Source organism: Peromyscus maniculatus, chromosome 1 (genome assembly GCF_049852395.1).
Source record: "Peromyscus maniculatus bairdii isolate BWxNUB_F1_BW_parent chromosome 1, HU_Pman_BW_mat_3.1, whole genome shotgun sequence".
NCBI classification, from domain to species: Eukaryota; Metazoa; Chordata; class Mammalia; order Rodentia; family Cricetidae; genus Peromyscus; species Peromyscus maniculatus.
In genome coordinates this window covers 10011347-10083435 of record NC_134852.1, presented here as the reverse complement: position 1 = coordinate 10083435, position 72089 = coordinate 10011347, and the positions used below count along the sequence as shown (strand labels likewise).

Below are 72089 nucleotides of genomic sequence, written 5' to 3'. Positions count from 1 at the left end.
CTTTGATATTTATTTTCATTTTTTAGATTAACATTTCCATTTGTGCCTGTTTTGGTTTAGTTAGCACATTATTTACTTTAGAAAACAAATTAGTCCTTCAAAAGTTATGGATTTATATACTGAGGGGTCAGTCTCTGTTCAGATGGTGTCACTAAAGGACAGGGAACATGAGACATGCCAACACCTCCTATGGCTGTTTGAGCAGACCTCATTCTCTGGAACACTAGATGATTCATAATTCAGTCCCAGATAAATGGAGAACCTCTAATTTGCTGACAAATCCCAGGCTTTTGCCTGATTCCTGCTTTTTGTCTGCAGACAAATTGTCTGGACATACTGCCCCCACCCAATACACCCTCACATAACATGGGTTGAATGTCATTTGGGCTCATTGGACAGTAACTTGATATGAACTTAGCTGGCTGGGTAATATACACATATATGCCAGTGAACACACACATTAAACCAGATCGACACCTTGACGCTAGTCTCCGGAGTCTGCTTCCAGGGAAACTCTTTGTGACTCAGTCTCCCTTCTCCCTTCCCCCACTGAGCTGCAGGTGAGAGGGAGAAAACCCCAGGGGTATACAATGGGTTCTGGCCACTCTCACTTCACGCTCTCCTATCTCCTGCCTACTTCATTCACCCTCTCTCTTTCTGTCTTCTAATTTTTTTTGGCCCCACAGAATCTGTGTGACCACAGGTTTGTAACTGTCCCTCAGAGTCTGGTAGGGTTTACTAGTTGACACACAACTAAAGATAATAACTCCTCTAAAGACTTTGCTGTGGAGCTAAGGCAGGTCTGGGACTCCATGGTGCTCACACAATGCTTGACTTCCCCATTGTTTTCAAATCCATTCACCCTCTTTATGTCTTTACACTTACAATGATTGTTGATCAGTAAGGTCTTACTTTTCAATTGGACATTTTTTCTCTTTTATGGTTATGTCTCTTTTTCCTTCTTTGCTATATTTCTTTGTGATTTGCTGATGTCTTTCCTTGTTTTCTCCTCTTTCTTATGTTCTTCTGTATACAGTTTCTTCATGAATACTGTGAGGGTAACATAAGACATTTCACACTCTAAATAGCATATTTTGCATTCCATGTCCCACAGCCATTCACCCTGAACACTCTCAGTAAATTAGGGACAGAAAATATCTTCAGTCAGAATAAGGATCTGGCTGCCTTAAAAGTGAGTTCCTGACAGGAACTCTGCAAATGAAGATAGGAGAAGGCAACCTTTTTCTGCTTATGGTCCTACATCTGTTCTGTGGCCTACCCAGAACCCTCCTGTTATCTACTTGTAATGTTCTGGGTTCTAGTGAAGGAGGTATGGTGAGCATTCTTTAAAAGACTCTTGTTGTTCTGTGCATCTCTCTCTGTGTGGGGGGATCTACTCTAAATGAATCTCCTTCAGATACTCTCCATTCTAGCTAAGAATTCTATTTTTTATTTATTTTTGTATATAGGTATTTTTCCTGCAATCATGCCCATGCAACACTTGTGTGTCTATAGAGAGCAGAAGAGGGTGTTATATCCCCTAGAACTTGTGTTACAGACCATTGTGAGCCACTATTTGGGTACTGGGAATTGAACCTATGTTTTCTGGAAGACTAACATGGGCTCTTAGTTTAGCTATCTGTCCAGCCCCCAAGAACTCTTCTTCACGCAAGACCTTGAATAACCCTTTGAGCTCAGATAGTTTAGGACCACCTTACCTCACATGAGAAGCTTCACAGGGACACTGGTATTTGACAAAAGACAAAAGGTCAAGCTTTGACAACATAGCACGAGTAGGCATTTCCCCAATAGCTTATGATATAAAGGTCATGAAAAATTGTTTATTGGACTGTTGATCTTGAAACACTGATTTTAGAACCAGGGTTGATGGACCTGTCTCTCCTTGGACAGAAAAAAGCATCCACCTGCCTCCATGACTGACTTAAGAGGGTTACATTCTTTTCTGATGATGCTTTGGAGCCTGGGTGCACTGAGAGGTAGGGTATGATGGGAAGCTTTCTTAGAAGGAAGAAAAGTGAGTAAGGGGCTGCCAACCTTGTTCTGAGACTCTCTGTGAGGACCTAGGTCTGTTTGCTCTGAATTTTCTCTCTCTTTTCCTGTATTTGGCCTCATTTTCCTTGAGATCCCTCACCATCATCAGAGCCATCACCTCCTGGCCTTCCCCAAAAGAGTCTGGGAAATTTGGATCTCTGACTAACTCTGCTTGGCTTCTCACCTATAATCAAGATGTTCAGGGCCTCAGTAGGCTCTGACATTCCAGTAAAGAGGTTGTATGTACAGAGCATCTATAACAGCTGTTTACATGGAAGCTGCTTACAGAGCCTAGGGGCAAGTTGACATGGGTGAACTGCTGTGGATATCACTCTATATAAATAAAACACTGATGGCCAGTGACCAGGCAGGAAGTATAGGCGGGACAAAGAGAGAGGAGAATTGGGGAAACAGGAAGAAGGAGGAGAGACACTGCAGCCACCGCCAGGAGAAGCAACATGTAAAGATGCCGGTAAGGCACCAGCCATGTGGCAAGGTATAGATTTATAAAAATGGGTTAATTTAAGATATAAGAACAGTTAGCAAGAAGCCTGCCATGGCCATACAGTTTGTATGCAATATAAGTCTCTGTGTTTACTTGGTTGGGTCTGAGCGGCTGTGGGACTGGTGGGTGACAAAGATTTGTCCTGACTGTGGGCAAGACCGAAAAACTCTAGCTATAAATGGCGCCCAACATGGGGCAAGAGTTTCCACTTAAAACCTGAGTAAAATGATTCTAAAACGGAGCTAAAAACAGTTCCTAGTTGTCTCTTTCAAGTTAGCGGCAGCATGCATGTTTGAGCTACTAGCTACTATGGCGGGTTCCTGGTGTGTGCGCTTGACCAGCAGTATGGCGGTAATGAGGTGTCTGCCAGCAGCACATTGTGCTGTGTGGTAGATTTAGGCTTTACTAGTATTTAAAAAAAAGGTTTCTGGGCTACACGCTGCTTTGATAAAAGCTTAGACCCACTATTTCTGAGACTTGATGACTCACAGAACTGGCAGAAAAAGCCATGTTGGTAAGCTGAAATGGGTGGAGCCAGCAGCCACACCTCCATTTCAGTCTTAGAATGGTGCAGTTTAAAGCAATAGGCTCAAGGTAATATAAAAAATAAGATGCCGGGCGTTGGTGGCGCACGCCTTTAATCCCAGCACTTGGGAGGCGGAGGCAGGCGGATCTCTGTGAGTTCGAGGCCAGCCTGGGCTACCAAGTGAGTTCCAGGAAAGGCGCAAAGCTACACAGAGAAACCCTGTCTCGAAAAACCAAAAAAAAAAAAAAAAAAAAAAGCCACGTAAAGATGGCTACCACAAAGAGAATCTGGATTATGTTCTCTTTGATATTCATAACTGAAAAAAAAAACATTTGATTGCAAAAGCTGTCCAGTTATGCCAAAATGTAAATTTTAAAGGTACCTTGACTTCAAAATTTGGATATAAGGATATGTTACTTTGGAAAAGAGGTTCTGCTTTTGTTTCCACAGAAAGGCAGAGGCTGTGGATTTGTTCCAGATTAAGATACATCAGGTTTCACCAGCCAAGACCCCCTGAAAGGTCTCTGATGACACCATGGCCCAGATGGTCTAACATCCAGAGCAGTTTCAAGGCAACTGGTTCACACAATACAGCCTCAAGGACTACCCCATAGGCCTAAAAGTTTCTTTGCGTCCCCATAAGATATAGCACAGCGCCCCCTCCAGCAGGAAGTAGTAAGAGATTCTACGCCCAAATTCCCAAATATACTAAGCTGGCTTTAGAGGTGGAATTGGCTCACTCCCCCTCTAAACCCAGACATATTGCTTTAAAAAAAATGGTTAAGAGATTCTTGTGTCCCAAATCAGAAAAGCCCTCTGGTGTGGGACAGAGAAAAAACAATATTTTTATTTAAAACAGGTTGATTATAAATGTGATCTCTTTCTAAAAAAGAAAAGGGGATATGATATAGATATATAGGAGGATATAGAGATGATAAGATAAAAGGGTAGATTAATGAACCTACTTTTAAAGAACAACTTGTTTAAAATGTTTTACATTGGTATAGATTTTAGTTTATGTTTAAAATGTTTACATTGGTGCCCGACTTCCCTTCTGGACCAGAGGTGAGTACCCGGGTCCAGCCCGGACCCCATCCCTGGGCACCAGCCACTCCGGGGAGGCCTGCACAGCTTGGCGCCGGGTTCTGGCCACCGGGCAGCTCCCCTTCTAGCCCCACTGGGAGGGATCCCCTTTTCCAAGCCCCCCCGACAGCCCCTGCAGTCTCCGCGGCCTGCCCCCACGCCCATCTGCCCGAGACCCCAGCCACTTCCTGAGACTTAGAGACCGGCCCCCAGCTCCCAGCCTGCCCCCGACTTCCCTTCTGGACCAGAGGTGAGTACCCGGGTCCAGCCCGGACCCCATCCCTGGGCACCAGCCACTCTGGGGAGGCCTGCACAGCTTGGCGCCGGGTTCTGGCCACCGGGCAGCTCCCCTTCTAGCCCCACCGGGAGGGATCCCCTTCTCCAAGCTCCCAGCAGCCCCTGCAGTCTCCGCGCCCTGCCCCCACGCCCATCTGCCCGAGACCCCAGCCACTTCCTGAGACTTAGAGACCTGCCCCCTGCTCCCAGCCTGCCCCCGACTTCCCTTCTGGACCAGAGGTGAGTGCCTGGGTCCAGCCCGGACCGCATCCCTGGACACCAGCCACTCCGGAGGACCTGCCCAACTTGGCACCAGGTTCTGGCCACCGGACAGCTCCCCTTATAGCCCCACCGGGAGGGATCTCCTTTTCCAGCCCCCCCAGAAGCCCCTGCAATCTCCACGCCCAGCTCCCACGCCCATCTGCCCAAGACCCCAGCCACTTCCTGAGACTTAGAGACCGGCCCCCAGCTCCCAGCCTGTCCCCGACTGCCATTCTGGACCAGAGCTTGCCCCTGACTTCCCTTCTGGACCAAAGAGTTGGACAAGAGAACTCCCTTTTGGACAAGAGAGAGAGTCTTCCTGAGTCTGTCAGCTCTTTGTGAAACAAGTACACTGATAAGACCAAGAAGGAAAAACAAGGAGATGGGCAGACGTCAAGGCAGAAGTACATACAGCAAAATGAAGAGCAATACAGCATCACCAGAACCTAGCTCGCCTCCAACATCTAGACCTGAACACCAAAAATTGGAAGAAGCAGAAGAAAGTAGCCTTATGAGTAACTTCATGAAGAAGGTAGAGGCTTGTATAGAGGAAAAGACAAGAAAATTGGAAGAACGCTGTAAACAACTAGAGGAAAGGGCAAACAAATTAGAAGAAAACAATAAAGCCCTCCAAGAAAACAATAAAGTCCTGGAAGAAAACATTAAAGTCCTGGAAGAAAACAATAAAGCACTGAAAGAAAACCATGAAAAAGCAATGAAACAAGCAAAGGAAACAGTCCAAGAACTGAAAAAGGAAATTGAAAAAATAAAAAAGACACAAACAGAGGGAATGCTGGAAATAGAAAACCTGAGTAAAAGATCAGGAACTTCGGATGCAAGTATAACCAACAGAATGCAAGAGATGGAAGAGAGGATTTCTGGCATTGAAGATACAGTAGAAGAAATAGTTCCATCAGTCGAAGGAAACACTAAAGCCAACAAAGTCATGAACCACAATGTCCAAGAAATCTGGGACACCATGAAAAGACCAAACCTACGAATTATAGGGATAGAAGAAGGTGAAGAATACCAACTCAAAGGCACAGAAAATATATTCAACAAAATTATAGAAGAAAACTTTCCCAACTTAAAGAAGGAAATGCCTATGAAGATACAAGAAGCCTATAGAACACCAAACAGACTAGACCCCCAAAAAAAGTCCCCTCGACACATAATAATTAAACAACTAAATGTACAGAATAAAGAAAGAATATTAAGAGCAGCCAAGGAAAAAGGCCAAGTGACCTATAAAGGTAAACCCATCAGAATAACACCCGATTTCTCAATGGAGACTTTGAAAGCCAGAAGGACCTGGACAGATGTAATGCAGACACTAAGAGACCATGGATGTCAGCCCAGACTAATATACCCAGCAAAACTTTCAATCATCATTGACGGAAGGAACAAGACATTCGAAGACAAAGCCAGATTTAAACAATACCTATCCACAAACCCAGCCCTACAGAAAGCACTAGAAGGAAAATTCCAACTGAGGGAAGTCAGATACACACTTGAAAACACAGGCAATAGATAAAGCCACAACAGTAAACCCCAAAGAAGAGAAGTACACACACACTACCACCAAAAATAACAGGGATGAACAATCACTGGTCATTAATATCCCTTAATATCAACGGACTTAATTCACCTATAAAGAGACATAGACTTACAGAATGGATACGAAAGCAGGACCCATCTTTCTGCTGCATACAAGAAACACATCTCAAATTCAAAGATAGACACTACCTAAGAATAAAAGGCTGGGAAAAGACTTTTCAATCAAATGGTCTTAAGAAACAAGCAGGGGTAGCCATCCTGATATCCAACAAAATAGACTTCAAACTAAAATCAATCAAAAGAGATCAAGAAGGACATTACATCCTCGTCACAGGAAAGATCGACCAAGATGAAGTTTCAATTCTGAACATATATGCCCCAAACACAAGGGCACTCACATATGTAAAAGAAACATTACTAAAGCTTAAACCACATATAAAACCCCACACATTAATAGTGGGAGATCTCAACACCCCACTTTCACCACTGGACAGATCTCCCAAATCGAAACTTAACAGAGAAATAAAGGACTTAACCGATGCCATGACCCAATTGGACCTAATAGATATCTACAGAACATTCCATCCTAACAAAAAAGAATATACTTTCTTCTCAGCACCCCATGGAACTTTCTCTAAAATCGACCACATACTTGGCCACAAAGCAAATCTCAACAGATACAAAACAATCAGAATAACCTCCTGTGTTCTATCAGATCACCATGGTTTAAAGCTAGATTTCAACAACAACAAAAACTACAGAAAACCTACAACCTCATGGAAACTGAATAATGCTCAACTGAATCACCAATGGGTTAAGGAAGAAATAAAGAAAGAAATTAAAGACTTCCTAGAGATCAATGAAAATGAAGACACCACATACCCAAACTTATGGGACACTATGAAAGCAGTGTTAAGAGGGAAATTCATAGCACTAAATGCCCACATAAAGAAGTTGGAGAAATCGCACACTAGTGAATTAACAGCACATCTGAAAGCTCTAGAACAAGAAGAAGCAAAGTCTCCCAGGAAGAATAGACGCCAGGAAATTATCAAAGTGAGAGGTGAAATTAATAAATTAGAAACTAAGAGAATAATACAAAAAATTAATAAAACAAAGAGTTGGTTCTTTGAGAAAGTCAATAAGATAGACAAGCCCTTATCCAAACTAACCAAAAGACAGAGAGAGAGAATCCAAATCAACAAAATCAGAAATGAAAAGGGGGACATAACAACAGACATTGAGGAAATCCAGAGAATTATAAGGTCATATTTCAAAAACCTCTACTCCACAAAACTGGAAAACCTAAAAGAAATAGACATTTTTCTGGATAGATACCACATACCTAAGTTAAATCAAGACCAGATAAACTATTTAAATAGTCCAATAACCCCTAAGGAAATAGAAACAGTCATTAAAAGTCTCCCAACTAAAAAAAGCCCAGGACAAGATGGTTTCAGCACAGAATTCTACCAGATCTTCAAAGAAGAGTTAATACCAATACTCTCTAAATTGTTCCACATAATAGAAACAGAAGGAACATTACCAAACTCCTTCTATGAGGCTACAATTACCCTGATTCCTAAACCAAACAAGGATGCAACAAAGAAAGAGAACTACTGACCGATCTCCCTCATGAACATTGATGCAAAAATACTCAATAAAATACTGGCAAACAGACTCCAAGAACACATCAGAACAATTATCCACCATGATCAAGTAGGCTTCATCCCAGGGATGCAAGGGTGGTTCAACATACGAAAGTCCATCAATGTAATACACAATATAAACAAACTCAAAGAAAAAAACCACATGATCATCTCACTAGATGCAGAAAAGGCATTTGACAAAATCCAACACCCCTTCATGATAAAAGTCTTGGAGCGATCAGGAATACAGGGAACATACCTAAACATAATAAAGGCAATATATAGCAAACCAACAGCCAACATCAAATTAAATGGAAAGAAACTCAAAGCAATTCCACTCAAATCAGGAACGAGACAAGGCTGTCCACTCTCCCCATACTTATTCAATATAGTACTTGAAGTTCTAGCCAGAGCAATAAGACAACATAAGGAGATTAAGGGGATTCAAATTGGAAAGGAAGAAGTCAAGCTTTCCCTATTTGCAGACGACATGATAGTATACTTGAGTGACCCCAAAGATTCCACCCAGGAATTGATAAAGCTTATAAACACCTTCAGCAACATAGCAGGATACAAGATCAACTCAAAAAAATCAGTAGCCCTCCTATATACAATGGACAAAGAAGCTGAGAAGGCAATTAGAGATACATCACCCTTTACAATAGCCAAAAATGACATAAAATACCTTGGGGTAACACTAACCAAGCAAGTGAAGGACCTATATGACAAGAACTTTAAGTCCCTGAAAAAAGAAATTGAAGAAGATCTCAGAAAATGGAAAGATCTCCCATGCTCATGGATAGGCAGGGTTAACATAGTAAAAATGGCAATCTTACCAAAAGCGATTTACAGATTCAATGCAATCCCCATCAAAATACCAACACAATTCTTCACAGATCTGGAAAGAACAATACTCAACTTCATATGGAAAAACAAAAAACCCAGGATAGCTAAAAGAAACCTGTACAATAAAACAACTTCTGGAGGCATCACAATCCCCGACTTCAAGCTCTACTATAGAGCTGCAGTAATAAAAACAGCCTGGTATTGGCATAAAAACCGACATGTGGACCAATGGAATCGAATTGAAGACCCTGACATTAACCCACACACCTATGGACACATAATTTTTGACAAAGAAGCCAAAAGTGTACAATGGAAAAAAGAAAGCATCTTCAACAAATGGTGCTGGCATAACTGGATATCAGCGTGTAGAAGGCTGCAAATAGATCCATATCTGTCACCGTGCACAAAACTTAAGTCCAAGTGGATCAAAGACCTCAACATAAATACAGCTACTCTGAACCTGCTAGAAGAGAAAGTAGGAAATAGTCTTGAACGCCTTGGCATAGGAGATCACTTCCTAAATATAACACCAGTAGCGCAGACACTGAGACAAACAATCAATCAATGGGACCTCTTGAAACTGAGAAGCTTTTGTAGAGCAAAGGATACAGTCAACAAGGCAAAGCGACAGCCTACAGAATGGGAAAAGATCTTCACCAACCCCACAACTGACAGAGGACTGATATCCAGAATATATAAGGAACTCAAGAAATTAGACATCAAAAGGACCAACAGTCCAATTGAGAAATGGGCTTTAGAACTAAACAGAGAATTCTCAACAGAGGAATCCCAAATGGCTGAAAGACATTTAAGGAATTGCTCAACTTCCCTAATCATCAGGGAAATGCAAATCAAGACAACTCTGAGATACCACCTTACGCCTGTCAGAGTGGCTAAGATCAAAAACACTGAAGACACTTTATGCTGGAGAGGATGTGGAACTAGGGGAACTCTCCTCCACTGCTGGTGGGAATGCAAGCTTGTACAACCACTTTGGAAATCAATATGGCACTTTTTTAGAAAATTGGGAATCAATCTCCCCCAAGATCCAGCTATACCACTCCTGGGCATATACCCAAGAAATGCTCAATCATACCACAAGAGCGCTTGCTCAGCTATGTTCATATCAGCATTGTTTGTAATAGCCAAAACCTGGAAACAACCTAGATGCCCTTCAACTGAAGAATGGATAAATAAATTGTGGCACATATACACAATGGAATACTACTCAGCAGAGAAAAACAATGACATCACACGGTTTGCAGGCAAATGGATGGATCTAGAAAAAATCATCCTGAGTGAGGTAACCCAGACTCAGAAAGACAAATATGGTATGTACTCACTCATAGGAAGACGCTAGATGTGGAACAAGGATGACTAGACTGCTACTCACATCACCAGTGAGGCTACTTGGAAAACGGGACCCCAAAAAAAGACACGGAGAAATGGACGAGATCTACATGAATAGCCTGGTCATGAGTGGGAACAATGAAGGGCGACAGTCGAGGGAAAGAGTGGGAGATCCTAGCTGGATCAATAAAAGAGAGGGAGAACAAGGAATAGGAGACCATGGTAAATGAAGACCACATGAGAAGGTGAGAAGGGGAGGAAGCAGAGAGCTAGGGAGGCCCACGGAGATCCACAAAGATACCCCCTCAAAAGACTGCTGGCAATGTTCGCGAGACGGCAGGAACTGACCTACTCTGGTGATGGGATGGCCAGACACCCAGATAGTGGTGCCATAAACCCCATCCAAGGACTTAGGAATCTGAAGGCAGACATCCACGGCTGGGCCCCTGGTGGAGCACTGGGAGTCTAATTAGTGAGTAAGAAGAGGGTTTATATGAGTGAGAATTGTTGAAGCCAAGGTTGGATAAAGCACCGGGACAAATAACCAAATGAATGGAAGCACAGGATCTATGAACCAAAGGCTGAGGGGCCCCCAACTGGATCAGGCCCCCTGAACAGGTGAGACAGTCATTTGGCTTGATCTGTTTGGGAGGCAGCTGTACATTGGTGCCAGGTCCTGGGCTCGTTGCATGAGTTGGCTGTTTGAATCCTGGGACTTATGCAGGGACACTTGGCTCGGTCTGGGAGGGGGGAATGGACCTGCCTGGACTGAGTCTACCAGGTCAACCCCGGTCCTCGGGGGAGACCTTGATCTGGAGGAGGTGGGAATGGGGGGTGGGCTGGGGGGAGGGGTGGGCGAGAGGGGGAGAACAGGGGATTCTGTGGCTATTATGTTGAACTGAATGGTGTTGTAAAATAATAATAATAATAATAATAATAATAATAATAATAATAATAAATAATTTAAAAAAATGTTTACATTGGTATAAATTTTAGTTTATTGATACAAACTTGAAGTTAATTTTGTTATAATATATATATATATATATATATTTCTATTCTTGTTTGAGATATTATGCTTAACTCATTTAAAATTGTAATGGATAATTAAAAATAGATTAATAATTAGTCATCTATGATAATCATATTTGTAGCCATGTTAGTTAAGTCTTCTAGGTATACATAGATATATTTCAGATAGATAGGTAATCTTCAAACACTTAATATCCCTAGAGAATATGACATTTAAATAACTTAAAATTCTGTTGATGTGAGACACAGTTGCTCCTAGCTGCACCAATTGATCCTGAGAGAATGTTGGGCTTCTAAGACATTTCCGTTTGGAAGTTTGTCTTCTTGGCATAAAATGGCCTACTGGGCAAAGAACTGCCTTTGCCTTGACGGCTGATCGTACAAATGCAATGCTGTCCTTTCTGGACAAGCAGGACACAAGGAAAGCAACCAGTGTAGTCTGCCAAGACAGGGTAAGATGTTCTCTCAGAATTCCTGCTTCTGAAAATGGTCTGTCAGATACTCTAGGCCTGTAGCCAATTTAAATATACCAACAATGCTGAGAAACATTAGATGACTGTCCAGGCTGTCAGCTGTCTTGGTCTACTCTTGCAAGATTCCCGAAAGTTGCTTGCATACATCTACCATTTCTCAGGTACCATTATGTTCCTTCTCAGGTCTTTGATGTGGTTGAAAACTAGATAGTTGTAATTTCCTCAGTTATGATAAAAGATAATAAGTTAGATATAAAACCTTAAACTTACAAATATAAGATAGATAGGACAGGACATCTTCTTTAATATTGTAACTGTAATTCTTGCTCGATAATTGTTTTTTTTATATGTAATTTTACTATGTTAAAATTAAAACCTTCCTTTTTAAAAAAAGAAGAAAAGGGGAAGTGCTATGGATATCACTCTATATAAATAAAACACTGATAGCCAGTGACCAGGCAGGAAGTATAGGTGGGACAAAGAGAGAGGAGAATTGGGGAAACAGGAAGAAGGAGGAGAGACACTGCAGCCACTGCGAGGAAAAGCAACATGTAAAGATGCCGGTAAGCCACCAGCCATGTGGCAAGGTATAGATTTATAAAAATGGGTTAATTTAAGATATAAGAACAGTTAGCAAGAAGCCTGCCATGGCCATACAGTTTGTATGCAATATAAGTCTCTGTGTTTACTTGGTTGGGTCTGAACGGCTGTGGGACTGGTGGGTGATAAAGATTTGTCCTGACTGTGGGCCAGGCAGGAAAACTCTAGCTACAGTGAACCCTGCCTGAGTTCAATGGTTTGAATAAGGCCACTTCCCCATTCTTTGAATATATCAAATCTGTCATGGTTGATGTCAGAGCAACACTGGAGAATCAGGCTGTCTCCAGGGACCCGGATAAAGCTTTACTGAGTCATCAGGTAGGGTTTTTTTGACTGTCCTGCAGGGAAGATGGGCTAGATGTTAAGGAGTGGGATCCTGTAGAAATATTACCCCTCCCAACTGTGACCTGTAGATGTCAATGTCCTCCATATTCAGGGACTCTGGATCAGGAGCTAGGAGGTATCCTATGCCACTGAAGGCCTGGGACTCCTCTGGGTTACATGACTGATGGCAAAAGGCTTAGGGTCTCAAATAATGGAGAGGAGGGTGTGTGGAGGAAGGAAGGAAGGAAGGAAGGAAGGAAGGAAGGAAGGAAGGAAGGAAGGAAGGAAGGAAGGAAGGAAGGAAGGTAGGAAGGAAGGAAGGAAAGAAGAAAGAAAGAAGTAAAAATGAGCCTTGAATTCTGTGACTCACACCATACTGTCCCCCATGCTCAGCGTTAATGTGCTCAGGATTTATGGCTCCCCTCACCCATCACAGCCAGGATATTTCCTATGAACTCTGAAAAACCATTCATTTGAGAGCTTTAGAATTCCTTACATGTGATCAGGGGATCCAGGGTGTCACTGTGTACTTACCACAGTTGATGGCTACTCAGGAAAGAGGCATAACATCTGAGTGTCCACTTCTGGCTACAGGTGACAAGACCCACATGGAGTAGGGTATGGGACTGCCCCCAGATTTTATAAACTGTATTTATGAACCAGGAGAACATCTTATCTCTCTTAATCAGAGTGAACATGTAATATCTCTTCTGTGAGATATACTGGAGGGTCACCTTCCTCCCTGAGTTCAACACAGCACTAGATGTGGCTTTCAGGATGGACTTACTATAGATACCTATAATAGAACTCAGTGTTATGTGGCCTAATCCCACTCACCATTTTCCAGGGCTAGGCTGCAAAAATGAACCCTCCTGAAAACCTACCCTTTCCTGAGGACAGAGTTTTGAGATGGAATCCTTGTCTTACCTGTCATAACCACCTCTAAGGATCCACTGTGCAGTGGCTAGCCAGAAGGGGATTGATATTAATAGCAATATCTCCCTGTATGCTGCTTTTAAATGGATTGGATAAGGAACTCTGAATGAACTGTTCAAATGTCACCAAGATCAAGATTTAGTATGATCTGATGCCTCTCTGAGCCAGAACCTTCTAGGTGAGAGTGATTACCTCTTAAATCTCTCCCTAAAGCCCACCCTTTTCAGAAGAGAAACAGAGGAGGAGAAGTAGATGTGGGGAAGAGGGGAAGTAAGGGAAGTAGGGGGAAGGGACTGGTAGAAGAGGAGGGAGGGAAACTGCATTGGTGTTATAAAAACAAACAACACATTAAGTAAAGAAGATAGTGGATAAGGAATGCCACTGTCATGAGGGCACTCTCCAAGTCTTCTCACACTGAGACATTCAGGTAGAATATTCTTTCCCTTAAAAGATGTCATATACAGATAGACTTTTAGATCTAAGTTTACCCTCCTATTCAAATTAGGACCACATCTGTTTTACTTAAAAATGAGGATCATTGTCTGAATTTCTATCTCATATATCATCTAAAATTTTCAGAAAGCTACCAGTTTGGTCCCAGAACATTTTCAAAACCCTGCAGTAAGAATCCCGTTCAAACAAATACATATGGAATGCTTTTTCACCATGTAGCTGTAGTGTTAGCAGCATGGTGAATATGGAAACAAGAGACTAGCTCAATGTGGAACAAATATGTGACAGTATGACGTCCAATAATCACTGTGAAGCCTAGTATTTCCACCTGCCTGTCTTTCTTGATGAATTTCTCTGGCAATACATTTCATTTGATAAGTATTGTCTTGGGACTTTAGTTGGCAAGTAATTTCACTATACACTAACTCAGCAAATATTGTAATTGTTCCCATATTTTGTTTTTGAAGTTGAAGCAAGCTATTTCTTCATTTATTTAATGTCTTTTATTCCTCCCATAAGGTTTGTATAATTTTATTCAAATAAGTCTCATGTCCTCAATTAAATTTTTAAAAAGACTCCCTATTGTGTCTCCTTTACCCCTTCTATCTAGACTATCCTTACTATGTGGGGTCTTACCATAGCTGTCATCAACCAGCCTTGGAGATGCTTTGACAATGTTGTATGCGGAGACGTGAGCAAATGCCTAGTCATTGCAAATGGGGCAGTGATTACTGAAACAAAGACAGAACTAGAAATGAATTGGGCAGGTGTGATGGTTATAGAAAATATGCAGCTAGATTGAGACAAGTAAAAAATTATGAATGGTCTTTCTTTATTCCTCTCATTCATTGAAGTGTATACTAACATTGTGTCATATTTAAGGAAGTTCTTTACCTTTTTTTCTTAAGATAGGGTTTCATTTTGTAGTATATGTCATACTCAAACTTATAATCCTCCTGACTCAGTCTTCCAAGTACTGGTATTGCTGAGCACCATGTTCCTGTTGGCTGTTTATATAAAATCCTCATTATTACAAAATTTCTTTAGAAATTCCTCTGGTTATTCAATATAATGTTACTTTTGGTGCAGGATATTTAGCCCTTGTTCTGTAGCATCCTAATCATGAATATGCCACTGAGATGCATACTCAGCTTTGTGTCATAGGTTTCAACGAGCTGTGTTTTCAACTTTGTTTGAGACAATTTGGCTTTTCTTACATTGTCTTCATTGATGTAATGGTTGTTAAGATGTGTGCCTTTTTTCTTTACCCTCATGGGAGGACTTACCCTTTTGGAGAAGGGTATGAGGGGTAGGATGGAGGGGGAAAGCAGGAGGAGGGATGGAAGGGGGAATCTGTGGTTGGTATGTAAAATGAATCAAAAACATTTTTTTAAATAAAAAAAGTGTGCGCCTTAATTCTCATTTATTTGTGAGCTTTTCTGAATCCCATTTAGTATTAGTTTCTAATTTCATTTTGTTTTGGTCTGAAAAGATATGTGGTCTGATTTCCATCTTTCTAAACTAGTTCAGATTGTTTTTGGTGATCTTTGATGGCATGTCTTTATTAAAGAGTGTTATGGCTGTTCTTGAAAAGATCCACATTCTTTACAACAATGAGAAAGTTCTCACTTGTCTGTTGGTCCATCTGATCTGCAGTGTTGCTCATGTCCAATTTCCTTACTGATGCTGTGTCTGGATGTACTGTCAAAGTTGACATGGAAGTCTATTATTATTGTGTTTTGAATGACAATGGCAGGCATAGGTGATGCTCTCTTTGCTTGATCTCACTCTCACTGGAAAGTCCATTTTTTCATAGGCATTAGAGCCTACATCTTTGGGATTCTGGCAAATACTGAAGACCAGCTGGGGCATCCAGCTTAGTGGACTCAGCAACTACTGGATTATTGGAATTCCCATTAACAAACTATATTATGTATATTAGAGCAGCTATGTAGTGGGTAGCCATTCCAGCTTTGACCTGGAAGCTCCAACTTTCATTGAGGCTTCAGTCATGACTACAAGGTGGGGCTGAGAGAAGATGCTGAAGACCCGAGATACAGATGTGCAAGCTCTCTTGGTTCCTGGACCCTGGACACTGGAGGTAGACAAAACAGAGTTCTCCAGAGAACACCACTGGACTGTACAAATGTTATGAAACCCATTACTATAAGCATTGAATAACAACATTGAAAAAGAATAAATATTATGTCTTATTGAAGGTACTAGCAATTTTATCAGTCAATACAAATACATTGCTTTAGAAGAGACTCAGTCCTATATGTACTATGAAACAATTAATTTAAATAATCTATAAGCATTCTTATCTGCCCTTAATTATTAGAAGGTGTAAAGCAAACAGATTATTAAAGTAGCTTATGTAGTTCATATAGTTTCCTAAATTATGAACAATTAATATAAAAAGTTCAAGTATATTGAGTCTATTAATGATTGTTGTTTCAAAAACTTGCTGATAAAATTTTTAAGTCCTGTCTCTGAGGATAGGGGTCCCTCTGTTTTCCGTGATTAAGCACTTCCCCAAGTGATGCCATTTCAAACTCACTTCCCTTCCTTAAAATGCCAACCTTTTATCAGGGCCCCCACTTAATGGACTCTCTCATAGAGGCTTATGCTAATTCCAGGCCCTTACCTAGGATTTTGAAGCTCCTAAATTCTGATCAGAATGACAATAGAATGCCGAAGGATGGCAACTAAGAGAAGAGGATATGTGTACTTCCACATCTGTAGAAGACCCCATAGAGGCTTCTCACAAGCCCTGGAGGGATGGCCTGAGAGCTCTCAACCTGGAACTTTTGGCCAGGGAGCTGAGGGATTTCAGTTTCTCCATTCTTAAACAGAATGAATCATTCATATCTGCTATAACAGGGACATTAGAGGGTCAATATATCTCCTGGGGACAGTTTGGACTCTTCTGGGCCATTAGTGATGGCATCCTGGATAATACCAGAAGGAAGATGAACCAGGAGCCTAGGGATCATTGTTGCCAAATCACTGCTCTTTTTACTTCTCTCAATTAGGTCTCATTACCTCTCACACTCTGGCTCAGGAGACCTCATCTCCATCCAGCCACCTTCCATCTGCAGCTTTCTTTGGAACAAAGAAACTCACATTCAGGGTTCAAAATAATTGAGAAAGTGTTGAGGCTTCCTCACCTGAAACCAGGAGATTCAGGGTCCAATGGATATTAACCATGGCTGTGGTTTGTTCTTTGTATAAGTACAGCATCTGTCTGTTCATGGTCGCTCAGAATTGCTGGACCCAGATTGAACCTGACTTATGTATGGTGGAGTTGATATGAGGAGTTGTGTTATCCTTCGTTGGCCAGAATCAAGCTTTGGAATCTCTACTCTGACCCATACTGATGGATATGATTCCCTACCATGGTCACCATAGGACAGGATGGAGCTGACAGGCTAGGGTTATGATAATTATCTAGAAGAAAGGAGACAATATCACCCAGGACTAGGCTGTGATGAGGGCCCTTGGGAACAGAACCTATTCCTTCATGATGGTATGGATGGTAATAGAGCCACCGAGTGTCCTCTCAAATGTCACCATCCTGTCAATTGGGTTACCACACATGGACACAACAGCAGGGCTGTGACAGCAGCAATGGTATCATTCTGTATAGTGAACTGTCGTGAACGTTAATAGTGAATTGGCCTTGTTCCTGAGAGTGTGCTCAGCTGACCTTTCTAATGCAACTGACCTTCTTTCTTTGTACAGTAGGTACCTTTCAGTTGCCTGATTCCCCTAACACTGGATTGTCATTGAACTCTTCTTGGCTATCACAGAACCTGGCTCATCCCAATAATGCATTTGGAGGATGTCTCTGTAAGGACATCAGAGGGTAAGCCCCATGACACTCCTTGGCCCCTCTCCCAAGCATGTTTCCACTCCTCTTCCCAGAATCACACTCAACAAGTCTCTGTGCTCCAGTTTGAGACTCAGGGCCTGAGCCTAAACCATGATGCTGGAATTTAAGGAAGACTCATCTGCATCTCCTTGCAGCCTCTGTCCCAGACTCAGACCTGTAATTGATTTCTCTGTGAGAGTTTGTATTCATATGCTGCAGGCCAAATTCAACTGAGCTTCCTGAACCTGCATTCCACGGGGATCAGATAGGCATGAGACACTATCCACACAGCTTTGTGTTACCTTCATCCTTTTAATATTGACCAATTGAGGGCTCAGGCTGACCTGAAGAGAGAGAGAGACTCTTAAGCTCAGAGGTGAGTTTTCTCCTAATGTGAAAATCCTTCCTGCCAGGCTCTACTCCCAGCCCTCAGGCAGGATGTAAGATCCACTCTGAGTCAGCCTACAGCCCAACTCTCACCAGGCATCATGTTTTTAATTAATTCCAGTAATGGAATTTCAATGTCAGTATTTTTCATTTGAGACATGAATATGTACTGTGCAGTTGGAGGCACACAATAACAATGCACCATGATCCAGAACGCCCCATCCCTTTTACATCTCAGAACTAGACCAGCAGATGGATAGTGGATACCTCATGGCCAATTTCTCAGGATATCCCATCATGACAGGAGCATGTTTTAGAGAACATAGCTCCCTCAAGAGGTGGTCCTCTTTCTAGTCTGTTCTCAGGTCTTTTGTTATAGCTATACAACGCTGACTTACAAAATGCACAAAGTGAAGCTGCTCTTCCCTATAGCCTCACAAACCTTTTCCTTGATAGTGAGTTTTTGTACTAGAACCATGAAAGTACGCTCATAGTTACTGCTCCATCCTGGGTCTTTACAGCCTATTTCAGAAATCCATGCATGTTGTCTCAGTGGTCAGGCTGTACTTCACCATACCACTGAGCTGTGGGTTATTCTAGAAAATGATGGTTTGCCTAAACAGGAGACCCCAGCCTTTGATGTATATTGCGTTCTTTCTCTTTCTATTATGCCTTCAGTTTGCAAGTAGTTTGTGTTTGATAATTGTGAGTTTGATATTTTCTGTACATTAGATGGACAGAACATTCCCATGGTTCCCAGAGCTCCTGCTGTAGGCTTTAGAACATTTCTAGTCCACTGTTTCCTTGTCTATCCATTCGGCTATGGTAGAACTGAGTAGAAGGACATGGAAGACAACACATCCATAGGATGCAGAATGAATGGGGAGGAGTGTCCTTTCTCACAGTCCTGCTTGAAGGAACATCATCTGAGTCCCCAGATTAGTCCTGAGGATGTATAGAGCAGAGGATTCAGTCAGTGTCCATCCAGTCTGGACAAATATTCTGCTGGGCTTTGAGATTAACTTCTATTTCTTGTGATAAACCATGGAGCTGGCAGGGCCTGCACAGTGGATATAGGGTTGAAGTTACTGTTTCTCTGAAAAGTTTCCAAAATGAAGTGAATTTGAGAACAGGAGATTCATATAGGTTCATGGTTCAGGTGACTCCAAAAACATGGGTTGGAAATATTGCTCTTAGGTTGGGTAGACTAGTATGGTATAACTCCAGGTTATGAGAGAGGATAGTACTCAAATTAAAGGTGAAGCAGAGAGAGATGCAGTAGTTGAAACAAATGTCTTTTTCAATGGCATGCCTACAGTGACCTAACTTCCACTATATGCCAGTTCACCAAGATTCAACTATAGAGCAAGTGTAAGAGTAAAATGGTAAAAGCAGCCTGAATCTATACGCCAGTGGAGATGTTTATAATCACTCAATTTTGTTTGTGTTGATGACTACTGTGTAATATGTGTGTGTATGTGTGTGTGTGTGTCCTTACAGCAGGAAGGGTTTTCTACTCTGGTGTGAATTTCCACACAACGCAGATTGGCACCACCAGACATCCCAACATCAGCAGAGGTATCCCTGGGTCATAGAGTAACTTGGCCCAGCCTATAGACGAGACAGTAGATACACTGAGGTTTGAGAGTCATCATTATCTATTCCTGTTATAGTCTGGCTCGGAAAGACCCTCTAAGCCCATGTTTTTGAGGCTTGGTCTGCAGCATGTCTTAACTGGAAGTTGGTAAAACTCTTTATGGGCAGTCTAGATGAAGGTTTTAGGTCACAAAGGGGAGTTTTTCAGTCACAAAAGGGAAAGTGAACCAGAATGGATGAGCGAAAACAATTTCCATTTTAGACAATATTGAGTGATAGCTTTCTTGGCTCTTGTAGTCCTTCATTTTAGGAAGTAAAGACATGACATATTTTATTACTGTAATATTAGATGATGCATCTCTTAACACATAAAAAATGCCACCATACTTAATATACAATTGAGTTTGCTGTGGAGAAGCCTGTGTATTCTTTAACCAAGTATTAATTAATTTACTGTCTTTTTTGAAAGAGGTTCCATGTAGTCTAGGATGGACTTTAACTCACTATGCAGATAAAGATCCTTTCCAGCATAGATAACAGACGTACGCCACTATACTTGGCTTGATGGAGTGTTGACGAATCAATCTAGGATGTTCCATATTCTAGGCAAGCATTTTGCCTACTAAGCTATATTTCTTAGGAGGTAAGTAGATGAGTATAGTCCTCCAGGTAGTATTTTCCTATTTTCAAAAGTCTATAAAAAGGACACCGTGTTATTTCAGGAGGGTTTTTTTAAGTTGTAAAAAGCAAAAGGAAATGCATGACTCAACTTACACTGTTTCCTGTTAGCATCAGTTGGTCTGTGAAGAACCCATGTTCACCTAGCTGTCCAGTGAGAAGTTATTCAGGCTTCACCTTTGCCTCTCTACCCTACATCATTATTTTTGTAGTTTCCTCATCACCTAGTGGTCCTGTTGAGTTGGGGATTGTCCTATATCCAGCCTAGTCTGACAGGATGGGATTGCCATGGCTGTCTGAAAAGAGCATGTATCTTCTGCAGTACATTTGTTAGAAGCTGGACAAAGTTGGCACATAAGGAGGATGTGGTCACCATGGCCCCAGTTCTCACTCTGCAAAGATCATTGCAGGCTCACCACAAAGCTTCTGATCACCTTACTTGGTGGGTGTGGGAGTACATGGGAACTTTCAGAAGTGACTTTATGTTTACCATAGCACTGACCATAGCTCAAATGAAACCTACCACCCACCAATGTCTCTACAAAAATATCTATGAGCTACAGTCATGGTGATGTGCACAGATCTCTTAAACTCCATCGGCTAGCATATATGTATTGTGTCCCATGTGGCAAGCACCTTGACATTTTCAAATCATCCATGATGGATTATAGAACACATCACTATACCATACACTCTAAAATTTGCCAGGACAGTGTGTGTGTTCAATGTCCTTACTACAAGGAGGAATGTAAAAAAGATGAATGACAACATTATTGATAATGAAGGTATTAGTTTAATAGATTTTGACACTTATTCCATAATGTAGATTCCCATGTCTTTTAGGATTTCCTAGAGAAACAGTCTGTGGTCCAGTTAGCCTAGCAATGACTGTTTAAAGATTGAAAGGCTAAGAATCCAGTTGTTTTACAGTGCACAAGACTATGTGTCTCAGCTGCTCTTCAGTTTATGCAGAAATCTCCAAGCAAGGACCTCCAATGCCAGAGGAGAAATGGAATTTCAAGGAAGAGAGAAGAAAAGCAGGTAAAGTATGGAGGCTTGTGTCTGTATTAGGATGTATGTTCACCAGATGACACTAAAGTATCTTTCCCTACCAAAACCACTATATTGTACCGATTTTGTGAGAAGTGAAAGTAAGGTGGCCTAAGGAAAGACATTCAGTGCTGAGTAACCTAATAACTCTGTTCCAAGCAAAGACCAAAGGAGGGGTGTATTACCAGGTTCACAGTCACTGACGATTCAGAGAGGAGGGTGATGATGTGAACCAAGCTGTATCTGTAGCTTATATAAGGGTGACTCTGCATTTTCATGCTCACTCACTGCACAAGTGCCTCCCGGATAGGTAAGAGACAGACGGTAGCACAGGGAGGTTGTAGATGCCCCTTTGTTGTTTCATTCTTCAGGGCTCTGGTTCGCAGCAGGAAGAATGGAGCTGGGCCTGGAAAGGTTCTCAGTAGGCAAGTTCCCTGTGAGTGATCACAGCTAATGGAATAAAATATGCACTGCCTTGAGGTAGGATGTGAGGAATATTGATAGTGGAGAGATGGCAGATTTGGAAATGAGTTGAATTGAACCCTTAAAAGGCTTAGAGAGACGGCTCAGTGGTAACGATTACCAGCTGCTCTTGCAGAGAACTCAAGTTCAGTTTCCAGCAATAACATAGTGACTGAGCTGTCTGCAACTCCAGACCCAAGGTCGTCGACTTCTGCTTCTGGCCTCCTTGGGCACTGTATTCATGTGGTGCATGGCTGCCTGCCCAACATCCACACACACAACAACAACAACAAATGAAATTATTCAGAAATGAACCATTACAAAATGTGAAGTTTACGCACATTTTTTCATATACACAGCACTCCAAGTTTTCACTTTAGAGAAAGGAAAGAATACCGTCTCACTCAGACAAGTTAAAAGGAAATGGTGGTTTATTTCTACCACCAACATAAGGTGGAGACTTGCCTTTGAAAGCGAGTCACTGATAATAACTTTGAGAGCCCAGTCCCTGTTCCTATTCTGCTTCCTGATTGTGAATGCAGTGTGACCAGCAGTCTACACTCCGAGCCAGGATGCACTGTGGTATCCCACATTAGCTGCAATCCAAAATAATCTCCTCCTAATTTTGCCTCATGTTATTGTGTCACAGCAATGAGAAAAGAAACAACACAGCAATATCTTAATGTATATAAAAATAGAAACAATAACCAACACCTCCCAGGTTAGAAAGAAGGAAATATTATCCCCTCTCTACCCATTCTCATCATTGTATTTGAAACCCCAAACTTTTCTCTAGAAATTTCAGATCTTACACTAATCTGTTGGATGGATTTGTGATTTATGTGAGAGGCAGGGATCTGTTTTCACTCTTTCTTTTCTTAAAATTTATCTATTTATTATGTAAACAGTGTTGTGCTGGCATGTATGCCTGCATGAAATAACACAGCACCAGATCTCATTATAGATGGTTGTGAGCCACCTTGTGGTTGCTGAGAATGGAACTCAGAACCTCTGGAAGAGTAGCCAGTGCTCTTAACCTCTGAGCCATCTCTCCAGCACCCTGTTTTTATTCTTCAAAATTTGGAAGTCATTATCTCCAGCATCATCAATTAAATAGTTTAGTTTTTATTCTGTGAAGTATATTTGACATTTCAGTCAAAATTTAGGTGGGTTAAAAAATAAATGGATAATTTCCTGGCCATCAAATTTGTTTTTTGGTCTCCATGTTTGTACAGTGACTATATATATATATATATATAATCATATTGAGGCATATTGGTACGTCCATGAGGAAGAATGTGATGGTTCTATTCATATACACAATTTAGTGATCAATTCAAGGTAGTTAGCATGCCCATTATCTTGAACTTTCATCATTTATTTATTATCCATCAAAAATGGGAGGACAGGGTAACCAAATTTTATCAGAAATTTTCTGGCTACTGGTAACTTTTAGTGAATTCTGCACAAGTCAAACACATTAGTGATAAACTCAGAGTCACCAACATTCATCAGCGTTGCATTAAAGAAAGGAATCAATGACAGCATCATTTCAATTTTCAGATCAGAGCAACTTAGTTTACCTTCACAGAGCTTGACCGGCCCTGTCAACAATCTGTCACGGAAGGAGAAGGTCTCATTGGGTCTTAGCCCTTACTGCTGAGCACTTGGTTATTGATACACTGTGGTCAAGGAAGGATCATTGTCTTAAGTTGTGTAACTGCCAAGCTTGCCAAATTCCAACAGATAGCTCCAACTTCTAGTCACACAGATGGCCCTAGTTAAATTCAGTGAATCACAACACAAAACAAATGGACATGAACATAAGAAAAAAAGAAAGTTGTAGGGAAGAGGGGACACCAGAGAAGTGTATGGGAGAAAGAGGAGTGAATAAAATTGTATGAAACGTGTATGAAATTGTAAAAATACAAATTTAATTACTAAGATAATAATTTTTAAAAATAAAGGAATACAAATCTTCTGTTTGGAGGAGTTTGAAAAATAGCAAGTCCAGATTTGGAATCTCCCTGTCTTTTCTCCCTTAACCCCATACCCCTACCACACCCCACCTGATCCTCATCTCCATGTTCCCCTCCTGTCACTCCACCCATAAAATCTATTTAATTTCAACATCCCAGGGAGAATCAGTGTTTCCCCTAGTCACTTCCTCTATACCTCTCATCACTAAGACTATGGAATGTATCATGTTTATCATTTATTTAATAGCTAATATCCACATATACCCAAATACATACAATATTTATGTTTCTCGGTCTGGGTTACCTCACTCAGCATGACTTTTTCTAGTTCCACCCATTTGCCTGCAAATTCTATGATGTCAGATATTTAACAGCTGAATTGTTCTCCATTGCGTAAATATACCATGCTTTCTTCATCCATTCTTCTTTAGAGAGACACCTAGGTTGTTTCCAGATTCTAGTTGTTATGTATAGAGCAGCAATAAACATGGTTGATCAAGTGCCTCTGTGGTAGGATAAAGGGCCCTTTGCATATATGCCTGTGATGTAGACTGATCTTGAAGTAGTTTGATTTTATCTTCCTGAGCAACTGCCACACTGACTTCAACTGGCTGCACAAGTTTGCGGTCCCAACAGCATTGGATTAGTATTCCTCTTAGTCTCTATCCTTGCCAGCATGAGTGGTCATTTGTTGCATTGATCTTAACCACTATGAGAGATGTATGATAAAAATCTCAAAGGAGTTTTAATTTGCATTTCCCTCATAATAAAGGGTATTTTATATTTATTTGTGTTTCTAAGCCACTTGTGTTTCCACTTTTAAGGATTCATTATTTAAATTTGTATCATTTTTTATTAGGTTGTTTTCTTCATATCTAGTTTTTTGAGTATTGTACACATTTTGGATATTAGCCAAGTATAACATTGTGGAGAGCAATCTACTGTCTAGGCAATGTCCTGGGTTGTTAAAGATTTCCATGGATCCTCTTTGGTCAACAACTCAATTGAATGTAACCCAGTTCCAGTACTGGAAGCTTCATTTGCTGATAAGAATATAGGGAAAGACAGGTAAAAATCTTTTTCATTTTTGTAGGCTGCCCACTCTGTGTGAATGATAGTAGTTTTTGCCACACAGAAAGTTTTTAGTTTCTTGAGGTCCAATTTATTAACTGCTAATCTTAGTGCCTGTGCTAACTATATTCTGCTCAGAAAAAAAAAAATTTGTACCAATGAGTTCAAGATGAATCCTCATTATTTCTTCTATCAGGTTAGGTGTATCTGGTTTTATGTTGATTTTTGTACAGGACAAATTTTGAGTCTTCTACATGCAGAGATCCAATTTGTCTGCATTGTTTGTTGAGAATGTTTTCTTTATTCAAGTGTGAATTTCTGACTTCTTAATCAAAGATTAGGTGGCCATAGGTATGGAGATTTATGTCTGGGTCTTCAATTCAATAGCACTGATGGACATGTCTGTTTTTGTCCCAATATCACACTATTTCATTACTAGATTTTTGTAATACAATTTGATGTTGAAGATAATTATACTTCCAGCAGTTTTTTATTATTCATAATTATATGAGCCTTCCTGCTTCTTTGTGTGTGTGTGTGTGTGTGTGTGTGTGTGTGTGTGTGTTTCCATATAAAGTGAAAATTAAGCTTTCATGATCTGTGAAGAATTTTGTTGGAGATTGCATAGAATCTATAGAATGCTTTTGGTAAAATGTCTGCCTTTACTATATTACCCCTACTGAAGCATAAGCACAGAGATATGTCTATCTTCCAACCTAATCTTTAATAAGTTCATTTTTAATAGGAGGGGGACATGGAGATGCGGATCAGGTGAGATGTGATAGGTGCATGGGGTTAAGGGAGAATTTAGGTTAAGGGAGATGTGGTAGGTGTATGGGGTTAATTGGGAAATAAAAATTAAAAAAATTATCATACATAATTTTCACTTCAATTATAAGAGTTACCCCCAAGATATTTTATATTATTTGGGGTTATTGTGAAAAATATTTCCTTGAATACTTTCTCAGTCTACTTATCATTTTCATATTGGAAGAGTACTGATTTTTTTCTGTGTTAATTTTGTATCTAGTTAGTTTGAGGAAAGGGTTTATCAGCTTACAGAATATTACAGTTTTTGGTGGAATTTTTAGTGTCACATACATGTATTATTACGTCATTTGCAAATGAAGGCATTTTGACTTTCCTTTTCCAGTTTTTACCCGCTTGATCTTTTTTTTTTACATTTTTTCTTTCTTCTTTTGAAATGTGTTTATTTATTTGTTTGTTATTTATTTATTATGTATACGGTGTTCTACTGGCATGTACACCTGCGTGCCAGAAGAGGGCGCCAGATCTCATTACAGATGGTTGTGAGCCACTATGTGCTTGCTTGGAATTAAACTCAGGATCCCTGGAAGAGCAGCCAGCGTTCTTAACCTCTGAGCCATCTCTCCAGCTCCCCCTCTCCCTGCCCCATCACCTTGGGCTTATTCAGTTGTCATTATTGCTTCAACTATGACTTCAAGTGCTATATTGAATAGGTATGGAAAGAATTGACAACTTTGTCCTGTTCCTGATTATAGTGGAACTGCTTTGAGTTTCTTTCCATTAAGTTTATGTGGGCTATGGGAGACTCTAAACTGTTTCATATTTATATGAGGCTTGCCGCTTGTACCACTAATCTTTCCAGGACTTTTATTGTGAAGGAGTCCTGGATTTTTCCAAAGGCTTTTTTCTGCATCTAATGAGATGACCATGTAGATTTTTTTTTCATTCAGTCAATTTATATGATAGATTACATTTATCAATTTACGTGTGTTGAGCCATTCATCTCTGGGATGAAGCCTTCTTGTTCAGGGTGGATGGTCTTTTTTTATGTACATTTGGATTTAGTTCGTAAGCATTTTATGGAGAATATTTGCATCTATGTTATAAAGGAAATTGGTTTGTAGTTCTCTTCCTTTGTTGAATATTTATGTGGTTTAATATCAGGTTAACTTTGGCCTAGTAAAATGATTTTGGCAATGTTCCTTCTATTTCTGTTTTATGGAATAATTTGAAAATTATTGGCATAAACTCTTCTTTGAAATTCTGGTAGAATTCTAGGCTAAGGTCATCTGGCCCTGGGCTTTTATTTTTTGAATTGTTTTCTTCTTTTTCTTAATTGGGAGAGTTTTAATAACTGCTTCTCTTTCATTAAGAATTAAAGGTGTGTTTAAATTGTTTATCTGATCTTGATTTACCTTTGGTAACTGGCATGTATTGAGGAAATTATTCATTTATTTTGGATTGTCCAAGTATAGTTTTTTTTTTTTTGTTTTTTGAAGCAGGGTTTCTCTGTGAGGCATTGGCTGTCCTGGAACTTGCTCTGTAGACCATGCTGGTCTTGAACTCACAGAGATCTCCTTGTCTCTGCCTCCTGAGTCTGGGATTGAAGATGTAAACCACCACTAGCCTGGCCAAAGTAGCAGTTTTAACGAATATCCTTATGATTCTCTCTACTTCCTCTGTGTCTTTTTATGCCCCCCTTTGTTATTTCTGATTTTTTTTTAATTTGGATATTCTCTTTTTGCCTCTTAGTAAATACAGATAAGTGTTTGTCAATCTTAGTGATGCCATCAAATACCCAACTCTTTGCTTCATTGGCTCTCTGTATATATGCTTTCATTGATACATTATTGATTTCAGCGCTGGTTTTAATTATTTTTTGGCAATACCCTCTTGATTGCAATTTCTTCCTTTTTTTCTAAAACTTTCAGGTGTGCTGTAAGTCACTAGTATGAAATCACTCCATTATTTTTATGTAAGCACTTAGTATTGTGGACTTGTCTTTTAGAACCACCTTCATTATATCCCACAAGTTAGAGTAGACTATGTATTCATTTTAAATCAAATCTAGAAAAATTTAATTTCTTCCTTAATTTCCATCATGACAGTTTTTAATTCAGAAGTTAGTTGCTCAGTTTCTGGGCAGTTTGTGGGCATTCTGTTGTTTCTGTTGTTATTGTTGAAATCCAGTTTTAATCTGTGGTGGTCTAATTGGATGGAAAGGGGTATATTGATTTTCCTTTATCTGTTAAGAGTTGCTTTGTGTACAAGACTGCAGGCAGTTTTGGAGAAAGTTCTATGAGGATCTAAGAAGAAAGTCAAATCTTATTTGTTTCAGTAAAATGTTCTCTAATATCTGTAAGATCCATTTGTTTAATAACAGCAGTTATCTCCATCATTTCTCTGTTTAGTTTTTGTCTGCATGACTTGTCTCTTGGCAAGAGTGGAGTATTGACGTCTCCCATTATCAGTGTGTGAGTCAATAGAGATTTAAACTGTACTTGTGCTGCTTTTACAAACTTGGTTGTGGTTGATTTGAGTGTATAGATGCTAAGAATTGAAATGTCATCTTGGTGGATTTTTCCTTTAATGAATATGTAGTGGTCTTTTCTATAACTTCTGACTTGTTTTTGTTTGAAATCTATTTTGTCAGATATCAAAATGGGTACACCAGCTTGTTTCTTAGAACATTATTAGAATATGCTTTTCATACTGAGGTAATTTCTATCTTAGACGTTAAGTTATGTTTCTTTGATGCAGCAGTGGGATGAATACTGTTTTCTCAGCCACTCTGTATGTGTCTTTTTATTTGATGATTGAGATCACTGATGTTGAGAGATTAAATAAATGGTGTTTTATGATTCCTTTGTTTTGTTTTTGTTGTTGTAGTGTTGTTGTTGTTGTTGTTGTTGTTGGTGGTGGTGGTGGTGGTGGTGGTGGTGTGTGTGTGTGTGTGTCTGTGTCTGTGTGTATGTTGCCCTCTTGATTTTCTAATCTGGGATTACTTATTACTTTTGTTTTCTTGGTTGTAGAAAGAGTTTTCTTTCTAGTACCTTCTGTAGAGCTGAATTTATAGATATATTGCTGCAATTTTATTTTACCATGGAATATCTTATTTTTATATCAATTATAAATGATAGTTTGTGGGTATAGTCGCTAGTCTAGCAGCTGTGGTCACTTAGAGCCTGTCAAGTGAATTCTGAGTTTTTGAGTTTCCATTCAGATACCAAGTATAATTATGAAGGACTTATATGTTACTTCGTCTTTTTCCCTTGCCGCTTTCAATATTCTCTCTTTTTGTGTTTTGTGTTTTAATTATTATAGTCTGAGGACAATTCTTTTGGTCCAGTCTATTTGGTGCTTTACATGCTTCTTGCAACTTGATACGCATCTCCCTTTTTAGGAAATTTTCTCCTATGATTTTGTTGAAAATGTTTTCTCTGTCTTTGATCTGGGATTCTCCTCCTTCTTCTATAACTAATATTCTTAGATTTGATGCTTTCATAGTGTCCCAGATTCCTGGATGTTTTGTGCTGGGCATTTTTTAGATTTAGAATTTCCTTTTACAGAGATATATATGTCTTCTTTCATGCTTTCAGTGCCTGAGATTCTCTCTTCTATCCTTTGTAATCTGTTAAGCAGGCTTGTCTCCTCAATTTTCTGTTTCTTTTTCCTAAATAATTAATTTATAGATTTCTCCGAAACTCAGTGTGCTTTGTTGATGTTGTCACTTTTATGTCTTGAACTATTTTATTCATTTACTTCCCCTCTTTGTTTGTGTCTTCTCAGATTTTTCAATTACATTTATTCATTTCCTCTTTAAGGGTCATGATCATATTCCTAAAGCCCAGTTTAACATCTTTGCCTTATGCTTCAGATATGTTGTGTATCTCAGGATCTACTGTGGTATTGCTAAACTCTAGTGCAGATATTGTCCTTGCTTTTATTGATTGTGTTTTATAGTCATGTCTAGCTATCTGAGTTTCTGGTGATTGTAATTCAAGCTGTTGATATATGGTCTTGTCTTTGTTGACTGGTTGCTTTGTTCCTTGGCTTCTGTTGCCCTGCCTACCTTTCACAGTGTACTGCCTGGTGGAGAATTCTCAAATCCTGCCAGGTATGGCCACTGGTGCTTGTTAGTAACATATGTTTCTATCTTTTGGGAGTGGAGACTTAAGAATGGAGATCGGCTAGGAATACTGGGAGGTTCCATAGGAGGTATTCCAGAGAGGAGCACAGTAAGCCAGAGTATGCTTAGTTCACTGGGAATGGACTAAGTACAAAGCTATAAAAATATAAAATTTCATAATATAATATCAGAACAGAAACCATAAACTCATCATGAATTTACAATTGGTGACAAGTACCAGTTTTACAGAATACTGTGACATGACAGGTAAATTCCTGTTTCCTATCAAGCAGAGGCAAAGGATTAGTGACAGGAGTTAGATTCCAATGCTGAGGTCCTCACTCAGTTATAAGACGTCAATGCCAAGTGCTGGGCACAAGTGGTTGACTGTCTAAACCTATCCAAATCAATAGGATGTTTTATTGTGTTGAGATCATTGGTTTTTCTCTTTCTTCTTCCTTCTTTCCTTCCTTCCTTCCTTTCTTTTTTCACCTGTCTATATGTGTGTATGTCTGTCCCTTTCTCTGTCTCTATCTTTCTCTTTCTTTCTTTCTGTCTATATGTATGTATGTATGTCCCTTTCTCTGTCTCTGTCTTTCTCTTTCTTTCTTTCTTTTTTTTGAAACAGGTCTCTCTGTGTAGCCTTGGCTGTTCTAGAATCACTATTTAAAAAAGGATAGCCTTGATCTCACAGAGATATACCTGCTTATGCCTCGAAAGTGCTGATATCAAAGCTGTTAACCACTATGTTTGGAAGACGGGTTTTATTTTAAAAGTTGTTCTTTTCCTTAGAGAAGATTAGTTTTCCCACTCTCAGCCTTCCTTTGCTGCCTGTGGTTCCTTGCAAACATTCCTCTTTAATAAGGAAAATCTATTTATATACATCTCACAGGAAACTTTAATTATCTTTAAGGACCAACAGAGGCAAGATGTTAAGGGATGGAACAAGTACAAACCAGGACGCAAGAAAGACACAGAAAGGGGGGTGTAGGAAGATTCAGGGCTATGAAATAACATATTGAATCAAGTTCTCTGGACAGAAAACTGATGCTGGAGAGAGAATGTGATGTTTTGTTTCCTCTCCCTGTTGTGAATTGGAGAATATTCTCTGGCAACAGAGTCTGTATCCATGTATCTCATGGGACAATATGAGTCCTTGGTCTTCTTAGCTGCCCAAATTAGCCTTTGTCATTGGTTGTCTCCTCACAGATTCATGGAACCTGAGCTATCTGTGGACTTTTCTTGGTTGTGCCAAGCTTCTCCAAGGATTGCCACCAAGACCAGAAAGACTACTCCAGCCATGGCCATGCGGACACCAATCCACACCTTGTAACTCTGTGAGGTAGAGACTGAAAGGGAAAAGAAAAGAGTGGGTGGTCAGTTCCTGCTGGGAAGAATCCCAGGCGAAGAGTTCTGAAACTAGAGCCATTTCTCTGCTTTGACATTAGAGGGCATCGTTACAGACAGCACTTACCTGTGGGGAAGCTCTTTCTTAAAAAGGGGCCAATTTCACAGTGTCTGCAAGGGCTCAGAAAAGAGGGCTGAAGGGACATGAAGCTTCTCCTTCTTTTGGGATGATTCAGACATCCCGAGTCCTTGGCCTGACTGTCCCATCATTCCCAGTGCCCCTGTACTCCATGCCTTCATTCTGATTTTCCTCATCCCAACACCCTTAGATCACTGAGGGCACACCCTGGCTCTCACACAGTGTGCAAATGGGTCCCACAAAAGACTAGCTGGAAAATTCACACATAAAATGGATTAGACTCAGCTTCAAGTTGGAACACAAAATTAATTCCTTTGTGTGCCTCAAAAATCTGAAGAGCAAATTTAGGATAAACTAACTGCCATACATGGACCCAATGATATGGCAGGGTCTGGTGAAAAATAGTCACTAAAAATAGAAACTGGCATGCAAGGTATGACCATTGCCATGCCTTCTATCTGGCAACCTGAACAGGTTTGGATATAGAGAAGATATTGGAAATGTCAGGGGTTCTGGTTTCTCTTCTCTGTCTATACAGCCCTCTGTCACTTGGTTCACTATAGACGTTCCATCCCTGTTGCGGGATATTTATCATGCTCTGTGAAGATGTGTTTTTGTTTAACTTCACCTACATAAATCACTGTCTGATAGGTTTAATAGAGAGCTGAATGGCCAACAGCTAGGGAGGAGAGGATAGGTGGGTCTTCCAGGAAGAGATAGGATCCATGGGAAAAAAACTGAGGCATGAGAAATTCATCAGTCTGACACAGATGAGTCAGACATAAGGAACTGAAAGACCAATTCTGTAATTACACATTTATGAGACATCATGCCCACTGTGAGAATACCTGTACATATTAAGACTGACAATTCTTCAGCATATGTCTCCAGTAAAATGAAACAGTTTTCTCCATATTAAAACATAAGGCACATTACAGGTCTATCACACCACACTAATGAATATAAAACAAGAGCTGCTAAGAGACATTGCTTTGTGGGGAAAAAAAACTTCTGAAATACACTAACCTGCTAAGAATGTCAACTTCTGAATGGAATTCAGGAAATGTGTTATGTTGGGGGATAAGTTATGCCTTTGTTTCTATAGGAAACAAAAAGCTATAGATTCCTTTAAAATTAATAAACGTCAGATTTGACCAGGGAAGACCTCCTAAAAATTCTGCCTGCAGACATGAACAAAGAGACCAAGAAAAACTACAAGACAGGTCACATATATGCTGATCCTTTCACACAGAAACAGCTTTGAGACTGGGTGAGACGTGATAAATCTTGTTGGCTACAGAATCCCCATGATTTGTAATTATACACAATCTTTCATATGGCATGGATGAAGATTTATATTATATTTGATTATGCAGTCCAAACAGACATAAATAATTGACAGATATCTTTTACTTGCTCTAACATGAAACAGAAAATAATCTTTAGCTGATTTATGAACACTGCACATTCCATACTTGTGTTAATGTAGATGTGTATGTTACCTTAAGATGTTTGTGTTTTCAGAAAAAAACATTCACATACCAATGAATACAAGTATCCCAGCGGTTCCAGCCCATCAGAATGCCTCAGGTGCAGTTTCATCAAAATATCTGCATCCTGCACGACTTCCAAGTCCCTAGCTAAGATACTGGAAAACAAATGATACAGCAACCTCTTCCAGGACTTGATCATTTTCCCACTTTTGGTCCTTGTATCTTCACAGGCATTTCCTTCTTTAAGTTGGGGAAGTTTTCTTCTATGACCTTATTGAATATATTTTCTGTGCCTTTGAGTTGGTATTCTTCTCCTTCCTCTATCCCTATTATTCTCATGTTCAGTCTTTTCATGGTGTCCCAGATTTCCTGGACATTTTGTTTTATGACTTTTTTGGCATTGGTATTTTCTTTGACTGACAAATCCATTTCCTCTATTGTATCCTCTACACCAGAGATCCTCTCTTCCATCTCTTGTATTCTGTTGATTATGCTTGCATCTGTGTTTCCTATTCATTTACTCAGATTTTCTATTTCCAGCATTCCCTCTGTTTGTGTCTTCTTCATTGTTTCTTTTTCCCTTTTCAGGTCTTGAACTGTTTCCCTCACCTGTTTCATTGCTTTTTCATGGTTTTCTTTAAGGGATTTATTGCTTTCTTCCACTTTTTTATTTGTCTTTTCCTCTACTTCTTTATAGATTTCTTCCCATTTTTTTGTTTGAGTTTTTCTCATTTTTTATTGATTTCCTCCATTTTTTTCATCTTTTGCTCAATTTCATTTTTTCTTGAAAGGCCTCTAGCATCTTCATGATGCTATTCTTAAAGTTGCTATCTTCTGTTTCTTCCAGCTTATGATGTTCAGGTCTTGCTGTTGGAGGAGGGCTAGGTTCTGGTGATGCTGTATTGCTCTTTATGTTATTGTATGTACTTCTGCCTTGACATCGGCCCATCTCTTCCTCTTATGGGTATAAGAGTTGCCTGTGTCTGAGCGAGTTGCTGTTGGTCCACTCTGTGCTTGTTGTGTCTGTGTTTCAGGGGACTTCTGGATCTACTCTTAGCTCTTGGTCTGATTGGAGCAGGCAGCTTCTGTGTCTCAGTGAGCTGCTCTTGGTTCCCTCCAAGCTTGTTGATTCTGTGACTCATAGATTCATTCTTGGTCTTATCAGGGCTCTTGTTCCATGAGCCCAGTGGTTTTCTCTGTTGATCCTCCCCTACACACCTCCAGGGAACTTGAAAGTCACAGCAATAGAGATCCTAAGTAGGACAAGTACCAGGAATGTGTACCATGTTTTTCCTAATCTCAAAGATAGGATTAAATGCATGTTTTCTTACCTCAAAGATCTGAATTAGATGTAGTCATGTTGTTAACCAAGAATAGCCATCACATGTCCATCCCTTGTTAACTTGGTACACAATCATATCTCCTTAGGGGGAAGGCCTGGCATTTTGCAAGTGGTGCCATCCCTGGGCTTATGGTCTTAGGCTTTATAAGAAAGCAGCTTGAGCATGTCATGAGGAGCAAGCCAGTAAGCACCATCCCCCCACAGCCTCTGCATGGGCTCCTGTTCAGGGTTCCTTCTAGGTTTGAGTTCCTGTCATGGCTTGCTTTGATGATGAACAATATTGTGGAAGTGTAAGCTTATAAACCCTTTCCTATCGAAGTTCATTGGTTATGGTGTTTTGTTGCCATAATATAAATCCTAACTAAGGCAAATTGGTACTTTGAGTGGGAAGTTTCTTTCAAATTTAAAAGATGTGGATTAAAGTCATATTTTTCCTAACTCAAAGATCTTCATTAGACTTAGTTAAGTTGAAAATCAAGAAAAACCATCACAGATGGGAATGAGGTTATAAGTAGAATGCATTTACTGAGCACCTACTGTAGAGCACACATGTGCTGGGTGGTGCTCATAAACATGTGACTTTGTAAAAATCTCACATGCACAGTAGCTTTGAAACATTTATTTTTTGTCCTTGTAGTACCAATCAGGAGTGCTGAACTTTTTGTGCTCTGTGACACCCTATCCACTGGCACAGCCCTTTTAAGAACTCATCAGTCACATGTGGTTAATGAAACACTCTTGTTCCTACAGATAATAGCAATAACCTCATTATTTATATCATATAGGACAGCATTGTCCACCATGCTCTATGAAGCTTTGCAAAGACTGACAACTAACAAAAGAAGCAAGACTCCCTCTTTGGGATCCCACTGAATACAAGAATACCAATCTTTGCCGGGCGGTGGTGGTGCACGCCTTTAATCCCAGCACTCGGGAGGCAGAGGCAGGCGGATCTCTGTGAGTTCCAGGAAAGGCGCAAAGCTACACAGAGAAACCCTGTCTCGAAAAACCAAAAAAAAAAAAAAAAAAAAAAAAAAAAAAGAATACCCGTCTTTATATGCTGTCAGGGAAGACCCTGGAAGGAAAGAATTCAATCCAATGTGGCCCTGCTGCCTGATGCCCTGCAGACAGCACCTAACTACTTCTTTTACATGCACCATCCTCCAATCATTCACTCACTGTGTCCCCTTGCAGCTGTTGACACAAGGTGGATTCTACCTGTCCTCTCTCCCTGGGTGTTACCCACTCCCTGACCTTGTTGCTGAGGCAGAATCTTCAATGCCCTTTAAAGAAAATCAGGCAGCATTTCTCTAGAAGTTCTTTCCTCAAAACTTTGCCTATGTCCAGGACATGAGACCCTCACAGGTATTCTTACATTTCCATGTGCCTTATTGCAACTTAAATTAAAAACGTCATAGGCATGCACACTATATATTATATATCATGCAAATAGAGTCACCTGTGCTGACTAATAATGTTATAATTAACCATGAACCTTTAGTCATAGTATAACTGTGCTGAAAACTTTCTATGCCATAGTGGCATAGTACCTGCCTTGAGATTTGTTTCCCTGCATTGTTCAAGGTAACATTTCTGCAGGACTGCTGTCCAGAAGTTGTTTGTTCTATATGCCATATGGGCAGGTGTGCAGGAGACTGTGCCTTCGAAAGCTGGTGTAAATAACATCGTGGCCACAAACTGACACAATGGGCCACCAATGATGCATTTCTCACAACATATGTTTCACAACTACATGGGCTATACATATATGTCCTAGAACAATGCCCCATTTTCAAGTGACACATGGCTGTATGCTCACATGTAATATAAATAAGCACAGCTAAGGTGCTGTGGATATTGATCAATGAGTTACACTTCATGTGCAATATTTCACTTAGTGTCCAAGAATGAGGACCAGAATTAGATGCCCAGAACTCACAGGACAAAGATAAGTAGACAAGACTACCAGCATCTAATCCTAGTGCACATAAGACAGAGACAGAGAATTCCCTGAGTAATTTGGTTAGCCAAACTAGTCAAAACTGGAAACTGCAGGGTCAGACACATAAATCTTCACAAAGTGTAAGGTGGAGAACCCTCCAAAAAGACACTCAGTATTACTTTTGGAGCTACAAACACATACATCTTTGCATGTGCAACTGCACCTTCACAATATGCAGACACACATATGCACAGCAGACATGTACCCAGGCAGAAAAGTAAACAAGCAAATATTGAATAAAAGTATATGATGTTAACTTATTTCACATAATATATAATATTAATACATTCATATATAAATAACTTACTTATGTAATTATATACTCCATGTCATCTTTCAAGCATCATTTGTAAATAGCCATCTTATAATAAATGATATATGTCTGTATGTAGGGTATAGTAATAAATAATATCTGTTAAGTTATATATTGTAAATATTAAGTAGCATGTGATATTTTTTTAAATGGAATAACATGCATTCTATCCATGTGTAAAGATACCTTATATTGTTACATCAGTAATAATACTTATAGATTTAATTATAAGATAAATATATAATGCAGTATAATTTAAGTTTCACATCTGAAATTTTAATGTATTCTGTCAATCACCATAATTATCTTGCCATTAATGCTCACAGGGCTGTGTCATTTCTCTTCCCTCACTGTGAGGGCCCAGTTTGACTCATCTTTGGACTAATGCATTTAAAGTGAAAAGACATTTGTTAAAATCAACAACAGGGTGGTGACCCAATATATTTAGCTTGGAAACACAGCATGACAGGTCCCTACATGATGGTATATTAAAGGACTCTGCATAAAATAGCATCCTGCTCCCCTCTATCTTGACATAACCTTTGTTCCTGTCTACTGTCCCACCTGCCTGAACAAAGAGTTAGCCTCACAGTGACACAGCTGAGATCAGAGAGTCCATGCATGACACAGAACCACTTCTCCCTAGAACGTTGTGGCTACAGTGTACAGGGAATGATGTAGCCATATAGAGACAGAAAGAGTGGGAGAAGCTCATTCAATATCACACAGCATCCCAGCCTGGATACCTTTCACAGGTCACATCCTTCTCATGTCACTTTCCCCTCAGAGATCCTTCCACCCTAGTCAGGAACAGACAATGAGAAAGTCCCCTCAGCTGTCATAGAACTTGTGCTTGAAAGGAAGGTCCTAATCAGCTCCATCCCAACGAAAGCAATGTGTGTAGTGAGGCACAGGCAGAAGTGGGCAGCATAGAGCTTTCAAACAGAGATTTGGGGTGTCAATGCTGGGATTGCTTCTGCCCTGGAGTCTTCAGAACTTGGTATTTGACCAAGAATGTCAATTTTCTCATATTAAAAGTAGAAGAGTCAGTGGGAATCCTGGCACATGCCTTTAATTTCAGAACTCAAAAGATAGAGGCAAGAGGGTCTCGCTGATTTTATACCAGCCTGGTCTATGTAGGAAATTCAAAGATCAGCCAGGATCACATAGACAGGGCCTTTGTTGTTGTTTTCAAAACAAAACAACAGCAACAAAAACAAAATCGTATAAATGGTATCCTGATGCTGGCTCCAAAGCTAAACAGAAGGCTGGCTGGGACATTAACGCAACATATAAGACCTAATAAACTACTGCACCAGCAAAGAGGCAGGGGGAAGGATTCAGACCCTATGATAAGAGCTGTGTAGACTTCTTCTCCATCCTCAGTATTTATTCAAAAAGGATGATTTTTCCAACATTCAATCCCAGACCATGAGAGAGACCTGAATTGACAGGACAGAGAAAAGAGGAAACATGACAGATTCACTTTTAAATGCCTGCTCTTGTGGTTTGGTCTGGCCTCATATTTCTCACTCTTTCACTCTGTTTGTCATCACAGAATCAGCACTGACCATCTCTATGAAAGACCTGGGAGAACATGGAAATGGACTGGAAATTCTTCCTGGACTTTGACTCCAGGAAATTCTGGAGCCTGACCAAACAGAGACCATTCCATATGACAGCACACCTAAAATAATAGTCCAGGGCTGCCCACTAGGCTTGCCTGGACCATATGACCTGCCTAGTGACATGGGACCATGCCAGACGAGATATATTCCTGCAGTCACCACAGGTTGAACTCAGTGGAAGAAAAGGATAACTCACCATGACCAGTGAAAAGACCACCTTGAAATGAGTCTGTCTTCACCATTGCTGGGTATCAGTCTCTACTTCATAATCAGAGACAGATTTGGACCCAACTCTCTAGTCTGGAGTTGTATCCAGATAATTCTTGGTGTCTGCTAAGACTACATTTCTGGGAATCTGGGGTGTATGGGCAAAGGAGACCTGTGCTGAAGGAGCTAAGAGAAAAGAGTCTTAGGTTTAAGAAAAAGCAGGGAAAGTTGAGGCAGGGGAGAGCAGCTATGGTTAGAGTCCAGGCACCTGAGAACAAACCTGAGGTCACTGTTGAGCCTGGGTCAGGAGCCTGGGTGACATCTTCTCTGGTTACCTTCAGCTCCAGAGTCTCACTGCGTGGGGACCAGGTGGACTTTTTATAATAGATGCACCGATAGTCTCCAGCAGTGCTTTCATTCACTGGGCCAAGGAGGAATCTAGCCTCTGTCATTGGAGGCTGTGTGTTCTTCTTCTCCATGACACGTTGGCTTCCCTTCTCCAGGAAGAATATATCATACCCACCAGGGTTTGAGCACACAAAGGTTACACAACCCCCTTGGGAGATCTCAAGGCCTGGTTCAGCTGAGATGGAAGGCTTTGACAGAGATCCTAGGAGAGAGCAGAGCAGGAATCACAGAACATTGCCACAACACAAAACCAATTTAGGTGCAACATTCTATATTCTTACCAAATTTGGAGTTCTCCAGACATGATGAAAGTGCAGCTCTATAACATCCTCACTTTCTGTGTGCATTTGAATTCCCATCCCATGACAATAAGGAAGCTAAGCCTTATCACATTTGTTGGGTTTAGCAAAGATCTATCCAAGGTAATCTCAGAACATCCCAGGCTGCATATGTCTACTCTAGAGCCCACTACCTCCTGGTTCATTCCTGGGACCTATGCCTTTTCTAATTCATCTTTCTTTCCAGGCCCTGTTATTGAGGCATTAAAAGCCTACCTGCTTCAAACTATCTGGATGCAAGAACAATACCATTAAATCAAAGATTATACACACATATATACGTATACACACACATACACACACACACACACACACACACACATATAGATAGAAATAGAGAGAGAGAGAGAGAGAGAGAGAGAGAGAGAGAGCCTTAAATGATCACATTTTCTGTGTTCAAAGTGATGTTTTGCTGTAAACTGTGGAACAAATGGATCATGCTCATAAACTTGGATCACCTTATTAACTTGTTTTTTTGTTGTGAGGATAACTGATATTTTCAGTTTCCAACCTTATAAATGCATGATTGCTAGCCATAATCCATAATTAACTTCTGGCCCTTATTCATGTGTAAGTGAGTTTTTGTTCCCTTAAACCAACATTTCCTCATACTTTCTTCTTCCTTAATTCATTCTTTCAACTGTTTTAAATATCTTATTCATCCTTTAGGGATGCCTTCTATGTTTTCATCGTTTCACTTATGTAAGAAACATAATGTCTTCCATTTGAAGCTAAAGAATGGGAGGGAAGACTGATGTAGAAATAATAATTGTCCGATGCTGTGGCAAAAAGACTGCGATGAATATGAGCAGTGAGCATAGAAATCTCAAGGGACAGGTGAGATCAGAGCTGTACTCCCTGAGATGACAGGGAAGAGCTACTTGCACTGAGACCTGAGAGACAGAAGTTAATTCCCTGCCCCTAGAAAGCAGGGGCTTGGAGAATCAAACATTGATAAAATACTGTTTAAAATTCCACTCAGAGGACACAAACTCTTAGCTAGATAAGAAGAAGCAGTTAAAGAAATCACCTGTGGGGTATTCTGTAGATAATTAATGCAAAGTCTATTGTTCTTCAGAGTCACTGAGAGCTGAGTTTAAGTGCTGTCTGAAAGGGAGAATATGGGATAAATTATATGCTAATTGGCTTGATACAGTCAGTCTGGAACACGAGGTCCATTTTAAAAATTAAATTAAAAGTCATCCTGTGAGAGAGCCCAGGGTTGAGAGGGAACCTGGAGTTTTTGAGGAAAAGAAGAAAATTGAAGAACTTAGAGATAAGCCAGCCTGATAGGACAAGGTGGCCAGGATGTATCTAGGGTAAGCCCTAGTCACCAGGCCTGAGAAAAACATGGGTCTGAATCTGTCTCAATATCAATATCATCTGTGGAGCTCAAGCCACATCCCACCTCCAGGCACAACCTGACCTGCTCATCCAGTGTCCAAACCAGACTAGTAATTATGACTCTGAGCCCTCATCAAAGAAGCTCCTTTTGCAACACACAGAGACCGTTACAGCAAGCCTCAACTGGTGCATAAACCAACTGATCCTGATTTGGGGATATCTCCAATGGCTACATCTACAACATATTCCCATCCCTAGGGCTTGTGGAACATGACAGAAGAGGGAACAGAAAGACTCTAAAAGCCAGAGGATCAGGAAGTTGGCTGTGAATTTATTTTCCAGATATGACAGGAAGGCTATCCCCATGATACCTCAACAATATGGCTACCTAAGCAAGCCCTGAACAAAGACACCGCCCATTGACATCCCAGCTTGAGTGAGGGAAAGCCCACAGGGCTCCTAGATGAGGAGCTATAAGAATTTAATGGCTGCTGAGAGGTGGAGAATAAGTATTCCCCAGGATTAGCCCCTCATATGGTTATCCAGTACCAAGTGGTGAGCTCTAAAAGCACATACATATAAGCAACACTAAGCACCACACAGCAAGGTGTATTTATTTATTTGAATATAAACATGTGACACTAATAAGTAGGCAATGAATTTCAGAGGGATCATGAAAAGCAGGGACTTACAATGTACTGGAGGAAGCATATAGAGGGGAGAAATGATGTAATTATATTTTCATTAAAATTGTTTTTAAAAATTAGGGAGAAGAGAGTTGGTGACTCCCAGTTTAGGGGTCCAGAAAAGACTCTATTCTTGGAGTTAGCAGAATTTGAAAAAAAATGCAAAGCTTCTGATGTAAGACATGAAAGAAGCTTCTGGATAAAATTTTCAAATTGTGGAAAATAACAGGAAGATATTTGTGCTTCTGCATGACAAGGAGCAATCTCCATAGTGCCAGGGAGGGTGAGAGCCATAGGAGGTACAGACAAGCAGAGCAGACATGAGGGAAACAGTAACAAGTGGGGAACAGAAGAGTTTAAAAAGAAGTTCACAGAAATTTATGCGGAGAGGGAGAAAGATTTGAGTTTGTATGTGGTGGTGTGTGCATTTAATTCCAACATTCAGGAGGCAGAAGCAGGCAAATCTCTGTGAATTCTGTACCGGCCTGGCCTATGTAGCAAATTCCAGGCCAGTCAGGGATTCATAGTGAGAATCAGAATCAGAACAAACAAAAGAATTAAATAACTAACAGGCTTAAGAATTTAGTGGGGGAAATAAACAGCACCTAGTGGCATACAGTTCATGAGGAGATGGAGAAATGGATAAAGTGCAAATTCTCATGAACTGCCTTTGAGGACTGTCAAGGCCTTGCTAGGGGACACTGAGAGAGGTCTGGGAAATGGAGAAATCTCTCACATGTAGGCTTGGTCATCCTGAAAACAACTGTCTCTTTAGACAGCTTGTCATGGAGATATCTCAGTGCCATATTCTTCACTGCATGAGGCCCAGTAGAGAAGAGGCAGAAACAATGCAAGTATCAGTTAATAGAAAAACTATAAAGAAAGTGTGGTGCACAAACACATTAGAATACTGGTCATCCTCCAGAAAGTAAATACTGCTGCTGTTGGTGGCAACCAGAATGTATCCAGAGGAAGTTATGTGAAGCAAGCCAGTCACAGAATGACAAAAACACAGGATCTCACTTACGTATAGAATGCAAAGACATTCATCTCAGAGATGAAAAACATTGAGAGTAGAATGGTTATCAGAGGCTAAGGGAAGGGTAAATGGAGACAGAGAAGATGATGGATAAAGATATGAAATTCCATTTTGATGGGAAAAATACATTTATTGAGTTCTACTGTGCATGAGAGTAACAGATTGCCTATTTAAATTTTCCAAAAATGGTAGACAGATAACATTGTCACACCTAAAACATAATGAATGTCAGAGGTGATGGACATGGAACTCGGCCTAATTTAATCATACTATGGTGTAAATGCACGACAAAGCATGGTGTTTTAAATAAGAAATCAAAGAAAACAGGCAGAAAAGGAAGAGGGATGAAGGTTGCTTATCTGAGGATGTTTATGATTATAGGAAATGCTCATAGTTCTTCCTCCAGGCCTCCTGGGTACACGTGATCCTCTTCAAACCTGGCCATTGGTTCAGTAACAACCAAAGACATGACTCACCTTCTTGAGTCATAACTGTCCATCCCAGGCACAGCACTGAAATAGAAAGCTCAGTGAGAAAGACACTCACCACATGGGTTGCTTAGAGATGGGAATATAGGAAGGACTAGATATAGGTGGGAACATTCAGCCTACCATGGTTACCCAGCCTTTCTTTCTCCATATCAATGCCAAAGTATAACTCTCCTTTTCACTCTGAAACAAGCCTAAGTAATACCTCAGGCAAGAGGTGGAGACATAGACTCAAAATCCCAGCTAGCCAGCTGGTCCACACATTTAAGTATTACTTGAGCTATAAAGTTCAAAGTTAGCCCAAGCATCTTTCTGAGACCATGTCTCAAATCCAAAAGTAAAATGATGCCCAGGATGTATTTTGAAAAGAAAAGAATTTCTCAACAAGGGTACTCATTAATGCATAACACCTGTTAACTTGAAAAATAAAAAGGACTGAGATGAAGATACAATTCTGTGGTAGCATGCTTACCTAGGATGCATTAGACCCTGAGTTCAACTTCCAAAACCCAGAAAAACAACTGGCTCCCAGTCATCTTCTCTCCTAAACAGGCTCTTCTTAATTCCTTTCAAAGCTGAAGATACACACAAGCCCCATTTCTATTCCTATCAATAAGTCCACAGAAGTATCTTACAAATAGGGGATGGGGTGAAAAAACTCTTCCCAGGGGGATTCAGAATCTGCTGGCTGTTTTCAGGCCTGAGTAGGGAATAAACTCCCTTCTTCAAATCACCTTCCTCATCCCTCCATTTCTCCCAGGACTCACCGAGGGCCAACAGCTTCACAGGATTAACTGGCATGATTCAGGCTCTGGTAGTCTGACCAGGTCTGAAGCCCTGCAGTGGAGACAAGAGGCTGCATGTCAGAGGACTGGCGCTCATCACAAGATTTCTTAATCAGTTTCCTCACACGAAGAGGAAGAGGTTTCTCCTCCGCACTTTCCACTCTTTTCCCTGGTGACTCTGTGAGAAGGCATCAGATCCTTAAAAAAAATATACCAGTCCCTGAGCTAAGGTGTAACTGAGCTCATTCTTCAACATGTTTGTCTCTCTGTAATGGGAGACAGAGAATAAGATTGTACCTTTCAGTCCCAACTATAAAAATAATGAGCATCTATCTTCAGGCAAGACATTTCAACATCCAAAGCTCACATCTCCACATGTTTATAATTAGAGTCATAAGGTCTCCCCCAAGTGTTTAATGTTATGGTCTCTGTAAGATATTTGCATTTTAAATGTGTCCTGTTATAAATGATGAATTTTACCTTTAATCAATATTGAGTTGTGTGTGTGTGTGTGTGTGTGTGTGTGTGCGTGTGTGACACAGTGTGTTTATGTGGAGAGGGTTAGAGGACAACTTGCAGGAGTCATCTATCTCCTTCTATTATGGAGGTCCCAGGGACTGAACTCAGGTCATCAGCAAAAGAAACAAGCATCTTTACCCATTTGACCATCTCATTGACCTAGATATTTTTTAAAAAAAAAAAAAAAAAAACAAAGGTTGTCAGGAGTGGAGAGATTAGGTCCTATCCATTCTGTTAACATGGATGTTGGGCCTCAACTGTTCTGAGGAAAGCTGTCTCTGAGCAAATAGGTCAGGATCATTTTAGGGGAGCTGAGGCCCTCCCTCCCTGCCACTAGCGGAACAAGAAGTGGAAAGTAGAGAGAAGAAAGTTCTTCCTCTTTGGAAATAGCATGAAGATTTTATGCAAAAAAATTAAAAATAGAATCTAAGTAAGGGGGTGAAATAAGGAAGTGAGCAGTCAGCACTCATGTAATCATTGCAACACTGTTCACAAGAGCTATGATGGAGAAATAATTCCAAAGATTGGGTGAAAATGCGGTGCATATACACAGTGGAATGAAGAAAATAATGATGATACCATGTGTCTTAGTTAGGGTTTCTATTGCTATGGAAAACACCATAACCAAAAAGTAACTTGGGGAGGAAAGGGTTCATTTGGCTAACACTTTCACATTGCTGTTCACCACTAAAAGAAGTCTGGACAGGAACTCAAAACAGGGCAGGATCATGAAGACTGCAGCTGATCCAGAGGCCACAGAAGGGATCTGCTTACAGGCTTACTTCGCCTGGCTTGCTCATCCTGCTTTCTTATGGAACCCAGGATCACCAGCCCAGGGATGGCCACATCCACAATAGGCTGGGCCCTCCCCCATTGATCACTAATTTGAGAAAATGCCTTACAGCTGGATCTTATGGAGGCATTTCCTCAGCCAAGTCTCCTTCCTCTCTGCTGACACTTCCTTTTATCCAGGTGACAAAGAAAATCAACCAGTACAACTGATCCCTTGTCAATTTGATACACATACAAATCATTATTAATTATTAATCCACAACCCTTTCTTTTCTATTTATCTCCAGGATCTCACATTAAAATGATAATTAATTTTAAAAGTCCCACTGTCTTTACAAATTCAAACATTAAAATTTCAGTCTCTTTAAAATATCCTGTCTCTTTCAAAAGTTCAGGTCTTTCATCTGTGGGTGCCTTTAAAATGCAAAATTAAATTAAACACATTCTCTAAAAGGAGAGAGCCAGAACACTATCACAAAGTGTCCAACCAAATTAACCTTCAACAGTATATATAATTCAATGGCCAATTGTCTGGGATTCACTCAGGATCTTCTGGACTCCTCCAAGGAGCTTGAGTCACTGTTCCAACTCTACCCTGTGTGGCACACACTGCTTGGCTTCTAGGGTCCAGCTGGCTCCCCTCAACTGCTTCTGCTATTCTTGGTGGTCTTCCCACGGTGCTGGCATCTCCAAAACACTGGGGTCTTCTGCAGCAACTGGGCTGCATTTTCACCAAATGCCTCTCACAGGCTCTCTTCATGGTGCAAAGCCCCAATTTCTTTGCATGGCCCCTTCTGTCCTGGGCCTTCAATTTCCACTGAGGGTGTATCTTCACCAATGGCCTCCTCTGGGCTCTCACAGTGCCAAGCCTCAGCTGTTCGCCATGAGCCCTTCATGTCTTCAAAGCCAGTACCACCTGGGTGACTCCTCCACATTAGAAAGGCTGGCTGCCAGCACGAGGTACAATCTTGGCCACCTCTGGAACAGAGCTTCTCTGTGTTCTCAGGAAACACTTACTAGAAGATTTAGTTTCAGTGATGCTGTTATGTTCTTAATAACTGCTCATTGCTTTGCTCCAGCTGAGCAGGATTAAGTATCCCAGCAAAAGGAAGTATCATTTTAGTAGTTCTGGTATCTAGTTAATCACTGGTGATTTTTAAACCCCAGCTAACCAGAGCCACAGAGTCTTAATTCAAAATAACAGATGACCCTGATAGTCTTTAAACTTCCCTCTGAAATGTCACAAGCCAGGCTTCCATCTTTTGCACTGATCTTAGCTTTATCTTCTAAGCTTCCAAAGGACATCCCACTGAGCTCTGAATACTCAATGGCTCTTCTAGCCCAAAGTTCCAAAGTCCTTTCACAAACCTCTTCCTAACCTGGTAAGATCTGTCACAGCAATACTCTACTATGCTGGTACCAATTCTCTTCATTAGGGTTTCTATTGCTATGACAAAACACCATGCCTGAAAAGTAAGTTGGGAAAGAAAGGGTTTATTTGGCTTTATACTTCCACATTGCTCTTCACCACTGAAGGAGGTCAGAACAGAAAATCAAACAGAGCAGGACACAGGAGGCAGGAGCTGATGCAGAGGCCATGCAGGGGATCTGCTTACTGACTTACTCCCCCCTGGCTTGCTCATTCTGTGTTCTTATGGAACCCAGGACCAACAGCCCAGGCATGACACCACCCAAAATGGGAAGGGAATTACTCCATCGATTGCTAATTGTGAAATTGCCTTACAGCTAGATCTCATGGAGGCATTTCCTCAACTGAGGCTCCTTCCTCTTTGCTGACTCCAGCTTGTGTCAAGTTGACACACAAAACCAGCCAGGACACCATTATGAAAAACCATATGGCTGGAACTTAAAAAATGGCGTGGCGCAGTGAAACAAACAATTCCAGAAGGACAGAGGCCAAATTATTCCCCTCAGATGAGGTATGTTAAATAGTCATATTCAAACTGGAAATGCTGACCCATGTCTGCAATCCATGCATGCACTTGGGTGGATGAGGTAGAAAAATTACCACAAGAGTAAGGCCATCATGAGTTCTGAGCTAGCCTGAGCAAATAACAAGATTCTGTCCAAAAACTATGAAATAAAGAATTTACATTGATGGATGCAAATCTAGGAATGCTGGCAACCAGAAGAAAAAGTGTGTAAGTTATTTATCATTAAACAAAAATTTTTGGTTGACTAATATGAATAACTCTAAGACAACATAGCACCTACAGTCAATGATACTGAACTGCATTGTTAGTATGTTAAGAAAACTGATTTCACGGTTTACTTCATCTTATCTAGGGTTTAAATTGCTGTGATAAAACACCAGGAGCAAAATTAACTTGGGGAGGAAAAGGTTTGTTCCATCTGAGTCTTCATCTGAGGTAACACTATCATTGGAAGTCAGGGCAGGATCTCAAGGTCATAGCCAGTATGTGGGAACTGAACTAGAGTCCATGGAGGAATGCTTTTTACTGGATGTTACTCATGCTTGCTCAGTCTTTTTTTTTAATATAACCCAGGTCCACCATACCAGGGGAGACATCACCCACCATGAGATAGGCCCACCCATATCCATCATTAATCAAGAAAATGCCCCCCAAGTCTTTGCCAAAGCCCACAGGCTAATTTGATAGGGGCATTTTCTTAATTGGTTTCCCTCTTCCCAAATAACTGGGGCTTGCATCAAGTTGAAAAAAACGTAATCATCTCAATTGCTCTCCCACTGTTCTCTCTGCTCTCCTCTTTGTCTCCCCCTTTCACTCCTTCCGTCTCTGTATTCTTGAAGGGCCATTGAATCAAGTGTGGAGCAGAGTGACATAAGCAACATCCTAAAGGGACTGGATAGACAAGAGACAGATCTAGGTGTGCATGTGTGTTATATGTAATGTAGGTTCCATATATGACAGAAAACATAGGATAACTGTCTTTCTGGGTCTGTTTTTTTTTTTAACTTACTGTAATAAACTCCAGACCCATCTATTTCCCTGAGAATAATTTTCCTGTGCCAGATTTGGTGAACTAGACACAGGCTTGAAGAGAAATATGGTGCAGTTCTCCCTGATCTCTGCCACAATCTGCTCTTGGTTAAACCTCCCAGCCTTCTAGCCTGTGGCAGCTAAGCCTGGTGATGTGAAGGCACTCGCCTGAGATTTGTCATCCCTCTTCTCCCTCAATTCTTCCCAAGTGGAGAAGCAGGTGGTCTACATGTCCAGGGCTGGTTCCCATCATAAGAAGACTCCAACTAGCACTGCCTTTACTATGATTGGCTCTAGATACTGTGTTTCTGAGGCCTGATATAATTTCATTTATTCTCATAGCTGAAAACAATTCCATTGTGTAAATACCACAATTTTTTAAACATCTGTTCTTTGATGAATAATGAGTGTCCAGCTTCACCTGGCCAATAGGAGTCCCTTCTTGGAGATAAAGAAATAGCAGTGATGGGATCAGGGTGTCATGCATATTTCATCCCTATATCACAACGCTGTAGTCAAATATAAGACTCCAGCTCTTAAGAAGTTCTTGGATATATCATCTGACATTTTTACATTGTTATAAATTGAACAGTTGGGTTCCTTCCCCTGTCAAAACTTACATGTTAGAACCTAATGCCATGGGAGCTGGAAAGATGTTCAATAGTTAGGCATGATTGTTGTTCTTACAAGGAACCCATGTTGAGCAGCCCACAACAGTCTGTACCCCTAGCTCTCTAGGATTCAACATCATCCTCTGTTGACTTCCACCAGCATTTACACACATATGGTGCGCGCGTGCGTGCACACACACACACACACACACACACACACACACACACACACACACACAAATAAATTCTTTAAAATAAATAGCTTAAAAATTCTTTTGAGCCGGGCGGTGGTGGCGCACGCCTTTAATCCCAGCACTTGGGAGGCAGAGGCAGGCGGATCTCTGTGAGTTCGAGGCCAGCCTGGTCTCCAAAGCGAGTTCCAGGAAAGGCGCAAAGCTACACAGAGAAACCCTGTCTCGAAAAACCAAAAAAAAAAAAAAAAAAAAAAAAATTCTTTTGAAAATTGGAGCACAAATATTAAAGGAAAGAGACTATATTGTATTTCCCTAAAAGTAGCATCAATTGGGACTTCTGACCTCCCAAACTGTAATTCAGTAAACTTGCCTTATCCTAAACCATTGTGTTTATGATAATTTACTCAATATTCAGTGGGGAGTGAAGCCACCAGCTGAAGAATGACATGCATGACTCCATTTACATTTTACTAACAGGAACCAGACACAAGGGGGGAGTTGTGAGCACTTTGACTTGCTCTTCTCTTGTAATAACATACCTCAGCAAAAGGAATCTAATATAGAGTTTATTTCAGCTCACAGTTCAAGGTACAATCCATTATGATAATCAAGTCACAGTGGCAAAGGCTTCAAGCCCCGGGTAACATTGCACCCACAATCAGAAAGCAGATGTATGCTTGCTGCTACTCAGCTTGCTCTTTCTTTGTTTAATCCAGAATCCCATCCAGGAAATGGAGATACCCATAGTAGGTGGGTCTTCCTACCTCAGTGAACAAACTTAGGGTAATTCCTCACAGACTCCCCCAAAGGCCCCTCTCCTAGGTGATTTTAGATTCTGTCCAGTAGATAACACTAACATCACAGCCTTGATGTGGTCACTCAATACCTAGGAATGGGTTACATAGATGTCTTTATTATGCAGGCATTTATACTGCATGATGCATTTACACTCACACGAATAAATAGTCCTGTGATCTGTCTTTTCACCACTGTAGCTTGAATTGTGGCTTAGAGGGTGACTGTCTTCTCTATTTTGTCAGGTTGAACTTGTAAGAGCATTGGGGGTTCACCTGCAGCCAGCCTGCATTTGGCTGCTCTGAGACTACTCAAACATGGTTCAGATTAAGGGGGACAGCTAGAAACACATAATTTCCTTTCCTGACTGCTCCTGATGTTTGGATTCTGGAGGCATGGGCATAATGATGAACTATTGTTCCCTTCTCCTTTCACAGATGAAGAACTTGAGTCTGGGAATCTATTGGGGGTACACCTACATTCCAGCACTGCCAGCCTCAATAAGGCACATTCTACACATGGTCATAAGTGTCTTTGCATTGTATGTGACTGAGGTTTCAGAAGTGTTACTAATGGGAGACCATTCTTCTCCTGATCTAGAGAGCTCATAGAACTATGAGCTTCCTGCATCAAATGGACATATGCCCTCTTTAGTTGAGCACACTGAGCTCAAACCATAGATTTAGGGGAAATGATCAGCCTGTTTTCTAGGATTTTAGTTTCGGTGCCAGTTTCAGGGAAACCACAATCAGTCTTGTTCTTAATTTTAAACATCCACAGTGAGAACCCGCCTTAAGACAGGAGAACAGATTTTGAGTGTTAGGGGAAGGATTTTCCTATGCCAGTTGTGCTGAACCAGACACAGGCTAGAAGAGCACTCGGGGTTAGTGTGCTCCCCCCTTCATCCAGTGTCCAGTTACATCTCCCATGTGTGGGTCCAGCCTTCTACCCTGTAGCACCTAAGCCTGGTGAGGTGAGGGCACTCACCTGACTTTTGTCACACCTCCTCCCACACACGCCCAGGAACTGGTTGCCACCACACAAAGGCTCCAACTGGTACTAACTTCACTAGGATGGCTCTCGAAGCTGTTTTTTTTTTTTAAAACTCTTGAGACCCAACATAACAGGCGGGCATATAAGAAATGGTGCTCTGAACAGCCATAGGCAAGGAAGTATGCTGTGCTTTCCTCTGCTGATTTTGTACAGGAACAGAAGCATCCACTTCCCTTTTATGTGACTCTTATCACCTCTGACCACACCACATTGAGAAGTGTTTCATAAAATGCCTGCAGTTTTACAGGTCCCACCCATCCGACTAATATCTACCACCAGACACCAAACTCAGATGGCTCATATGACTCAGTTCTTAAAAAAGAATATATATTTCAATAGAAACTCGAGACTCACAGCAAAACTAACCAGACGTTAATGAGAGTCTCGAGTGTACTCCTTGAGCTTGTCTGTGCCATCAGAGTAGTATAATTGCTCCAACTGATAAACCTGCAAGGACACATTGCTGCCATCCAGGATCTTTACTTTACACTGAATTGTGTGCTCTGTGAGTGGGAAAATGTCTAGTGACATGTGCTGGCCATTATAGAACCATACAGATGATTAGCTTTGCTGTCCCTTAAAGCATCTATGATGTGTTGTTTGTTTGTTTGTTACTCTTTTTGCACTTTCACTCTTTGTTCTTTTGGGTGGCCTGCCACCCAGCCCAAACAAATACACATGGAGACATTATTTCTTATTAAGCCCTTCCTTAGCTTGGCTTGTGTCTAGCCAGCTCTTTTTTGTTAAATTAAATTATCCCATCTATCTTTTGCCTCTGCCCTTTTAATTTTCTCTTTTTCTGTATAACTTTTACTTCTTTCTTTCTGCATTGCTGGTTCTGTAGCTTGGTGGCTGACCCCTTCTTTTCTTGATCCTTGGTTCTCTCTCCTTCCATTTATTCTCTCTGGCTGCAATCCGTGCCTATCCAATTTCCTGACTTCCTATCGGCTGTTCAGCTCTTTATTAGACCGAACATTGTTTTAGACAGGGAAGGTAACACAGATTCACAGAGTAAAACAAATTCAACACAAGGGAATGCAACACATCTTTGCATCATTAAAACAAATGTGCCACAGCATAAACAAATGTAACACATCCTAAAATAATATTCCAGAACAATGACCCTTTTATTTCTCTGTGTGTATGTTGTCTCCCAGTCTCTCTGTATCTCTTTCTGTCTCTCTGTATCTTTTTCTCACCTCCTCCAGTGTGTATGTGGGGGGAATGCCATTTTGTATGCTGTGAATGTGTGTTGTTCTGATTGGTTGATAAATAAAATGCTGATTGGCCAGTAGCCAGGCAAAGAAGTATAGGCGGAATAAGCAGACAAGGAGAATTCTGGGAAGAGGAAGGCTGAGTCAGGAGTTGCCAGCCAGACACAGAGGAAGCAAGATGACAAGGTAAAACTGAGAAAAGGTACCAAGCCACATGGTTAAACATAAATAAGATTTATGGGTTAATTTAAGTGTAAGAGCTAGTCAGTAATAAGCCTGAGCTAATGACCATACAGTTCCTAATTAATATAAGCTTCTGTGTGTTTATTTGGATCTGAGCAGCTGTGTACCAGGTGAGACACAGGAAAACTTCCAACAGTGTGTGTGTGTGTGTGTGTGTGTGTGTGTGCATGTGCGTGTACACGTGTGTGTGTGTGTGTGTGTGTGTGTGTGTGTGTGTGTGTGTGTGTGCTTCTGAAGAGGGCATTTGTCTTCTTTACTTTTCTCTTTGTTGTGAGAAATTACCTGACAAGAGCAACCTAAGAAAGATTTGGTTTTGACTTACAGCTACAGGGTACAGCCCATCATGGCAGAAATGCTATATCATTAAAAAGTGAGGCAGCTGGTCATATATCTCCAGTCAAGATGCTGAGAGAAGTAAATGATGGTGATCAGCTTGCTTTCCCCTTTTAATTTAGTGAGGGGACCTCATCCATAGGATGGAGGCACCAACATTCACATGGGTCTTTCCTATTCTGCTAAACCTTTCTGAAAACATTTTTTTTAGACAAACTATAGGTATGTTTCCATGGTGTTCCTAAATTCCATCAAATGGACAATGAAAATGAACTATCACAGAATCCAGTGTTTCACATATACCAGGTAAATGCTCCTCTTCCATGCTATAGCCCCAGGTACTTTCTGCTTCCATGAGTTTTGCCTTCCTCAGAACATATTGCAGTTTTAATGAGACTATATGTGGTCTTTTGGTACTGGTTACTTTCACTCAGTGATGTAAATTTTTCTTCATGTCCTTGAGCAGATATTTTTATATAGGCATAGCTTTTCAATATCTTTGACCCTACAGCTTGGTTCAAGATTGCTGGGTCTTATAAAAATATGCTTGGTTTTGTCAGAACTAGTCTGGCTGCATCTGTGGCTACTGTACCACATTGACTGCTCACAACCAACAACCACCACCTCGCATCCTTCCCAGTATGGACAGTAGTCACTGCTGTCAATTCCACCATTCCAACAGATGTTCAGTGAAAATGTGCTTACTGAGATGTTAGAAGGTCTACAGAACACTGGCTGTAAGGTCAGGCTTTATGGTAAGTTCCTCCTCTCTTTAGTCTCCCACAGCCTCTGTGACCTGGGCAAGTCACTTCCCCCTGTAGAGTGACTTAGATATGAGAATCTCATTTCTTAGAAATCAACCAGCCAAGATTCATCAGTTGCCCATCACAAGCTCAGTGCCTGAAGTTGAGGACTCATTTGAAGGTCTGTGTAGCTGGAACTTTCAGTGTATCTTGTTCACATCTTGGTGGATCAGGAATGGGATCCTGGCTGGAAATGAGACCAGGCTATAACCTTCAATGGTCCACCTCTAGTGGCCTCTACCACCAAATGGGCATGAAATCATGGGAGTCCACAGCAGCAACCTAATCTTAACTTTGACCCTTTACAAACTTTGCTGACTGTGGAAACTTAGCACACTGTGTGTCTAGGTATCACCAAAGGAAGACATTCCACAAATCCCAAGAGCCAGCACAAACCTCTGCAAAGCTAATGGTATCTGCCACACACTTCCACAATTAGAGGGAAGTAGGGAAGGATGTTGCCTCTCTCAATACCCTTGATCTGGATTTTGATGCAGGGATTTTTCTACATAGGATGATTTATTTTTTCTCTATTCTAGTTTCATTTCTCTTGCTATGATAAGATACTGACAATAAAAAACAACTTAGGGAATGGGAGGTGTGCTGGGGGGAAGGGGAGGGGGCAGGAAGGGAGAGAACAAGGGAATCTGTGGCTATTATGTAGAACTGAATAGTATTATAAAATAAATAATAATAATCATAATAATAATAATAATAAAAGGAAAAAACTAAGGGTAGAGAGTGGATTCAAGGGCAAATTTTTACACTGTCTTTCGACACTGGTTGATTTCTTTTTTGTTTTTTCTTTGTTTTCAGGCATAGTCTCATATTCACAGGATAGGCTAGGATGCCAATGTACTTGTGATTCTTCACTCAAAGTCTTAAGTGCTGGAACTACAGATGTGCACCTCCATGTACATGGCCCATCCAAAGAATGTGTATGCTAAGCAATCAGTCATGCATCTGAGCTATGTCTCCATCTTTGTGTTTATACTTTTTGTTTTTTTGTTTTTTTTAGAATGTAGTGCTTTCATCTGTATCCCAAGACTTCTAAAATATATAAAACTACTAAGTTGTAAAATTCACTCAAAATGACTTAAGTGGCATGGTAAAATGGACCAGAATGGAACAGCGAAAACATGTGAAGAAAGTACTCATAACAAGTAATTTTGAAAGGTACAATGTTTGGCTGTAGTAGTCTTTGATTTTAGAAAGTGAAGAGATGAAATATTTTATTACTGTACTACAAATGACACAGTATTTAACATATGAATAATGTCACCATGTTTAATATACCATTGACCAAGCTACAGGGCATAGAGTGAATTCCCTAATCAGGTGTCAATTAATATATTTGGGAGATTCTCAGGTGTCCCGGGGTTGCCTTGTACTCACTATATAGCTGAAAGTCATCTTTAATCTCCATCCTTTTGCGTCTACCTTATTAGTTAACAATTACAGGCATACATCACCAAACTTGGCTCTATGGAGTGTTGAGTATACAATCCAGGGTACTGTGCTTGCTAGGCAAGGATTCTACCTACAAAGCCATATCATTTTCCCACTGGTAATAATTTCTTAATAAAAAAATCTATAAAGGCAACACGGTGTTGTTTTGAGAGGGATTTTAAGTTGTGGAGCAACTTAAGGAATTGCATGTCTTGACTCACACAGTTTCCTGTTACCATCAGTTGGTCTGTGGAAGACTCACCTTCTCATGCTACCATGAGAAAGAATTCAGGTTTTCAGGTTATTCTCTATCTACCCCCATAATATTCTTTCTGTAGTCTCCAAGTTATCCAGTGGTTCTGATGTGTATGGGTAGTTGTCCTACATCTAGAAAGGCCTGACATATAAATTTTGCCATAGCCATTTAGAAGGACACATTTCCTCTTTAGCACATCAGATAGAACTGACCAAAATTGACACATGAGTAGGATGTGGTCACTAGGGCCCCAGTTATATCTCCACTGAGATCACTGCTTACTCACCATGGCTTGCTTGTGAAAGTGAGTCACAGAAAATGAATTTTGCAGACCAGCCAAATTTTGTGTTCTCTCTCACCTTCCAGACTGTGGATACAACATGACCAGAACTTTGTATTCCTAGCCATGGTGAACTGTAGTTCCTTAACTTGTTTCACATTATTTTGTAACAACAATGAAAAAAGTAACAATACCGCACCATCATAGCTGCTAGAAAAAAATACAAATTGCCATCCCAAACTCTCAGGTTTAAAAGAGTAAATATGTGCCTTCTTTACCTCTTCTCATCACTGTATTTGAAACCCTAAATATTTTATCAAGCAGTTTCAGATCTTACATTAAGGTAAGGTATTGGATGCATTTTGAATTTATTCATGTGTAAGGTGAGAGGCATGGATCTGGTTTTACTTTTCAACATGTGGAAATCTGTTTCCACAGCATCATTAGTTAAATAGTTTGTTTTGTCCTCCAAAGTACATTTGATATGTTAATCAAAATTTAGGTGGCTATATGTGAATCAGCTTATTTCCTGTCCACCTATTCAATTCTTTGGTCACTGTGTCTGTACAATTTTGACTATAGGTTTGTTTTATATATAGCCTTCATCATGTTGAGGTGTGTTGGTATGTATATGAGGAAGACTATGAAGTTTTGAGTTATATACACATTGATTGTGACCAATTCAGAGAAGTTAGCATGTGCCTGACCTTGAACTTTTATCATTTTTTCATTATGTGCCTAGAATGGGAGGAGAATCTAACAGTATTTTACCAGACATGTTCTGACTACTGGTAATTTCTCATGAAGTCTACCCCAGTTAAACACATTAGTGATAAACTCAGAGTCATCAATATTCTGACCTGTCACATTAAATACAGGGATAACTGAGCAACCATTACAATTGTAAACTTGTAGTTACTGAAGTGAACCACACTGTGCCTGCACAAGGTGGACTCTGTCAACGATCGTGCATGGAAAGAGAGGAGCTCACTGTCCCTTACTACTTACTGCTGAACAATTGGTTGTTGACTCACTGTGGAAGAGGTAGGGTCATTTTCTTCGGTTGCGTAAACACTGCTGAGTTTGCCGGATTCCAGTGGGTAGTTTGATACAAAACTCACACAGATGGTCCTGGTTAAACTCTGGGAGTTGAACACAAAACGAATGGACATAAACGTAAGAATGAAATTTGTAGGGGAGAGAGGGCAATGGGGAGCGGTGGCAGGGATTGGGAGAGGATGGGGTGAAAGTGGTTACTGTGCTTATGGACAAGTTGAGGTAATAAAAGATAGGTGATTTTTTAAAGGGGAAGGAATCAAAGGCTTCTTCTAGAGGAATTTGTCCAAAAGTTAACTCAGATTTGAATAACTACACTTCTCTTCCTGGGTCATCAGTCTCTATGTGGCTTAGTGTTTCTGGTTTTTCTGTAACCTGTGTGTGGGGTGAGTCTGTTTCCCTGTGTTGGCCTGAAGTCTGCCAATCTGACTGACACAAAGTACATTTGCTTTTCATTTTATTAATAAAGAAATATTTAATAGAGTTTTATAGGGGATTATATTGTTAACTCCAGCTGTGATATACTGACTCCATCTGAGCACCAACTGACCCAGATAAAAAAAACAATATCAAAAACATAATGGATTAGGCATTATTGATATAATTATTGCCTGTATATATTGTATGTAGTTATTGCAATTATTGCATATAGTTTTTCTTATATTAGTTATAACCTTTTTTTAAATTTTAGATTAAAAAGGTGAAATTTGGTGATATTTTATTTGTGATCTAACAAGTAAAACTTGTCTGAAGATCAGAGAGGGGATCTAAGCTACTAGTCAGCCATAGAGGCCAGGGATTGGTACATACAGATTTAATGCTAACAAGCGGGAGACTGAGGCATATGGATATCTGTGAGTTCAAAGCCACCCTGGGCTACCTGAGATTAATCCAGTCTAAAAGAGAAACAGAGTCAGGCAGTGATGGCTCACAAGTTCAATCCCAATTGTTGGGAGTCACATGCCTTTAATCCCAGCACTAGGGAGGTTGAGGCAGGAAGTGAAATGACTGGGCAGAGAAAGGAATATAAGGTGGGAGGAGACCATGCCTATGGTGATGTCCAAGCCTGGGCTGCAGTGCAGGGTCATGTGTGAGACTGTGTTCTCACTGCATCTAGAGTCTTGGTTAATATCTGTGGCTCCTGATACCACTAAAAGCCATGCAAATGCCCCAGTTCTGAGCCTTCACTTGAGACCAGGTGATGATTTGAGGGTTATGCTGCAACTGGGACCATAGAGATCTGAGTGCCATGAGATGTCTGAACCCAGGCTGCAGCTAAGGGCCATGTCTAGGCCCATGTGCCTAGTGCAGCTGGAGTCTGTGATGATGTCTATGGCTCATGTTGCCACAGAAGGTGATAGGAAACATAGGTGTTGAAATCAAGAACTGTGGTGAGCCAGGCCTGTTCCTCACTGGCTCTAGGATAGCTTTCTCTGGCCCTCACTGGACACTGCAGCAGGAGAGCTGATCCTACCCCACATGGGAGAGCTGGGTCCTCATACTTGGGAAAGATGGCCCCACCCCTCATCATGGCTGCATGGGAGAGCTGACCCTGATGACTTGGGCTTAGGAAAGCTGATTCTGCCCCTCACCTGAAGGGGTTAGTCCTAGTGTCCCAGACAAAGCAGGTCAGTTACCACTCAGATCCATATCCTGGGCCTTGAGTTGGCCCACCCTAACATCTACCCTATCTATGCCCTACTGGAGTGTGTGAAGAGACTGGTCTTATGGAATGATAGGCTCAGGATCTTCTTGACTCAGGGCAACAGCAGGATATCCAAGAGGGTCCAGTGATGGTCCAGTGATGACAGTGTGCCAGAGACCTTGAACTAGACCAATAACCAATAGCAATGAGCATATTGTGGATGGGGTAATTGGACTAAAGGGTATACTATTTGACACCCCACAGCACTGAATGCAACTAGGATGGATGAAGAGGTGTTGGAAAATGGAGGAGTGGGGTTTTTTTTCATTTTGTTTTAAATTGGTTTGTTTTTTCCTTGTGGGGAGTTCTACAGGGTTGACAAAAGATATGAAGGGCCTGCACGGTGACCAGGGTTGGGTTTTGTGATGTGAAATTCCTGGAGAATCAACGAACAATTAAGTCATAAAAAATATTCCCCAGAATTAAAAAAGGAATACATCCAAGTCTCTTATGTGAGGGACAAATTGCCCTAATATCCAAATAAAAGATTTGGATATTACAAAGTGGTATTGAGCATAAATTTAATAAAAAATTTTGAGTGAAACTTAAAAAAAAAGAATTGGATGACCTGACATGTAAGTCACCAAGAGATTGTGCCATGTTTCTGAGAAGACAGGCTGTGGACAGAAACATGGGAAATGAAACTCCTTTGAGATTCCATTGCAGTCCAGTCAGAATCTATACCATATGTCACTTTAACAAGAAATGCAACCTTCCATTAAACATTGCTATCTATAGAGATTAGCTTCTGTGCACCAGTTCCTCTGCAAAAGCCCAGGAAGTATCACAATGGTTAGAGGGGAATGAATTTAAGAGCTGAAGACAGTCAAGATGTGATAACACTTATGTAACCATGAACATGCAGAAACTGTGGATACCCACCCTCCTATGTTCCAGCATAGATACTGGAGGTGTCCACAAGCCTGAATCTCTCACTGAATAACTAGTGGACTGTTAATGGTCGATAGAGAGGAAGGCAGTCATTTTCTCAATGGGTAGATCTTCTGCAGGAGTAGGTAGAAAGAAGAATGGATTAAAGTAATGGGGGACACAATGGAGTAGGGGAAGGTGAATCTAAAAACAACACATTGTATATATGTCTGAAACTGTCAAAATGTAACTACAAAAAGAGAACCACTATCACGGAAAACATGACATCAAATGCCAGTACGGAAGTAGGAAAAGTAGAACTCTTATGTGCTTTTGGTGGTAATATAAACACATGCAGCTACTATGTATGGACATTTCTCAAATAACTGAAAGAAGAAAAAACATTTGACCTAGAAATAGCACTTCTGGTACACACTGGAAGGACTCTAATTCAACATACCAGAAAGCTAGCTACACATCCATTTTATTGCTGCAGTATTCACAAAAGATGGGAAATAAAAGAAGTATAAATGCCCTCCAATTAATCATAAAGAAAATTCAGTGCATGTACAAAATGGAATTTTATGCAGTCAAAAAAATAAAATATCATTATATACCCAAGAGTGGATTCCACAATAGATCTATTTTTAGTTTATTTATTCATTGCCTCTCTTAATAATAATACCCAGGAAATGAAAACAGTTTAGATGTCAGGCTAATGAAAATGCAATATATGTTTCCATTCATTTGGTTATTTGTCCCTGTGCTTTATCCAACCTTGGTTTCAACAATTCTCGCTCATATAGACTATCCTCTTTCTCACTAATTAGACTCCCAGCACTCCACCAGGGGCCTAGCCGTGGATGTCTGCATCTAGATTCCTCAGTCCTTGGATGTGGTTTATGGCACAATTATTAGGGTGTTTGGCCATCCCATCACCAGAGGCTGAGGGGCCCCCAACTGGATCAGGCCCTCTGAATAGGTGAGACAGTTGATTGGCTTGATCTGTTTGGGAGGCATCTAGGCAGTGGTACCAGGTCCTGGGCTCGTTGTATGAGTTAGCTGTTTGAAACCTGGGACTTATGCAGGGACGCTTGGCTCAATCTGGGAGGAGGTGACTGGACCTGCCTGGACTGATTCTATCAGGTCAATCCCAGTCCTCGAGGGAGACCTTGATCTGGAGGAGGTAGGAATGGGGGGTGGGCTGGGGGGAAGGGGAGGGGGGCGGGAAGGGAGAGAACAAGGGAATCTGTGGCTATTATGTAGAACTGAATAGTATTGTAAAATAAATAAAAATGAATAACTTTAAAAAAAGAAAATGTAATATATATATATATATATATATATATATATATATATATATATATATACACACAGAATATTATCCAGCTATTAGGAAAGTTGAATTTGCTGGTGAATGGATAAACCTGGAAAAATAACCCAAACACACAAACACAAGAATAAAGATCACATATTCTCTTTTATTTGTGACTGCTAGCTTTGAATCTTCAGATATATCTTTTTCATTTTCAATATACTTAGGGGTCAGGAAATTTGTAAGGTGCCATGGAGGAGGGGCTTTGAGATAGAAGATATAAAATAGTGGTATAAAAGCTTAAAGGGGATTAATGAAAAAGGAAGGTTTCAATTGGGTAGAGGGTGGGAAGGCAGAGTAGAGGAGAGAATATAGTGAATGATAAATAACTCTAAAGGCATTTGACAAATGCACATGGTGCCTTAGTTAAGTTTTTATTGCTGTAAGGAGACACCATGGCCATAGCAACTCTTATTAAGAAGACGTTTAATTGAGGATGCTCACAGTCCAGAGGCTTAGTCCATTATTCCAGGCTGCATGGCAGCATGCAGGCAGGCATAGTGCTGGAGCCAAGAGTCCTTACACCTTAAAGGACTCAGAGGCAACAGAAAGTCAACAGACAGTCACACTAAGTGAAGCTTGAGAAAAAGACCCCAAAGCCCATCTCCACAGTGACACACTTCCCAGAAGGTGTGGTCCAGATTAGAGGTATGCTTCTAGCCTCAATGTCTGGATAAAGGCATATATCATCCAGCCTCCTCCAAAACCATATGTCTTCCAAAAAGGCCACACCTTCTAATAGTGCCACTCCCTATGAACTTATGGGGTCCAAGTCCATTCAAACTACCGTACATGGCATACCACAAGGACACTTGCTCAACCATGTTCAATGCTGCTTTATTCATAATAGCCAGAGACGTGGAAATACCTAGAAGTCCCTCAACTGAAGAATGGAAAAAGAAAACATATGTTTACACAATGAAGTTCAGTTGTCAAAAAGAAATGAAACTTGCAGGCAAATGGATGGAACTAGAAAACAAATCATCCCAAATGAGGTACCCTAGATCCAGAAAGATAAACATATTATGATTCACTTATATGTCGATATTAGCCATTAAGTTAATGATAACCAATATCAAATCTGTAGGCCTAGAAAGGTAAAGTATGGAGAAAGGTAGACACAAGATCTCCCTGGGTGGGAAAAATAGAACAATCTTTATGGGTAGAATAGGGGCAAGTAAAGATAGGAACTAGGGGATCAGGTTGGGTGGAGAAGAGGAGATAAGGTAGACACAATGCAGCAAGAAACAACTGTAATCCAGGGGTATTTGAGGGATGATATGGAACACTACTGGAGTAGAAATTCCTAAAATATATGAAGGTCATCCTAATGAGGTCTCCTAATAATGGAGGACATGAAGTCTCAACTGGCCATCTCATGTTACCAAACAAGGTTTCTAATAGTGGGACTGGGTTTCATTCAATTGAATTGTTGGCCAAGGAGGTTACATGAAAATCCTCAAACAACCCAGACTGTTACTAAGACAACAGTTTGCTCTCTGCAAACACACAGCACAAACTCACTGATGAACACAAACCCCACACAACTCCTTGCAAATGGAGACGTCTATCCGGTGCCTACATAGAGCCTTCACTCCTACATTCCAGTGCCTTTGGTGTGGGAGGGTATTCTGCTGCCTACTTATAGAGAAAAGTAATCACCAACCCAGCCACAAAGCCTTTGTCCTACAATTTGCTTTTGTTCTAAGATATGCTAGGAAAGTGGTGGTACAGAACTTGTTGAAGTAGCCAACCAATGTCTGATTTGACTTAAGGTCCACTCCATAAGATAGAACCCATACCAAACACTTCTTTGGTGACCGAGAACCAGAGACTAGACAGCCTAGAGGATTAGAGTAAAATCAAACATTTCTTGTCTAAAAGAAAAAAAAAAGTATAAGTTAATCCTAATAATTGTCTCTTATATTCACAAACCAGTGCCTTATTCAGTCATCGTCAGAGACGCTTCCTCCTGCAGCAGATGGAAACAGATGTAGAGACCCACAGCCAGATAACACATGGAGAGAGAGTCTAAATAGAGAGATTTCATTAAATCTCTCTCCTCAGAACTAAATGAAACCTGCAAAAGAAGAGGTGAAAGGAGTGTAAGAACTAGAGATGGAGGAGGACACCAGGAGAACACGGCCGTCTGAATCAACTAGGCAAGGCAAGATGAACTCACAGAGACTGAAGAAGCAGGCACAGGGCCTACATGGTTCTGCACCAGGTCCTATGCCTATACATTATAACATTTAGCTTATTGTTTTTATAGTGCTTTTGAGTATGAAAATCAGTGGGTTTCTGACTCTCATGCCTGCCCTTTGGACTCTTTTCCTTCTGTTGGGTTTCCTGTCTAACTTTGATATGATTTTTTTCCTTATCTTACTAAATTTTATTTTGTTGTGTTTGGTTGTTATCTCTTAGAAGCCTGTCTTTTTTTCTAATGAGAGACAGAAAGGGAATGGATACAGAGGGCAGGGGAGGTGGTATGGAACTGGGAGGAGTATAGGGAGGGAAAACTATTATAATATGTTTTATGAAAAGAGAATCTATTTTCAATAAAAGGAAAAAATAAAAATTAAAAGGATACCATAGCATTTGAATTGGAAGTTCCTCAGCAATGGGAAATAATGTCATTAAGATTCAAATAATTAATGCTTTGCAAAATTGTTTTCTTAACATTAATTACTATCACAAATAAAAATACAGAATAAAATTAATTTTAGAAGCCAAAACCCCACATGGAAACCTTTGTGCTACCATAGACGTTTTCTCAAATATACACACGTATCACAATAATTAAAATGTACCTAAAAATAATTAAACTCCTTAAAGGAACAGTGACACCACTAAACACCAAAGGCTAACAAATAAAAAGACCAATCCTTGAAAATAATTTCCTTTTTCAGAGTTGTTGGCCAGTATGTCCCAATAACCCCCAAATATTACAGACCATACCAATGCTATGGATTATCCTCCAGAACATGACAATAAGACCCTATTGCTAAGGACTATATACTTGATTTCACAGAACATGGAATTATTAAACTGGTACTGACCTAGAAGCTTCATAGATGCTGAGAGCTCTAGAAGGCATTTTGCATTCTGCCAAAGAGGAAAGGAATCTTCAATCCTACAGAATTGTGAGCACTGAAATACAATCATGACCCTCTTGACAGTGTGTGCTGTCTGGTACAATAATGGCAGAGTCGCCACCTACTCTATGATTGGATTGAAGACCCACTCCACAAGGTGAAGCCCATATTGACACCATGGTCGAGCTAAGAATTGGTAGCTAGATAGGTCACAGACCCTAGGGGAGAACCCATAATTATTATTAGGCTAAATGGACATGATATTAAACTGAATACTAATGGCTTATCCTTATGCCCATCAATCTTTAAGTCCTCATCAGAACTACTTCAATTTGCAGTAGAAAATGATTAACATAGAGATCCACAACTGGCCATTTTCCAGAAAATAAGGGACTCTGGAATGCTCATCTCTAAATGAAATATGTAAGAGCACCCACCTCCTAAGGCTCGAGGGTCATTGCAGAAGAGGGGTTTGGGAATAGCGAAAGAGCCAGAGGTGGTGAGTGACTAAAGGAAACAGTATCCTTAAGGCACAACAGGGAAGCTACACATATGAACACAATGTGTTTGTGACAGCATGCACAACCCCCATGTAACCTCAGTCCAGACCATATCATAGCATGGAGATAGAAGATGGAAATAACACCCTACCCCTAGCATAGCAGCTATTGAAAACTGATATTTTGGGCGAACAATAGCCTTTTTTAAGAGTGTAGGTTTACCACCCACATGTATAACACTAAGTGCACACCAGTGAAAGGCCTCATGTCCATGAATACATAAGCAATGCAAATTGGATCTAAGAGGTAGAGATGGGGGATAGGTTATTTAATTGGGTAGAAAGAAAACGGGGTGGATCTGGGAGGATTTGGGGGAGTCAAAACTCACTGTAGGAAATTCTCTAAGAACTAATAAAAATAATTATAAAAACAAGGACATGCACTGATACCTTAGGGACATGGGTGTAACTGAAAAATCATTATGTAAATGGTAATAAACCAGATTTAGAATTCCAATGCCACATATATCCAGAGTCTAAATATAAAATTATGTATATGTGTATACATTTCTGTATTTGTGTATTTATAGAGAATGTAACTAGAAAGAGAGGCAGGAAATAGAGAAGGTAAGAGAATACACTTAATGGGATAATATAGAAGTGAATCAAAGGGTGAAGAAAGGGAGCAACCTTATGTGAACTGTGAAATGAGGTGAAAACCAAGTGTAATGACATATATGTCTAATGATGCCACAATAAAACCCATTACTCTGTATGATAACTTACAAAAATCAAAAGACTCAGTAACAGTGCAAATGAGCTAAGTCTTTGGGTTGAAGCCATGAAGCAAAAGGAGGGTGTTGAAGCCTGTGCACAGGGCAGGACAGATGTGGGGGAAGTTACTCAGCAGTTCTGAGAAGTGAAACTCAATTGGGATCCTGGGGCCCCATTTCTCAGGGTCATTGGCACATGAATATATTCTGGAATCTCATCTTGATGTGGATGAGAAATGTTTAAGAAAACTCAGATGTCAGCTGGCTGCTGTTGTGAAAAGACTTGTACTAGGTAGGGGACAGTAAAGGATCATAGTCATAGATACATCTTGTCCCAGTCACAATGGTTGCTGTTGAAAAAAGAAACAGTAGACAATACTGGTCAGGATTTGAGGAAATGAAACATGTGCCCTGTAGCTGTGATGTGAACTGCTGCAACCGCAATGAAACCTCCATGAAGGTTCCTCAGAAGATTAAAAATAGCGTGACCTATTGAACTAGCTATACCACTCAAAGCCGGCCTACTGTAGAGATAGTTGCACATCCATGTTTACTGTGGTGCTAGTCACATTAATGAATATAGGGTATCAGCCTAGATATTTATCAATGGATAAACAAAGAAAATTTGTCATAAGGAGTTTTACCCAGCTATACAGAATGAAATTATACAATTGAACCAAAATGGATGAAACTGTAGATCATTATTTTTTTGTGTGTCATCTCCTAACTCCACATGTGATGTTCTATTGGAACTGGAAGGTTGGCCAAGAAGAAATTGAATTCAGTAATCAGCAAATGCCACATCTCAGGAGTTAAAAAATTTTTTTTCTTTAAAAATTTATTGAATTTCTTCATGCAATATGTTTTGATCATATTCTTTTCCCTTCTGCAACTCTTCCCAGATCCTCCTCACCTTCCTACTCCCCCAACTGCATGTCCATTCTCTCTTTCAAAAAATACAGCAATAACTGAATGGTGTTGTAAAATAATAATAATAATAATAATAAAAAAACCAAAAAAATATATATATATAAAAAAAAAGAATACAAAAATCCCCAATTATTTCAGCATCCCAGTACAATCATTGTTGGCACATTGTTGTATCTTTTTTCTTAATGTACATGTGCAAATATGTTTTACCCAAACCTCAGTTTTCCAGGTAAATTCTACATCCTGTTTTCAAAACTTAGTATCATGTATTAAACAGTGTCCTGTGGTATGAGTCACTTTTCAAACTCATTATTTTAATGTCTGAATTAAATTACATTAAATTCCACCATAAAAAAAAATACAGCAATAGTAACTTTGGACATTTACACAGTGCATATGTTCATAAGGCTAGAAACAAAACAAATTTGGATAGAAGTAGAGAAAAGATATAGCTTGAATGTACAGAATAGGGATACTTTCAATTTTTCTGATTACTCACATTAGCTGTAAAGATTCCAAATAATGTTAGGGCCTAGGGTACCATTAGCTAGGCATTTGGATTGATTGTAAGGAATATTGATGCCAAATTTGATTGCAGAAACAAATAAATTTAGGTTCCTCAAGGTCAGGTGCCAGGTGTACAGGCTGGACATTTTCTAAGAAGCATCCCGAGGGGATTGAGATAGTATGGAAGACGCCATGAAAGAGGGGAAATGTCATTGCAGCCTATAGTCACAGACATTCCCAGGATTCAAAGAGGACCAAACAAGGACCAAGCCACTAAGTGTATCATCACCATATGTGAAACCACACTCAGTGGGGCTCAGGGATTTAGTCTGCCTAAACCAGAGGACTGGCTCAGCACCTGGTACCAGGGCTTTGTAAAGGCCAGAAGGCAAAGAAAAAAACTGATCTCTATAGGATGGTCTCATCCACAGGAAAGGATCAGGAATTGGGTTGCAAATGTCACAAGGGCCTAGAGGAGCTATGGGATGATGGGCAACTCCAGAGCAAAGATGGGAGAAGAGAGAAGGAAGGGGGAACCAAATGTGAGCTTTGCAGCTCAGATGGAAAGGTTCCCTATAAGTGTAGCAGCTTACAGCTCTGCTCTGAGGAAATGCAAGTTTAACAACCCTGCTAAATCAGGGGTTGGTTTCCCCATTTAAGTTGTTACAGCTCTGCTCTGTTCCTCTCCTGAGAAATCCTACAGCTCTGCTCAGGTCCCGGGAAGTGCTACAGCTCTGCTCCCCTAGGGCAAAGTTTACCCAGGAAAAGTGTTACAGTTCTACCTGGCTCTGGCTCCCTTAAAAGCTGTTACAGCTAGGCTCTGCTCCTGTGGAAGTGTCACACTGCACAACAAACCTCACTCAAGAGATTTGTTTATCCAGGAGGAAAAAATCCAGGAGGATGACTGCCTCTAGGGTGGGAAATAAAAGCAAACTGAAAAGGGTACAGAGCTTATGTAGGGTTTCTTGGACTTGGTGGGGGGCAGATTTCCAAGGTAGCTTGGTAGATTTTGTAGCCTGGTTTTGGGGCAAGCTCAAGGATTGGTGGGATTCCATGCTAAGGAATCTCAGGGATTGGTGGGATTCTGTGTTCAAGGATTGGTGGGATTCTGCAACCTGACTCTGGGGCAATCTCAGGGATTGGTGGGATTTCAAGCCTTGGTCCTGTGGTTAAGACATGTCAGGGTGTTTTTCATTGGCCCAGGTCTTGATTCTAGTCAGTGACAGTGATTTTCCTTGGCTCTTTTCACCCTACAGAGAGACCTTGTCTCACTGAATTAGGTGAAAACTAACAAAAAAGAGTTACAAAATGTCCTTCTCTGGCTTCTGCATGTGTATGCAATCCAACCTGGCTTTGAGCTCATAAACGTCTGCCTATTTCTGCCTTCCAGATGCTAGAATTAAAAGCTAAGAGATCATGACCCAGGATTCTGTCATGTCTATGGTCTCCAGACTCTTGTTGGTACGTTAGTAATCCACAAGAACAATTATGTCCTAGGATTCTGTTACCTTGACAACCTGCAGACTCTTGGTAGGAATGATGAGGACTGTGATTGTCTCAATGTGAGGTCAGATACTCACATTCCAGGACCTTCTCCAGTTTTCTACCTTTGAACTCTCTACCTTTGTCAGCCCTGTGGGAGTTCTGACTGACCACAAGTGAGAATGAAAGTCCATGACACTATGTCTTTGTCTATCACCAGCTTTATCTATCACGTTTGAACTTCAAAAAATGTGATATTAAATTTGGCATTAAGTGTATCATGAATCTTAGAGAGTCTTATTAATAAAATCAAACCTGTAGCCAGGTATTGGGCTGAAGCTGGAAAATCAGAGAAGCAGGCAAGCCACAGCTACCTCACCTCACAGGAACCTCGGCTGATCCTGTTTCCTCAGACTGGATGCCTCTGAGTCCTCATCCAGAATGAATCGCAGCGGAACTGCTGCTTGAAAGCCTGAAGTCTTAACCAGCCAAATGCTTCTAGTTTCTGGTCCTCATGCCTTATATACCTTTCTGCTTTCTACCATCACTCCCTGGGATTACAGGCTCGCTTTCTGGGATTAAATGAGTGAGTCACCATGCTTGGCTGTATCCTTGAACACATGGATTTCTCCCTCTGGAATTCTAGGATTAAAGGTGTGTGCTACCACTGCCTAACCTTTATGTTTAATATTGTGGCTGTTCTGTCTCTGACCCCAGATAAGTTTATTAGGGTGCACAATATTTTGGGGAATACAATACCACCACAATTAAGACAGTTTAGCCACAAAAAGTAAAAAGCTGTGAATAGCTCATTCTGGGCTGGGGGGAAGGGGAGGGGGGCAAGAAGAGGGAGAACAAGGGAATCTGTGGCTGTTATGTAGAACTGAATAGTATTGTAAAATAAAATAAAATTTTAAAAAAGCTGTGAATAAAAGTGTTTACTGCCAAGCCTAATGACATGGGACTGGTTCCAAGGAATCCATATAAGAGAAGAGAGAATTGAAACCTCTGATTTCTACAGGTATAGCTGGAGAGTTTCTGGTCCTGCCTGGCCCACAGACAGGACAAATCTCTCTCACCTGCCAGTCCTGCAGCTGCTCAGACCCAACCAAGTAAACACACAGAGACTTATATTACTTATAAACTGTATGGCCGAGGCAGGCTTCTTGTTAACTAGTTCTTATATCTTAAATTAACCCATTTCTATTAGTCTGTAAGTTGCCATGTGGCTCATGGCTTACCGGTACCTTACATCTCTCTTGTCATGGCGGCAGCTGGCAGTGTCTCTCTGCCTCAGCCTTCCACTTCCCAGAATTCTCTTCTCTGCTTGACCCGCCTATACTTCCTGCCTGGCTACTGGCCAATCAGCATTTTGTTTATACAAAGCAATATCCACAGCATACAGATAGGATATGCCCACTCATACACATACTCCCTATTCTCCAATCTACCCATAATAAGCCAATGCTTTCCAAAGAGTGATAAAGGGAATGTAGAAAGTAATTAGGAATCATGTCATAAGAATTTTGTTTTTTAAAAGATGATTTCAAAGCTGTGAAAACAGTGTCCCACCAGTGAGTTCTTTCTAACTCTGGTGTGCTGATGACAATCCTTTCCATTTTAAGAGAAATCACACAATGAATGTATGTTAAAATGAAAGATTTGAGGCTTCCAGCAAGAGCTTTATGGGATAATTCATATCAGGTTACTTATTTTTCATTCTAGACTTTTTTCTTAAAAATTTAAACAATGTAATTTTTGATAGTATTTATGGTGGATTTATTAATAAAGGCAAACCAGAAAAATAAATCACAGAAAAGACAAATGTAAGCAGACAACACTATGGATGGAGCCCAGAGGTTAAGATGTGCGAAGTAACTGGTCACATGGAGGCAAATGCACCCAAAACTAGGCCTGTAGCAGAAAAGACCCATCTGTGTTACTTCCTTTTTTATAAACTAATATTTTTATTGACTCTTAGGAATTTTGCCCTTTACACTCTGATCACACTCACCTCTCTGTCTTTCCAAGTCTGTCCCCCTGCTCTTGTGGCTTCCCCCCCACCCAAATAATGATAATAAAAACAAGTCCAATTTGTGTTGTTGCTACACTCATTGGAGCATGGTCAAACTCACAATTGCCTGTCCCCTAAAGAAAATTGAGTACTTCTCAATCTGCACCTCCACCAGAAGCCATCAATTGTGGAGAGCTAGACCTCAACATTCCTGTCATAATTTTAAGATTTTTCATTAATGACTTCCTTTTTAGGCTACTAATTTGGGAGGGGGGGTTGGGGATATAGGGGTTATCATAGAAGCCTTCCATATTCCTCTTTCTCAATTATACATATGAAATCATTGATATCACTCTCAAAGTAGCTTCCTTGCACTTTTCATTCATCTTTAGCTCTGATCATGGGCTTCCTCATGGTTTCTAGTGACAGCACATACCACAAACATGGCACTCAGCTGCAGTAGGACCATGGACCCAGACAAGGCCATCAAATGCAGCCCAGACAACAGACATCAACATGACCTCTGGTGACATCATAGGCAACTCATATCAATATGGCCTTCAGTGGTAATACTGCCCACAGACATCAGCGTGGCTTCAGGGTGCAGATTAGAGCATGGGCATCTGCATGGTGCTCAGAAATTGACATTGGCTATGGAGGTCAACACAGACCCTGGCCTCTTTAGGACCATGGATCCAGACATGACTCTCAGTGACAGGACTAGTCCAGATATCACCATGGCCTCAGGTTTCACTGCAGGCCACCCAGATTGGTATGGCCCCTGACAGCATCTTGGCCCACAAATATCAACATGGCTTCAGGTTGTAGCACAGACTATGGTCATCTATATGGCCTCTGGTGGCAACATGGGCCACACAGACATCAACACAGACCCTGGGGCAGTAGGACTCTGGACCAAACTATGGCCCTTAGTGGCAGCAGAAATCTAGATAGCATCATGGTCTCAGACTGCAGCACCATCCATGTGACCCTGGAGGCAACATAGACCATGGACATCAATATGGCCTTAGTCAAGGCACAGATTGCAAATGTCCACATGGTGTTGCGTGGTGATACAGGCCACAGATATCTAGAAAGTCCCTGGATGGATCAGGACCACTGACCCATACATGACCCTCCGTGGCATCATAGACCGTGATGGTCTTTCAAGGAGGTCCAATCCAGAAAGTAAGCCTTTCCCCATCTTGGACCCCTCATTGCCCAAAGAAGCTAATCCTGAGGCTGGGCAGTATGTTCAGGGACTGAGTCTGTGTGTGCATAAGCTCAAGGCAGAGTCCCCTTCACTGACGACACTGGGCAATGTCCTGTTCTACCATCAACCTCATCCATCTTTCACACCTTTTACCATCATCATATTTCCAGTTCCACCTCTCTCCACTGTATAAGCACTGCTACACTCTTCCATCTTTCTCACCTCCCCATTGTTCATTTGTTCATTGTCATGGTGCCCACTGGCCCCATGCACTCTTTGAGAGGTTGGAGTCAGAAGGCAGGGGTGGCCTTCTGCTGCTCTGCCTTCTGCCAAAGCCAGCCCTGTGCAACCCCACTGGAGGGGGAAGGTGGGGGACTCATTCTGGATTCTTGTTTATGATTACAATTATTGTTATTGAGTTAATACTGTTCTCAGCAGGAAAAAAGTGGAAGATCATAATTCAGATGGGAATGTGGTAATTTAAAATACTGGAAAAGTTTAGATGAAAGTGGGAGAAAGCAGCAGAGGAAAAACAAAGATAAGAACCTAACCATTCTTGATGGTGAAGGATGTTCCCCCATCTCATGAAGTGAGAAGAAATGAGGCATTGGTAAGCAAAAGTCCACAAGCAGATGTAAGCATATAACTTTCAGTAGGGTAAACCTCTTCATCTTAACACAAAGACCTTTTCCTTGCACTCAAATCATGCTGTCAATGGAATGGTCTTTGAGAGCAGATCCCCAACATATGCACTCTATTTTCTTACCATATCATCTTGAATCCTCATATTTTTCCAAGTCCCTGGAACTACAGATGCATTGCTGTCTGTCTAGTTCACCTTCCAGTTGCATGTTGGAGCTATCACTGGCTGTGACAAGACTCAAACAGCAGAATCCCATGTAACACAATGACCTTGGTATCCATCCTCATCCTGATGAGGTTCTCCACTGTGTTATCCTGGCTCTCTGAGGCTGTGGTTGTGGTCAAAATAAGGTAGGGAAGAACAAATTCACCTGAGGATTATTAGATGTCAACTATTTGGATCCATCCCATAACTGAGATTTTTCCTTATTCACCTGCCTTCTGTTTGGGCATGCTCTATGATGCACTCATATTCTCAGATGATCCTAAGAACAGAAGAGAAGGAGAACAATAAATGAAGTACTTAAGAGTGCTGAGTGTCTTCTCTGAGTTCAACTATCATGTTTCCCGTGTTTCTCATCTCCTATAAGTGCACATTAATCTAATCACATAAATTCACAAGGATCCAAAAGAAGCTATTTCACCACTATGCCATAATTTCTTAGTCTTGGATGCTTCAGACACATCAAGCTGTTTGACTCCCTACTTGAGTATGAGACACTTAAGCATAAAGTTTTTCTCATCACTAAGAGCTAATGATTGACGAAGAAAATTACCTTCTAGTTATAGTCGGAATTAATGAAGACATCTTATGCTTTCTGCTCCATCTGTAACACAGGAGCATGGACACTAATTCCATTGGAGATTGGTTGTCATGGAAGCATTAGCTGAGGGCCCAATATCAAGGAGTGAAGGCTGATCCTCAT

General features: G+C 40.7%; 1 protein-coding gene across 12 annotated transcripts; it reads right to left on the bottom strand.

Moving 5' to 3' along the window:
* Positions 1-30913: 30913 nt before the first annotated feature.
* Positions 30914-68604, bottom strand: LOC121821266 (leukocyte-associated immunoglobulin-like receptor 1). 12 transcript variants are annotated; one of them, XM_076569155.1, is made up of 6 exons: positions 68542-68604; positions 56011-56144; positions 43459-43528; positions 42680-42715; positions 38669-38998; positions 30914-31266 (listed from the first exon to the last, which is right to left on the bottom strand). In XM_076569155.1, the coding sequence occupies exons 3-6, from the start codon at positions 43490-43492 to the stop codon at positions 31121-31123; spliced, it is 546 nt and encodes a 181-aa protein (XP_076425270.1). In that variant the 5' UTR covers positions 43493-43528; positions 56011-56144; positions 68542-68604; the 3' UTR covers positions 30914-31120. The 12 variants fall into 12 exon arrangements, with proteins under 12 accessions (XP_076425270.1, XP_076425294.1, XP_076425282.1 ...); XM_076569179.1 differs by having other exon boundaries at positions 56037-56144; XM_076569167.1 differs by having other exon boundaries at positions 68547-68574.
* Between the last annotated feature and the right edge of the window lie 3485 nt (positions 68605-72089).

Coding starts and splice junctions, on each gene's coding strand:
- LOC121821266 (XM_076569155.1), bottom strand. CDS start 43,492: ATGCCAGTTAATCCTGTGAAGCTGTTGGCCCTCG. Junction 38,999..42,679: donor GACAGTTATGACTCAAGAAG/GTGAGTCATGTC, acceptor GCTCTCTCCTAG/GATCTCTGTCAAAGCCTTCC. Junction 31,267..38,668: donor AGGCTCAACAGTGACCTCAG/GTTTGTTCTCAG, acceptor TTTCCCTTTCAG/TCTCTACCTCACAGAGTTAC.